Genomic DNA, 72,089 nt, shown 5'->3' on the forward strand with positions numbered 1-72,089 from the left:
TCACCACCCCCTTTTGTACCGCTTTGTTCGCCATAAGTTGGCAGGGCAGGGGTGTGGCATTTAATAAAATATCTACTTGTCCATGGAGCAGGCTGCTTAATAAATCTACTTGTCCTGTAACAAAATCCACTTGTCCCCTTTGTGCCATGTAATGCAGCAACAAATTACGCAGCAATCTCATTATATAAGACTTCTGATATAGCCTCTCTGATTATGCCAGGGTTCATACCATAGTAGTGTTTGAATACTAGCAATTCCCTTATGCTGCAATGTTTCTGCAGGTCTACATACTGGGGCTGTAAGCAATAGTTCCAGGGTTGGAATGCCCATTTTAGTCTGTGCAAACCTACTAACGTGCATGTTTTAAGGGTTTTCGCAAATTCTTCTCTAATCATTTCCCATACTGAGAACGGTTTAAAATTTGCTACTGACAGTGGCAGACTTAAAACTTCTTCCAGGGTTAGGAAAAAAGTGGTTGGAGGAAAAGTGAACTTGAAACCATTCAGATTTTCACTTAAGCAAATCTACACCTGCATATTTGCTCATGCTAAAATGCAGTTTTCTGGGAGTACTATTTCTTGGCCTACTTCTGTACATTCTGGTTAATTCATGGAAACTGTACATATGCACTTAATGCAAGGATATATACCATGGATGCACTTTTGAGACTTTCTTTAATAATTGGGCATCTAATTAGGCCTGGCGTTAACCAAGGCCTTTTTTTTTGTTTTTTATTCTGTTTCTCTCAGTCCGTCTATCAGCTGGCGTCCCTGTAAGTGACAGTATTTTGCTCTTTTAGAAGAAGCATATTGGCACACAAAGTAGTTTTGTTCAGTGCCCAGAACCGCTGTGGCAATGTGTGCCGAGACCAACATTTTTTTGTTTTGCTTTTGCCAATGCTTGTTAGAATGGTGAGGACCCAGCAGCTCCCACACTGTTAAGGTTTTACAAAAACCAATGCTAAACAAGTCACGCCTTGACAAAACCAAAAGGCTGACCACCAATTTCAGACCCACTAGCTTTGCCAATGCTTGTTTGTGCTTGTTTTCCATATTTGTATTTGTAATCATTTCCCATACTGAGAACGGTTTAAAATTTGCTACTGACAGTGGCAGACTTAAAACTTCTTCCAGGGTTAGGAAAAAAGTGGTTGGAGGAAAAGTGAACTTGAAACCATTCAGATTTTCACTTAAGCAAATCTACACCTGCATATTTGCTCATGCTAAAATGCAGTTTTCTGGGAGTACTATTTCTTGGCCTACTTCTGTACATTCTGGTTAATTCATGGAAACTGTACATATGCACTTAATGCAAGGATATATACCATGGATGCACTTTTGAGACTTTCTTTAATAATTGGGCATCTAATTAGGCCTGGCGTTAACCAAGGCCTTTTTTTTTGTTTTTTATTCTGTTTCTCTCAGTCCGTCTATCAGCTGGCGTCCCTGTAAGTGACAGTATTTTGCTCTTTTAGAAGAAGCATATTGGCACACAAAGTAGTTTTGTTCAGTGCCCAGAACCGCTGTGGCAATGTGTGCCGAGACCAACATTTTTTTGTTTTGCTTTTGCCAATGCTTGTTAGAATGGTGAGGACCCAGCAGCTCCCACACTGTTAAGGTTTTACAAAAACCAATGCTAAACAAGTCACGCCTTGACAAAACCAAAAGGCTGACCACCAATTTCAGACCCACTAGCTTTGCCAATGCTTGTTTGTGCTTGTTTTCCATATTTGTATTTAAACTTGTTACACTGATATTCTATTCTGAATATGTTTCGTAAATACTAACCTACATCAACATGTTACTAAATGATGCTGCAAAGATACGGTACCTAAAATCTGACAGTAGTTTAGCTAAATGTTTTCTTTTCTTGCATGCATTTTATTGTGAACGTTTTATTTTGAAAGTAAAGAATCATCACTCTTGCTTTCAAGCTTCTGCAAATATTTGCATATAATCAGTGAGCATTCTGGGTGCATTATACAGAGCCTCATATTATTAAACTTTGAAAATGTGTGTACACTTTTATACTGGAACCACAGTCAGTAGTGCAGGCTGAGTTTAAAACATTTACTTTTAGTGTGCACCCTCATAATAAAGGCTTTGCGTTAATGAACCATATATACAAGTTTGAACAACATTAACACACATATTACATATAACACACACTTTACCTTAATTGTAGAGAATGCCCTTCCCTGAGCCACAATGTGGTACTGTAAACTGGCAGCCAAAGGGTTTGTGCTGCAGGGGTTGGGCCTACTTGTCCCAAGAACAAAATGCACATTAAAACTTGTTGCCCTTGACCGCATATGGCCATGTCTGAACTGGGGTGGCATAGTGGGCTAAAGAACGGTGATGGATTAAACCCAGATCTGTTGACTGGGTGGGAGTGTTTGATTGGTTCAGATGCTCCGTCCATCACCACCCCCTTTTGTACCGCTTTGTACGCCATAAGTAGGCAGAGTATGCTCAGACGTGAGTCCCTTGTTCACTTTGCCACTGCATTCAAGCAATCCTGGCTGAAGACGGCTGTAATGCCAGAAACCGGTCCTAGGAAGCTTGAATCCGGTCCAGGGAAGGCATGGCCTGGCAGTTCGGGCTGGACTGTTCCCATGAGGCACAAGGTCAGACTGATTTGCATATGGCCAGGTCTGAACTGGGGTGGCAGAGTGGGCTAAATAACGGTGATGGATTAAACCCAGATCTTTTGACTGGGTGTGAGTGTTTGATTGATTCAGATGCTCCGTCCATCACCACTCGCTTTTGTACCGCTTTTGGCCGCCATAAGTGTGGCAGGGTATGCTCAGACGTGAGTCCCTTGCTCACTTTGCCCCTGGATTCAAGCAAGCCGGGCTGAAGACGGCTGGAATGCCAGAAACCGGTCCTCGGAAGCTTGTTTCCGGTCCAGGGAAGACATGGCTTGGCAGTTTGGGCTGGACTGTTCCCATGAGGCACAAGGTCAGACTGATTTGCATATGGCCATGTCTGATCTGGGGTGGCAGAGTGGGCTAAATAACGGTGATGGATTAAACCTAGATCTGTTGACTGGGTGTGAGTGTTTGATTGGTTCAGATGCTCCGTCCATCACCACCCCCTTTTGTACCGCTTTATCTACAGCTCCAAGTCACCACATCTGGAGGTTGGGCAAGGTTGGCGCACATGCAATAGCACCATCTACTGGTGTGTAGAAGCAATTACTAGAAATGTTTTGGGTTCCAGTATGGAGTCTGAGGCTACTTAAAAGATGAGGAAACTGCTGTTGTAAGAATCCATCCAAAATATGGGCAACTACAACATGCTAATAAAATAAAATACCAACAGCAGAATACTGCACAACAGATTTCGAATAAAGTTAATCTCTTTATTCCTTTAACTTAAAAGCCAGGCTAGAATATTCATTTGGGAGTGCACTCTAAATTGCTTTGTACTGAAGTATTTTTATGTATTTCGAATATAAATGAATCAATTAATATTAATTGCACTATAAGGAGCCTACAGAAATGTAACCGCTTAAAGGTATCAAGAGATTATGTGAAGCTTCAGTGGTAAAATATTAAATCTACGCCAAAATTGACATTTGAAACATGAAAATGTACATTTCTCTTAAAAGACGTTATGCAACCATTACAAATAAATAATTCCATATTTATTTTGATTAGCACAGTTACAATGCAAGTTTCAGACTAATTCATGAATACTTTCACAAATCAAGAATGTGTGTACAAAATCTCTCTGCAACAGAACAAAAATCTGTCAAAGAGGTTATAAGGCTGGGTTTGCAGCACTTGAATGGAAAACAAAATGCAAATAAATATACAGTATTGGGAAAAATAAAGCACACAGTGAAATACTCGTCAAACATTTTCAGAAAAAATGGTGTTAAGAAACGCAAGTCCATCAAGGTATTTTCCTCTTAAGTATGCAAAACAACAAGAACATACATACCACTGCTTGCAAGGCCACATGTTTTGAACTACTTTTGGCTGAAACGTCATTTTGACTAGTAGCAGGTCAACAAGTTCATAAGAAATCGTATACGCTTTGGGGCCAAAGCATTAATACTCCATCTACATCTAGAATAAACGCCTTTGGTGTGGCCAGCGCACTTAAGGCGTATCCCAGATGCAGACAGTATGCAAAAAAGAACAAGAGCTCGGCGCTAACACATGAAAAGTAGTGACGGCAAAGTCAACCTGCCCAACTCGTGCTAATAGTGAAATGAACAACAGTAACAGTTTTAAGCAAGTCATTGCAATTCCTTCTAAAAGTCTTATGAGAATATTCACAAATACAAAATCACTTTGTACCATTATTTTGCAAAAAACCAAGCTTGCATGACCATCGACTCCATGCTGGACGCCAACTTTAGCCACAGACTTGGCCACTCAGTTAAGACGGTTCCTGCTGTGTGCGTCTGTCGGCTCCGGCATTTCTGGTTGTAAAGCAGCTTTATTTTGTAGTTTCAATTAGTTTTAAATAGTGTCCGCCTCTTCCCGTTTGCTCCAGCTTTCATTCATCAACACCAATCGTCTGCGCCCTCTTTGCAGCCTGCTCATGACCTCGAGAAGCTCATTTTAGTTATTCTAATTGTGGCCGAAACATAGAAAATTCACGTAAACAGAAAAATCAGGCTTCAAATAGTACGTCTTGAGATAAAAGCAGGCTAGAATAAGGCGCTGGCCACGCGGAAAAAAGGCAAAACATTCGATAGTTCAAGCAAAAAAAAATGTTAAGCTAACGTTTCGGTACCTAGCTTAGTGATGCCAATTGCTCAAAAGCCTGATGAAGGCCCCTTCAGAGACTTCAAAGAAGCATCATATACACATTAACTTAATAAGAGTTCACTATTGCGAGATAACACATTGTTTACACATAAGAAAATCGAAATAAAAAAAAAAAGACTATTAACACTAGAGTTACCAAAGTAGTGCAGGGAATGCACTACATCAGTCTCTTTGTACCGCACAGACTCTCATACCCGAGGAGCATTTGTGGGTAAAATGGAATGTCTGCTACAGACTCAGGATGATGTAAAACATGCAGGCGGAGTGTTCTTTTACGAGAGAAGGCACTTCTTCATCTACCATGAATTGTTCACTAGTTGCAAACGTATACCAGTCGCCTATTCCAGTTCAGCAGGAGAACCATGAACTTACACAGGTGCCTTAATGACGCAATCACTTCTGAGGCGCAGAACAAAAGGCGTGTTTCACAATCTGGAACCCTGTATTTAACTCATTGCAGCCCGAGAAATATATAGATAATATCCTTCATTAATCTGGGGCCTGCGTCCATTCACAGGGCTCTAAACCTTTACACACGATCACAAAAGTTCGCTATACAGCAGCTTCGCGTGTTTTTCCTTAAAAAGTAGTGCTACGGTGATGTTCTGAGCTGAACAAAAACACATTTTCATTTAATTTTGTACCAGTGCAGTGAAACATGTTTCTTAACTAAAACATGTATTTTCCAGACACAGTTGTTGCGTAATATTTAGGCTGCAAGGAGTCGTTGGTTAAGAGTCCACAGAATTTCCTGCTGGTGGTGGCTTGCTCCTGTAGGCTTTCACAGCCCTGTAGGCTCCACTCACTAAAAATATCAGCGATATGGCTGCGAAGTATCCAGCATAGATCTTGAACTGTAAGGAACAAAGAAAGTTGCAATTAAAATATTGTCTAATTTACCCTTCACCACCGATGTCACAAATCTAAATCCTATAGCAGATTTCTTAATGCTGAATTGCAGCCCACAGACACATGGCGAGTCTCTTGATAACAAATCAATGAAATCTTTAAAACAAGCATTTGCAATGCAATAGGTCTCGCATTAGGAAAGTTTGAGCTATTGGTCTTGTAAATGACAATTTTTTTATTTATGTGTTGGTTTTGAAAATAGCGAAATTAATAGCTTTGTCATTTACAATGCCAATACGTTTACATTTTGGAAATGTGACACCTATAGCATTTGTAATGCAACATGTTTTGTATTTACGTGACTTAGATGTATTGATATTACAAATAACAATGTTTTTTTTTTTTAAATAATCAATACCTAAATAAAAGTTATTGTGATGTATAATGGAAATAGCTGAAGCTTTTGTAATTAACTTTTGTGAAGATTATGTTCAGTGTATTTTACTGTGAGGAAAATCTAAGAACAGAAGTGTAATATTAACATCTTTTTGTGACATTTGTAATAAAGTTTGAAACATTGAGAGAACATATTTGAACCAGTTGAATGGTTGCACAGATTGATGCTATGGTGGCGCTTAGTGATGTTAGGGATGGCAACGAGTGATGCTGTGTCGTTCAGTGAAGCTGTGGTAGCGCATAGTGATGTTGTGGTGCCCCTGAGTGATGCTGTGGTGGTGCGATAGATAGATAGATAGAGTGCGGGCGATAGATAGACAGAGGGAGGGCGGTAGATAGATAGAGTGTATCAGAGGCAGAGAATTTGTGCGGTGGGGGTTATGTTTAAGAAATTCTATCCGAGACACCGCTGGGAAGATAAAACGATGTGTAAGTTAGGGCAAAGCAGGAAGCAGTGAATATGGCGGGGAAACCGAAATAAATGTGGTGCGCAGCCGTCGAGACAAAAGAAAATTCAGGAAAGATGGGCTTAGCTTCTAGGAACAGCAATTAGACATGACTAGATCTGACATGGTTTGGTATTTGGGGTGGCGGGGTGGGGGCTAGGAGGTACGGCCTACCGCTCAGCTGGACGGCTACGTACACTACATGCATGGGTAGTTGTCTACTGCTATTGTATACTTGCTTGAACGTCCCATTTGCTTTCTTGGGTGATGACTGTGACGGAAATGCTTTGTCGCTTCGCGGACACGCCTGACGCCATTGTATTTAAAGCTTGAATTAGACATTTTATATAGTTTGCTGAGGAGCGTCAGATCAAATGTAATCTTCTGATTCAGGAGTTGGAGGTAAACTCTTTTTAGAGGATTGTATTCAGAAAGCGGTTGGCCATCCCACATCCAAGTTTGAAGGGGACGGTGTAGAATGATTATTTAGGACTTATGTTTTGAGACAAAATTAGTATAATATGCATGCTAGCAAATAGAGACTCCTGTTGCTTTTCATGGCGAACTCAGTGGCTCATGAAACAGTGTGTGGAGCAATACAGAAGCCCGAGGTTTGCCACAAGTTATGCTATCCGTCTTCATTTCGCAGACACAGGAAGGGAGAGGGTGCAAGATGGTTTGTAATATCATTAATGACATCGCATGTGAAGACTTGAGCAGTATTTTGTGGTGAGTTTGGTTGCGTAATCCGAACTGGTGAATTTTTTGCTGTTTTTCAACTAAGACCTGTAGCTGTACCTTCACTGAAACTGTCTTTTAGTGGATTTCGCAGGTTTTTAAAAACGAGTCTTAGTTCTATGAGCGATGGTAACCATAATGCAGCTTTAATAAAGTGTTTTCAGTGAATACACATATACATGTGTTATAGAGTCAGCAATAGCTACTCTGTAGTTATGGTTCAGCCACGCTTTACAAAACTAACTTTGGTGCTATTTGATGGCATGGTGGGTGAAAAATGGTGGACTGGGATGCGGCCACAGCTATCACCAGTGGCTGAGATTACGTCAAGCATTCTATTCTTCATTTTGTTTTTTGATGCCCTAAGTTTGTTGGGTACGCCCAGACCTGGGTCCTGTGCTCAGTGATACTGGAATCAAGCTACACGAGGCCGATGAGCCTATGATGAGGGTAAAACTATTCCTGGGTTGAGTGTATTCTGTTTCAGGGAGGATGCTGCTTGGCAGTGCAGGCTGGACTGTCCACATGGGAGCAGGGTCAAGGCTGATTTGCATATAGTTGGGTCCAAACTGAGGTAGCATGGTGGGTGAAAAATGATGGATTTGAATGTGAACCGAGCGCTTACCAGTGGCTGAGATTACTTCAAGCATTCCATCCATCACTTTATTTTTTTACACTAGTTTGTGGCATGCTCAAAGGGTCAGGGAAGAAAATGCTCATCCTTGGGTGACTGGGAGGACTTTTAAGACTAAGACTAATAAAAATCTGAACATATTTAATAGGATACCAACCAAGATCGACACTAGGACATTACAAGTCAAAAACAAGAAAAACCCACAGGGAGGGCCATTTGGCCATACAAGCTGCAGGGGCTGCAGATGGAAAACAGCTAAATGTCACTGTGTCTAGATCGGAAACACTCTTTGCAACAGAGATGATCTGCAGTAAGTTCCACTGCAAATAACTACTGGAACGCCAGTTTTTCACAGCTCTTGATACTGATGCATAAATATCAGTATGCTGTGCTCAACACCCGAGGATTTCAATACTCTTTACTTGTATTCCCTCTGCACAGCAGTTGATCATCCCTTAAAAAACAGCTTTCCATTGTTATCTACAGACAATAAAAGCATCAAAACAATCAAAACCCAAACTGCCCGTGCTTTTCGCTACTATGTTTTCTATGTGGACGCATGGAAAAGTTGAACTTTTTTACGTTCGTTTTAAATAATAAACTATGTTCTCACTGTTGAAAAGGCACAACGTTAAAAGTCTGTACAATTGGGAGGAAATGATCCCAAACTCAGAGTTTGGGAGACCGTTAGTATTCTCCTTCGTTTCTAGTGCTGCACTATTTAGTTAATGTAGAAACAACATTAATGCACTTTGAAAATGCTTCCATCGCCCTAAGTATTCCCACGAGGTCAGGAAGTGCCTACAATTTGCCATCAACATCATCCATATTTAAACGACATCTGCAAGTTTATATATAATTGCTTATGTATGGCAGGAAGACAGACAGACAAACACCCTGCCCCTGATGTTCTCCTCGGCATACACTACTGCTAACAAAACTAAAACGTCGGCATGGCAACCAGCCTCCGGCATCCCCAGAGCGACACAGCGGTACACAGTAGGGTGGATATTCAGCGTGTAAGTGGAAATACTTGCAAACTACAAAACGTGGCACTTTTGAAGACAAGTGTACTTTAAAGACAGTTTGTGTAGGTGCACATTAATGTACTGTGCTAGCATCTTTAGTGTAAACAGTTTCAACGTGTCATTTTCTCACAAACTTACGTGCCTCACAGAAATAAACATGTTGAAAGTTTCTGTTTGATAAAACCAAGAGAGATGGGGCCATGGCACAGCTTCAGTCACAGCAGGTGATTATACCTACACCAAAGAATTATTAGAGCGTCCTCACACCAAACCAACTAACACACCACTAAACCTACATAACAATTTAACATCCCCCTTTGATTCATGTCCACTGTACTTCTTCCAACAAACCCGGAAGCACTGTTTAACAAGTTTGAGCTATTGACATTGCAAATGACAGTGCCTTTTATTTTTGTTTTTAAAACATAAATAAAAGGCATTGTCATTTACAAGTCGCCCAAATGCAAGACCTATTGTATTGCAAATGCTTGTTAAAATATGCAATGGTCACTGCGAAGTGAAAACCCTGCCCTTGAGGTTACCCAGGAGCAGCGATGCCACATAGAGAAAATGGACAATGTGAAGGGCTGGAGGAGCGGGGACAGAAGTAATAGAGCCTGGCTGGCGGTGAAATTAATGAAGAAAATAGACTCTCTTGAAGCTGGGCTCAGCCTGCAGCATTGGCAGTTCCTCGCGGTCCCCTGTGCCTTGGAGCCCTGCAACCGAGCAGCCCACACATGCCTCGGGCTAGCTATGTACACACAGACATGCTCACCCCCACTCAGCGCCACTCCACAAACCTCTGTCACCGGAGCTGCCTCTCTCAATCCCCAAGGTACACATAGTACCCTCTGAACTTACCAGCAGTGTGAGACTTGTCGTGACTGAGCTCTGCACAGCTCCAGCTGATGCTCAGGGGGTGCCAGGCCCAGGACAGTGGCGCGCCGGGCCACCCTGTGCACAGTTACACCGTGCAGAGAAGGACGTTCAGTGCAGCCCTTGGAATGCCGGCAGACAGACAGCTGATCAGTGGTCCGACAGATGCTGCTTTTTGCTGATACTTGATCTCTTGCCTTTGTATTCTGTGCAGTAAACTATCATTCCAGAGTTTGCACATCATATGCTGACTGAAAAAATGCGAGCCAAGTATGGATCCATACTCGAGCCAGCCTGCGGAAAATGAAGGGCGCATTCAGATTAAGAACTTGCCTGTGCCGATGAAAGGAGATACTAGTATCTTATTCTATAGCATAAACAGTAGAGCTTATACACCGCTTGCTAACCATATGTCAAACTAGAGATGTAGTAATACTAGGCGAAGAGTTTTGGCAGGGAGCGTGCATTTCACCCCCAAAAACTGCCGTACAGAAGAGCCAGTTCCTCTGGGCGGGACTTCCGTCTTCGGAAGTCCCGCGCACGCGCCCACGGAGTGCCTGAGAGCTGGGCTCCCATGCCAGAGGGAGAGCCCCAGCTACAGAAGTCCCGAATGGCGGTAAGTGGGGCTTAGTTGTAGGGGGGAGGGGGGATGCGCTTGTGTGTATGTGTGCGATGGCGCCGGGGGGAGGAGGGGGGTCTCTGTATGTTTGCGTGCGTGTGTGTAGGTGCGCTGGTGTGTGTGTGTAGGTGCGCTAGTGTGTGTGTAGGTGCGGCCGCGAAGGGGGGTGCGTGTGTGTATGCAGTGTGTGTGTGCGTGTGTATGCAGTGTGTGTATGCGTGTGGCTGTGTATGTGCGCATACGTGAGTGTGGCTGTGTGAGTGTGTTTGCGCATGGGAATATGAGGCACGAGAGGGGCACGGCGCCGTGCGCGCCCACGAGGTGAAATCTGCGCTCGTGCCCCTCTCGTGTCCACATTCCCAAATACGGCCAACAATAGGTCTCTGCGCAGACTCTGTCTGCTCGACCTAAAAAGTTGTATACAAACTAAACTGTCAATAGCCTCGGTTCACTTGTCGTCAGGCGGAAGAGCGGTGAAAACTAACAGGTTTAAATCAGAGGGGTCCATCATGTATGCTCAGATCCCTGTCAGACATGTAGCGTGGGCCAGGGAGCGCAGCTGACCAGTGGAGGCCCACGGGGAACCCCTCGCGACAGCGGGAACGAGATCGCAAGGCAAAGCCCACCAAAACAAATGCTGCGCTGGATTTGGGAGCAACATTTTTATTTGAAAGTCCCCCAATGGGCTACCGTGGGGCACCAGGGATAGAGGGTACAAGGGTCCCCCCAAAACCATTCTTTGTTTTGCACTGACCTCGCCGTCGATTAAGCAAATGACCTCAGCATCATATTAGAGTTTATTGACCATGACCCGCCAGATCAACGCCGTGTCCTCCACTTGCTTGAACATCCTCCGCATACTTCGCAAGACCTTCAAATGGATCCCCCCTGATGCCAGGAAGACCGTCAGCCATGCACTCATCACCAGCAGACTGGACAACGGAAGCGCCCTCCACACCGCAATCAACAAAAAACTCCTCCGCAAACTCCAGACCGCCCAGAATGCTGCAAAAAGACTTATCCTCGACTTCCCACGACATGACCACATAATACCAAACACCTTCGCAAACTCCACTGGCTCCCAGTCGAAAGAATAACCTTCAAACTGCTCATGCACGCCTACAAAACCCTACAAAACACCGGACCCCAATACCTCAACAAACGAATCTCCTTCGACGCCCCCAAGAGAAACCTCCGCTCTGCCTACCTTTACCTAGCCACAGTCCCCTGCATCCACAGGACCAGAGCAGGTGGCAGATGCTTCGCCTATCTGCACCAATTCAGAAAGGACCACAAGACCTGGCTCTTCGAATGACCTACGGAGCTGCTCATCCCCCGCCCCCTCTGTGCCTTGAGACCCTCACGAGTTAGTAGTGTGCTTTAAAACCCCTGATTGAACCAAACAGGGAATAGAGGCATGAGGTCAAAATTTCATGGGCAGGTTATTTGAAGAAATCTAGGAAACATATTACAGGGGGTGAAGCATGGTAAGACTGATTGAAAATCATCATGATAATTTCCCACGTCACACGGTTGAAAAAGGTTGTTGAGTGGTCAGCTAGGAAAAGGATTTCATAAATAGTTTAGGAACTGTAAATCCACCCCAATGACAAGATGTTATTTTCCTATAAGGCACTCATCAGTAGCCCACTAACCACAACTATGAGCTGCCTACTTTCCTACAGAGCTGAAGGTAAGGCTTTCATTTGCCCTTGGTGTCTTCTGGGATGGGGACTTTTCCTGGGAGGCTTGTGCTAGTCTATTTATGCTGTCCATAGGAAAACTAGGACTATTATGCCCACGGTTAGAGACCTGCGAATGATATGCTTAGATAGGGAGGTCAGGAAAACTTGTATGAGCATTGGCCATCCAAGCCATGAAGCACCCAAGCATTTACAAAAGTGGTCCAGACGGTTTATCGAAAAGACCCATAAGAGGAGCTCCTAAAAGTCTAGCGGTGCGTTCATAAATTTCTGTCTCCATGGTAGAAGCAGACATTAGCACTTAGCATGGTGGCACTAGAAAAGTGTTGTGCTGTCAGCATCTGAGAGAACTGCAAGTGTTGAAAGCTTGACTCCTACTTCAAAGGACTAGACAATTCAAAATCAGCAAAATCCTAAATTGCAGTATAAAACTGAAGAGCATGACTTCATTTCCATTGATCTAACGAGGACTCCGAATTAAAGATGACAAACTTTTACCCACCTCAGGAGCACCCGTTTCTGCTCGGAGAATGTTCCTCTCCATAAAGACTGCAGCACGCAGCACGATACTGCTGAGAATGTCCTCTCTGTGGCTCTGGAACCACCTCCAGACTCTGCCTTTAAACTGCACATATTATACAGCAATGTGCTCAATAAAACCTTTATTTTGAAAACCAAAAAAGAGGAACCCAGTGTGTGGAACCAGCAGCCCCATATCCTGCTACTGTCTCTTTTTTCTTCACTTTACCCCAGCTTCATCAAGGGATCCCAAGAGCGGATCCAGGGTTACAGAAAAAACGTTAAGTATTAACCTGCAACCCGTATTTCTGCGATGAACTGACCTCCAACATAGCTTCTAAAACCAAAAACCTAATGAAACTTGTTTTCAACCGAGCCACGCCTCCACCAAGAGGAAAAACGTATACAATGTGAGTCAAGTCTGTCCATTGATCCTGGCCTCACTGAAACATCCCCAGAGTTCCGTAGATTTTTTTTAGAAATGTTTCAGTGTCCTACATCCCTAAGTGAGCATCATGATGAAAACTAGAACGAAGGCCAATTAACTTAATAAAAGGGAAATGTATTATTTGATTTCTAAACTTCTGCTCCCCGATCTTTTGGCAGTGGGTAGGTACTTCACTAGTTCTATCACCACTGGTTGTGTAAGGGTCAGTTCCCCTATATAGCTTTTTGTCCTTGGGGCCGGGTGGGGGCATCAGGTCTCTGTCGTGCTAGATGCTGCGGATGCAGTGTAGGTGTTTTTGAAGACATTCCTCCTGCAGATCATGAACAAGGGAGAGGGGATCACCTGGAACCTCTCAGAGGCACAACTCTACTCATGCAGTGTTGGGGAGGGGAGATTCGATAAGGGATACGGTGACAAGAAGACATACCACCTCCAGGTCTGTGCAGGAGTGTTCTAACACATGGGCAGGGGTGGCTAGAGTCTGCCATTTGCAACTTCCCACAAGCCTCCACGACCAGCCATGTCAGCTGGAGAATAGATGGACACCAGAGGTGCCTGCCTTTCAGGGCCCACCATATCACCCCCAACAGCGCGGAGAACAAGAACTGTGCATCACTTACAGGCCAGCTAGGCCGCAATGTTATGTACATAGGAATGACAGGAGAGAACGTTCAGCCCTAAAGGACTATCTGCATCCTACCTCTAAAGACCGATCACTATAACCCAAAGTCCAGGGCATGCGGAGGCATCAGCAGTTTAGGGAAATACACCATAACAGTATATGCATATGAAACAGACCACTCCTGTTCCACCCTATACAAGTAAAATTCTCGTCAAACTTTCTCATGTTTAAATTCCAACGAAGATCATGGGATAGCAGAAATCTCTTCACACGTGATTTATATTATGCGAGAATATTACAAACGGCTGTGCTATTCGGTTGACGAGCACAAGTTCACCTGAAACTGCTACATTTGGGGGACCTTTATTTTTTTCTCTTTACTGATTAGTGTTATGGCTGTTGATCCATGCATCCCCCAGAATTTGAGTTGAGCCTCAAGTTTTAGCTGTGCCAACGTGAGACAACACATTTGGAAGCTCTTGTGCTGCCTTTGAAAAGCTGCATGATTTATTTTTTCCATTTTTAATTAGTCCTAAACTGACCCAAGGGCATTAGAGTGCTTTACATGAGAACCAGATTACATTACACATTTTTTGGGCACCAGGAGTTTCCGAGCACAGGATGTTGAGCAGAGGGCGGGACTTGAACCTGCGTTTCCATTTCCAAAGCCGCCATCTATTGCTGTTAGGCCACATCACCTACCTGGATGATGAGGACGCCGTGAGAGCTAAGCTAAGGCATGCAAAGTATCTCGCCTCTCCGACACTCCTATGGGCATCTCCAATGCTACTTTCAATCCCAGATTCTTTACAGAAGTGCAAATCCTAATGTATGCACTGGTTAATACAACTGAAAGCCAAAGAACAGGGGTAGACAAAGAGTGCTGAATAAATGTGTGATTTTCAGGACTATTACCCTATTTCAATATTTTCCACTAAAGCTCAGTGTATGAATATTTTTCTAACAGGAATTTCATTCAAAATGTGGGAAATATTCAGCTCTTCTGGACCCTCAGTGGACACCTTTGTATTTTATATCACACATTTTTTAGATAAATATTTTTTTAAAGCATCTATCAGTTGACTTAAAATGAAAAACTCTTTGGCCAAAAGTGAAGTACATTAATTGCATTTGATTTACTTTATGCACTGCCTTCTCTCCAGTTAGCGGACCTCAACGAACTATAGAACTTGAAAAAGTTTGCCAACTGTCAACTGGGCGAACAGGGACTCGACCGTGCCAATCCCTTTCCACGGAACACGTCAGGGTAAACTGCAGTCATCAAAAGGTGCTCGTTCGCCGTTCCCTTGACTTAAATACATGTTTAGTATATTTGCGGGTCATGTCAGGAGAGGATTTATTTGGGGTGGGGCTAACCTGTGGTGGCTGTGATGTCCACTTTAGTTATTATGAGATTACACAGTGATTGCAGCAGCAAAACTCGTTTTAATTGGTAGCCACATTTTGTATATTTGTAGGACTTCTTTTTTGGATTGGTTGAAAGACAGGTGCGGTCTCGAACAGAGAACTACGAGGGATGGGTGGCCCTTTTCATGAAAGGCAAACGTGCATAGAGAAAACCGGTTTTACGATCTTACAATGTTCCAACTTGGCTTATGTTTAGGATCTGGATAGCATTTATTTAGTATTTTATATAAAGCAAGTTGACTGATTAAGTAGAGAAATTGCTGATGCAAAAAAACCCAGCTGAAACTTGTACACTTTGATGACTAGATTGCAGCCCCCTTTTCTAATAGCAGAGCTCCCACCTCACCAGTCTGAAAGCAGTGACTCAGTTTGCTTTATTTCAATATATAGGGCTCCTCGATCGCTCAGGTGCAGGTGATAAGTAGAGGTCTGTCTGGACAAGAAACTTTACTTAATCAACAACTAGTCCACAAAGTTGACAATGTTAACACCAAAGAGGACTAAGAACAACTCAAACACCCTCGCTCTCAGCAAGGAGAGAGAAACACTTGTCAGAGCAGGGCTTGAAAAGAGGGGGATCCATCCAAATCCCTGATCTGGCATGTACTCCTGAGCTGTTTTTTGGGCAGGCCCCAGAGGCATTTGCTGTGTCCTGGTGCAATCTGCTATCACCGGGACACAATCCGCAGATTCTACCCTAGGCTTTGTGTTCAGGGCAGCAACCTGCAGGGGATCAGAGTAGTCTCCAATTTTCAGTTCCAATTGGGCCCAATACAATGCCCGACTTAAAGGTCCATCAACAATCCTTTTGTTTGAGTCTCATTCTGGGTCGGAGCTAGCTGGGGCATAACACCTTCTTGCCAGTGCCATCACGGAACAGACACTCAGCTGGTTCCTTCACAAATGCTAAAGAGACAAACTAATTTGGAACCAAATTGTTGACTTTTGCAGGCCCTTTATGTAAGAGACATGGACACGGCATAAGAATGTCCAATGTATCAGTCTCTAAAAGAAACTACACTAATAGCCCTTTCTATAGCACTTACTTTTTTAAAATTTTTATTTCAAAGTATTTTATTAGGTTTTTTACAAATAAATACAATAGCATTTTGTCACGGGGTTAGCCAAACTTAGTATGTATGCGTTGGTTACAGGTACTTTAAGGTAATATATCTGTTTTAGCTAATCCCCTCTACATTGACTGGCTGGGCAATTAGGCAAAGGCTGATAGGAAGAGAGAAACAGGAAAGAAAGGGGTGAAAGGAAGATGAGAGAGGTTCTGTAGCACGGAGTCTAATAGGGGTTTTAGTCATGTGACAAATTGACACCCCACTAGTTGACCTAAGGCGGGAGAGGTGATCAAACAAGGCAGTCCAGCAAGGCCCCCCGATGTCCCTTCGGCCCGTGGTGGTAACATCTGATTTGCTCCGTCCCCTGAGGGAGCCAGACTGGCTTCAAGGAGGTTCGTAAGAGTCTAGGTACGCGTCAAATGACTTCCACATCCCCCTGGTTGCTGGTCTCCAGGGCGAATTCTGCAACGCAATGTTATCCGCGCCTCTGAGGTACATCACCCAGTTGAGCCAGCCTGTGTATGAGGTCTTAGTCGTGTCCTTCCAGTTGGTGAGGACCATTTTCACTGCCGCAATGAGAAGCAGGTCTAGTAGGTCTTTATCATACTCTGATTTTAGTGCTGTGGTCATGAATGCAGAGGTGAGAGGAAATTCAGTTGTTAGTATGTATCCCAATACATTATTTATGAACCCAAAGATTTTCTCCTAGAACTTTTTGAGTGATGGGCAATGGTAGATAAGATGTGCTAGATCCCCCTTTTCCTTGCTACAGTTCCAGCACAGCTCATCTTCCCTGAGGCCTAGTGAGAATAAACGAGCGGGGGTCTAGAAGGCTTTGTGGAGTAGCCAGAATTGAGTTTGTGCTAGTACCAGGTTGATTTTACTACGTGAGGCAGAGGACCATAATGTAGCATGTTCTTGCTCATTAAGTGGGGTTTTGCCTTGTTTTATCCAGTAGTTAGTAGTCCTGTCATTAATTCTGGTGGTGTTTGGGCGTAGCAGTTTATAGAGGTGTGATACCTGATGACCTAGTCTGTTGATCTTTGCCAAACACTGTGGGATTGACGGTTGGGCTGGTGATAGCTTGGCTTTGGATAGGGCTGTTTTGATTTTCAGGAAGTTGTAGAACTCTATGTCTGATAGGCTATGTCTAGATTTCAGTACGGCAAACGTGGTGGGGTACCCCCTTCCTCTAGTTGGGCTGGGTTAGAGATGACTCTCTCTATCCATGTGTCTTGGGCTAGGCACTTCCCCTTGTATCTGATCTTGCTATTGGCCCAGAGTGACTCCATCTTCGAGTCCTTTATGCTGTGCTCCATTTTCTTGTCTATTTTTAAAAGGGCAATTTTTGTGTTCTTAAAAATGGAGCTGGAGGCATGAGGATGTTTGTTAGCTGTTAACAGCGCCATTGGGTTTAGGTTGTTCAGTATGACTCTCTTGACTTGTAGCCATACCGTTGTGTAACCGTGAGGAGGTGCTATCCAGTAAGCCCCTTGATTTGTCAGAAATGCAGTTTGGAAGGTTCTAAAGTCTGATAGATTTACCCCTCCCACTTTTTTCTGCAGTCTTAGTCTTTTGATGCTTGTCCATGCCTTCTTCCCCTGCCATAGGAATTTAGTAATCAGGTTATCTACTTTACAGTAAAAGTCATCTGTGAGCAGGAGTGGGAGCATGCTGATCAGGTAGTTGATCATTGGGGTGATCATCATTTTGATCGTTTAGATTCTGCCCCACCAAGTTATAAATTTCGGGGATCATGCCTCCAAGAGTTTCTTTATTTTTTCTAGCAGTAGCTTCTCATTGTAGCCTAGTGTGCTCATGTGGTCGTTGCCAAAGTGTATGCCTAGATATTTGATAAAACCCTGTTTGCCAGGCCAGGCCTAAGTGCTAATTACAACCCACAGCTAACATTTTAGCAACCTTACAATAATGAGATTGGGAAGAAAAACAGCAAGGTTCTAAAATGTTGCCTTGCACTTAGAATGCCGGTCTTTGGGGCTGGTCCATAACTCACCAACCTTATATTACAAGGACTGTAACTTGTGACACAAGACCCTCTGCAACAAAAGCAGTAATCAGCCGTGAGAAAGTACACACCTGTGACCTGCATGTTAAACACTGTGCTTTGATGCACCAGCATTAACCCTCTATGCTATTTTATGGTGAGTCAAATGTGTGGCTGGACTCCATATTGATCTCTCCAGCAAATGCATTAACCAACAGAATTATCCTAATGCTATTATGTCCTGGGACTTGTGTGCACAGAGATCTCAACAGCAGGTGTCTGAACCCTGTAAAGTATTTTAAAACGCAGTTGATTTCTGACTAATGAAACAAGCTGGACCACGTTTGTCCTTGTTGCCTATTTTTTTGAGGTAGTATCTTTAAAAATTATAAAAGTATAAGATGACCGTTAGGTTCCGCCCCTCACGATTTAACTCATCAGGAAATCACCCCCATTTCAGCTGCCGCTCTAACCCCCCCATTTATGGGAGCCAGGAGTAGTGTATTTCCATTTCCAGCACTGGATCCAATCATTTAAAAAAATAAAATAAAAAAAAACTACAGGTTTACTGGGCTACTCCGTTGCAGAGGAGGCATCGGAACTACTATTCAAATATTGGTAGAACTTTAAATTAAAATAAATAAAAAGGTACCTGTGTAAATATGTCCAACCCAAGACCTCGTGAGTCCACAACAATCAGTGTGATTATCGTCTGCAGAGCCAAGGCAATGAATGTGTTCACCCCAAACACAAGGGCGTACCTCTCCATGCTCAGACTTGCAGCAATTTGAAATCTACAGAAGAAAGAAATGAGTTTAGTTAATCCAACAAGTGGATTCAACGTCTTTCGACCAAATGAAACATACCACAAAGTAAATAAAGCAAACATTACCTCTTCAGAGATTTGCATCTTTAGAAAACTAGAACCCCTTTTCTGCTATGCTGCGATTACCTGAACACATGTTTTTACATAAAACTATACAGACTTGAGAGGATTTAGGGCTACGGTACTTTACTGTATAACTTAAATCTTAAATTCATCGGCTATATTTAACGAATAGGCTCAGAGGATTACCTCTTGGAACGTTAATTTTACACCACTTCCTGTTTTCACAGCTCAAGCGAGAAAAAAATTAAAAACACAGGAATATAAAACTGATCAAATCCAAAACAATGCGTTCTTATATGTTAATAATTTTTGACTCAAACCAAGCAACCAAGGTAAATCTTGCTAGTTTAACAGACAAAATATTACTATTTACGACCGAACACATCATTAACTGAATTGTGTTAGTGCTTGAATGAAGGGACCCATTGTCCCAGCTTAGTGGTGCTCATGTTATTGATCACAGTTGAAATAAAGGCGAGCTCAGTCCTAGAGGAGTCTCATCTGTTACCTGCGAGATGCAGGGAAACCTTTACATCAAGTGCTCAGGTCACTAAGTGATTTAACCTGCCAAGACCTGCTTCCTCGTGCCACTTATCAACCACATGGAATTGTGGTTTAAGGCACATTGTGTCACTGATGCAATCATAATGTTCTCTAATGGGTTGTATGATATTCCTTCTGGTGGTAATTCGCAGGTCAGGTGTTTTGGTGCAATGTTTACAAATCAGAGGAGAAAGGTTTGTAGTCCAGGACCTTACTTCAGTTGAAGTGGCAATGGATAAAGGGAAAACTATTTATTTTTCTAGTGGTGGCACAACAGAGGGTGGCACAACAAGAATGGAAACTGTAAAAAAAAAAAAAATACAAAGAAAGGAGAAGTACAAAATACTTACGTTGCTATTGTGATGAGAAGCATATAGATGCTTCTGAAAACTACATAACACGCGTAGCACACCCAAATGTTGCGAACGGTGTCCATGACGTACACAGCTGCAGCGATGATAAATGCGAACACTGCCAATGCCAGCTCTCCCCAGGTTGACCAGGTTAGTTTGATGTACCCCACAGCAAATACAGCAACAGCTCCTAAAAATAACACAAAAAAACCATTGATAAAACATTATTAGCGCTCATTCCAAATATCACATTGTAGTTACTTGGATCACCAAATGATAATTTAAATTTCTTTAATTGTTGTCCAGTAGAGAATCTGGTAGGCACGCTTCTCTTCCCCACAAGGTTATGCATCTTCACGAGAAACGACCTTATTTGTCCAGGAGTGAGCATGGTAGCAGGGTGTGCTCTATAAGGAATTTAGTAGTCACAGATGTAATATGCCCCCCTACCTTTAAGGTTATTGTAGCATGGATTAGCAAAATTGATGGCACAAGAAAGTAGAGATGGTGCCCTCTCTGGTGGACCTTCAGCACCAGAGGCGTCTCCCTCTTGAATCCAGCATGGAGCTACATACCTTGCCCCCTGCCAATTCAACTACTTGCCTCTCTTGCCTTGTCTAGCAACATTGTTGATTGGTGGGTGTCTTATTGTTGGAAAGAAGGGACAATGCCATTCGGCGTGCCTAGGGCTCAGTTTACATTTGCATGTATGCTTCCAAAGCCATAGGGTTTACGTCTAGCCTTTACAAGGAATAATCTGTCATGGTGATAAAATAAAGATCTGCAGGTGCCGTGAAACAAAACCACAAAGTTGCGTGTATGGTAATGTGATTCCTGTGAGCGCGACAGCAGCTCAGTGTCAGGTCTAGGTTCCAAAATGGAGGAGGATCATGAAGTTGGCACAGCTTGGGATGACGTGAATATAGCCGAGGCTCAGTAGTAGAAGAGCACCATGAACCTACAATATAGAGCAGCATACAGGAATCAAAATATTGATAGTGGAGTGCAGTCATTTAATATGCATCACAGGTGTTTTGAATAGAGTCAGGTGTGATCAGAGGTTCGGGTGCACATTCTGAGAACGGAAAATGTAACCTTTCTCCATAAAGGAGAATGTAGCATTTGTAGTTGGCAATGCTGCAGCACAAGAGGGTGAATGGTGGAACTGAAAGCGTATCGGCAGGTATCACATGTAGTAATAGCGCTGGGTCACTAGAAAGGCACAGAAAAAAAACTATTCAACTCTAAGGAATCCTTTTAACTTCCCATATACTATATGGGACAGGCAGAAATTCCCCTCATTTTTGCTCTGAACGGTAATCTTATTTAGCTCTTAGCATTCACATAAAAAAAGACTTTTTCTGATCCCACTACAACAATAAAAAAAAATTGAAAATGATTCATTTCTCAAGTGACTGCGAGTGAGCAGCAATCCAATATTGGCCACAATGACTCCTTTTTATGAGGAGTTTCACTGAGTGCGGTGTAAAACCCGTTGGTTTAGCAATTGTGTTTCACAACTGAGTTACACAGGAACACGACCGAGCATTTCTTATGTAGAAGGGTGTATGGTCAGTTCAGAAGGAAACCTATCACTGCGCAACATTACTGTCAGCCCAAACAGCTATTTTGAGACCATTACATTCAGCAGCATACTTACTCTAACCAGCGATAAGTTACACCCCAAAAAGTAAATACATAAAACAAGCAATAACAAAAAAAAAATCTCATTTTAAATATTAGTTTAAAAAAAAGGGGGAATACATCAGCACAGGGAACAATTACCTTTCTGAAACATTTCTACTCACACTGCTGGCTTACAGATTTTTTAAAACAGTTATTGCTGGACGATGAATTTCTGCTCATATAGAGGATGCATAACACCAGAAAATTAATTATAGAACCCCCCCCCCCCACACCCCTCCCCCACCAACTCCCATTTACAGGCCTGTATTACAACAGATGCATAACACAGGAAACAGATGAATGAACAAACAAAGTGAAACGTAGAAGCACCCGACTGGTTGGTCACTCCCGGAACACTCCCGTTTCCACACCCCCACCTCTTACCCAAGAGTGTTGAAACCGCCTCCACGCTGCCGTTGTAGATTTCGGAGTTCTGAGACGGCATCACCATTTCCCACAGGCCCTGGGCATAGTTCACCACCTGGTTGTAGCCACAGGTAGAAAGCGCCCACCACACTGACCAGCAGAGCAGTGGGCGCGAGGAGTAGCACTGCAGGAAATCGCGCCATAAGAGCTTCAGCACTTTCACCATGTCCATTGTGAATCCTGGTGCCTTCTGCAAAGAAAATGCACAGGTGTCTGTAAAAAAGAAGTACTTTCTGCTCTCCCACTGCATCAGCCCTCCCCGACTTCCTCAGGCTTCACTTTTCAAATCATGATCGTGCAGTTTACTAATGTGAGGAGGACTTAAAATCTAACGTGCAGCTGAATAATACAAGGATTACTCTTTATACAAGGATTACCAAAACCAAATTCACACATTTACTCCCCCTTTTCAAAAACAACATTCATTTTCGTAAAAATGAATGCATATATAATGTTCATCCACATATACTTCATAATCTTACCACAAAATACATAAGCAAGGCCTACATATTCAAACAGCATGTGTACACCAAGTTAGACACACCAAAAATGCTTACTTGGGTATTTATTTATTTTGAGTTGTGGCACGTCTTCAATGGCACTTTCAGTCTTGTGTCTGGTATGCCCGCTGCCCCGTTTTGGATTTTTAAAACTATTGTACTACTTTAGTTCACGTTTCTAGGCCTTTTACCCTCATCTCTTAGAAAACAGACATAGTCTGCCTCCTGTACCGCAAAGCTGACAAATCTCCATTTGTACAGAAAGACTGTTGGGCCCGAGGCACACTAAGAAGAAATGTTTTGCTCTCACCCACAACTCCAATGAGTGCTATGCTTCCCCACATTCATTCCACCGGGTGCTTCACCTTGCAACATGGTACATTTCTTCCCCCACATCACTTCTATGGGATACCCCCATGCTACTTCTTATGACAGGACACAACACATGCCCAACTGTGCAGAGCACACGGTATTCCCCATACCATACACAAACTCTAGCACAGTATCCCCCCCCCCACCACACAAACACTGGTGCAAATCCATTTTGGGCAATATGAAAATAAATTAAACAAAGTCAAGTCAGTGGATGCGCAGGTATATGGGGTCCTTGCACTGGTTAGAATTCAGGAATACAAAAGTAGGCCTGGAAACCGTACTCCAAGCAAACATTTTCACATGAACAAATTATATGTGTAGATTTGCTCATGCACATACACTTTCCTTAAATCCCCCTTTTTTTATTACCCTGGAAAACGTTTTCCTCCTGCCCTTGTTAGTAGTACATTTCCAACTTTTTCCTGTGTTGGGAGTAGACTGGAGAGCAATATCCTTAAGCATGCAAGTTATGTTATGGGAGATTTATAGAGCGCGCGTACACCAACATGTCTCTTGGCGCTGTCTGGGGGGGGGTGCACAGCATTCTAACCCTTTAACTACCACTTCCAGTCTACTTCCAACCCCAGTTTCTAGATCTGCAGAAACATGGCAAAACCACATCCAGGCTAGAATCCAAGCCCTGATATAACATGAGCCCCGATATAATATGAGCCCCCAGCATAATCGGTGACGCTATCGTCAGAGCGATGAGATCAATGCGGACCTAAATCGGTCACCTCACTGCATGGCACTAAAATCAACAAGTGCGTTTTTTAATAGGACAAGTACATTTCGAAGCATCTTGTCCACTGCAAGCAGACGCACCCCCTGGACACACATTGCCCAAGCTGCCAGGAGAACCAGGACTTTGGGCCTCTCACACTGATGGTTAACACCCAACATATGATGGATGGCTTGCAGTTCTGTAGTTGGTGGGTGAGTTTATTACATTTTTATCCGATTGAGGGAAGTTACTTTTGCACACATGCTGAAGCCAAACACACAATGTAATATACCCATGCAGAAGAGTTTACAGTTTAAGGATATTGCTCCATCAACAGTCACGGGAGTTCTACAATTTTAGGACGTCCATGGTTGGCAGATAAGGTACACTGTATGGGGTCCCTCCAGTTTCTAAAGGCGAGGGTACCCCTTTTGAACGAGACCATTCAGCTGGCTTACATTTTCAAGAACAGGGGTTAATCCCACGTGCACTTGCCACGATTAAGGCAAACTGACTGCAGTCAAGAAGGTCTTTGTTCACATCCAACATACAGATTAAAAATGCTAAACCGAAGAGGAATGTCTGGCTCAAGCAGTGGGGATTACTTCCTTCATTAGAAACTGAACTATGATAGAATTTTTGCTGCCTGTTAACTGCCATAGTTAATACCCGTTGCTGTTGTGAATGCAATCTTGAAAGCTGAAACAGGCAGATTTAAGCATGCACCTGAACTCACAGAAACAAACTGGTACTAAAAATAAAAACTACCACATTTTTCTACAGATTGAGTTGCTCTGGATTGACCTATAACTCCACAGAAGTTTTCATGAATTAGTTACGTTACTTTTCAAGTGATTAAAAAAACACAAAAACCATAGAATGTATATATATATTTGACCACCGAGCAACGTCATAATAATAATCAAACTACCAATGACAGTGTAACAAAGGATGCTGATGTGTGGGTATAACAGGCTGACGCCACAAGCAACCCTTTGCTATCCACAGCACCTACGTTAACTGTGCTCCTTTATAAGCAGCAGCCAGTTCTTACGAACTTCTGGAATTTTCTGCGCAAGGACAAACATACAACTAACAGACAAAGGGACAGACAGCTCGTCATACCAAACGGTGCAGTATCTGGAGAATTAGTTAGAGTTCGAAGTTTTAACTACAAAGCTTAACCAGGAGAAAGCATGCAGCGGCTGAGAAGGAAGAATTAAAAAAGTAATTCCCGGAAGAGAGGGGAAAATAAGGATGCAGGAGAATATATTCATGTAACACAAGGGCCAGTACATTTTCTGTGACTTTAGACTGGGCACAGACTAAAAGTTCGAGGACTAGTCGGCACTCAATGAATGTCGACTCCAGAAAGGCTACTTCCTTAATATGGACTGCAGATTGATTTTTTAAGACGGCCACATAAGTCCCAAACAAATGGAAGACTGAAGTCTAATGCTTAGATGTGAAAGGCCCGTTCATGAGCGTTAAATGAAGCTAATGGTTTGTGTTTATGATGGTTGTTAAAAATGTAATTTATGTGTCACTGTATGTACATGTGAATGTGTCAATCGGAGTATGGTCTCCGGGTCGGAGTAACGAGAGTACCAGTCATTTAGCTTGTCCTTTTTGCTAGTAATAAAACAAATCAATTTGTAATAGAAACAATTTTGACCAGTGATTGGTATTTTCACTGTTATGTTATAAAATGTTATATAGCGCACAGCTGCCCCAGCGAAGAGGCGTCCTAGCGCTGACAGCAGTGAAAGAACGGGGCCCTGGTGAGAACTAGAGCCTACGGCAAAGGAAAGGTGTGTTTTTATTGTCTTCCGGAATGCTAGGTAGTTGCTTAAGCTGGGAGTCTGTAAAGGAAGAGAGTTCCCGAGTTTTGCCGCCATGGTGCGAAAAGAGCGCCCCCAGCGAGCATCCTCCTTACCCGGGGGACCACCACCACCAGGTGTTGCCCTAAAGAGCAGAGATGGCAGGTGGGTACATAGGGCAAAAGCAGGTTGGCATAATCCAGTCTCGACAAAATTGAGGCCTGGGTGATGACTTGCCAGGTCGACGGGTCAAAAAAACCCAGTAAAGGTTTGAGCCCCCGCAGTAGCCCAAAACATGTCTCTGCTACCTTTTTAGTTTGGACTTGAAAACTGGGGAGTTCATCCACATCCCCCCAGATTTTGTTGGGGGGTGGGGTGGGGGGGGGGGGGGGGGAGCGCTGCCGAGGGTTGAGCGGCTTCATAATCAGTCCCCACACTATACCATTTTGTCCTCGTTATAGTTCTTTGCCCATGAATAGAGGGGTCATTTGGGCTAATACCTATTTTGTTACTGAAAGGGGTGCTAGGGCAGACTGACCGCAACAGCCAAGGATGTCCAAGCTGAGGTAAGGGAAAGGTGTCAGAAGCAGTGAAACTAAGAGCGGGAATATGAGGCCCAAGTCAACCCCTTCAGTGTACTTGTATAGTTTTTCACAACCCTGGACCCATTTGGAATGGGTCCAGGGTTGTGAAAAACAACTAGACACAGCAAGGAAAATGCTGGCATTTAAGTGAGGAGAGGAAGCTCCTTTCAGAAAGCAGAAGACTAGAAAAACATTAGGGAAGTTGGCCTCTCAATCATGGGCACATGCCCAAAAGAACAGTAAGGCCACACTAGCCTTCATGCTGAGCCTGGGCACAGTCCAGCGATGTGAGAAACACCTCCTCCGCACGAGTCATATCTCTCTCTCTAGCTATCCAATTGGGCATTGATGGGTTTAATTTTAGATGGAGAATAATGTAGTTTCTTTTCAAGATGTTTCCTCACACAAGTCATTATAACCAAGACTCAGTGAGGAGTCCGACACAAAATTTAGTCTACTACCGACTTTCAAAGGGAGTAATGTGAAATAAAATCGATTTTTGATTCTATTGCAAATAATTGGATTTTTGTCGCCAGCCATTTCCCCTGAATTAAGTTGTGTTTTTGAAAACCTCTCAAGTGTACACAAAATCTGTGATGGAGTGATAAAGACGTGATCCAGTCAGGAAAGATCAACAAACCAAACAGTAGCGCGCACTAAGGCCAGGTCACAGTCCGGCATATTCCTCAGTACTATGTTTAACTAAGGCACACATAGCAAGGAGACTAAACCAGAGCGCCACCAATGGCGTAGCACAGGTATTGTAGGCACTAGTACAGGTAGGTAGCAGCGGCGCAATAATCAGGGTTCAATGGGTCCCTCAGACTCCTGGGCCCTGGTGCCACTGCACCTGCTGCATCATTGATAGGTATGTTACTAGGCTGTACTACAGATCTGGAGACATTAAACACAAAACAGTAGTCTATATACAGTTCAAAAGGATATATTTGTGTACAGCGAATAACGCTGCAATATTCTCAAATGTTAAGTCTAGTCTGACAAAGGCTGGTATTTATGTACTGCTATTGGGAACTCAAGCCTTGGATGAACTTTCCCTGTTTAATGACCGGAGAGAAGTATTCCATTCCACATATTATTTTACAACATGTTTTTGGTATTTCTGTACCATATTAGCACCTACCTGTTCACCACGGAGTTGTGCTTCGCTGTTAAGTGGAATCTTTGACTCGGTCTCTTCCCGCTTGCGGAGAGTTTGGGTTTTGGCAATATCCTCAATCTCTTCATCACTACCCTCCACACCCCTCGTCGCTTTGTTGATGAGGTCACTGGATGGCTGATGAAAGAAGAGGCTCTTCTGCGGCATTGGCAGAAACCAGGCGGTGGCAAAGGCCACCGAAACGCAAGTTAGAGATATGACATTCAAGCTGAAGAGTGACCATCCCGCCACGGACACCAGCAGTTGGCCGGTGACAGAACCCACAGTGAAGCCCGCCAGGGTGGCAGTCCGGCAGTAGCTGGTGACCTTCTGGTACATGTTGTGATCCACAACACTATAGATGTAGGAATAGTAGGCAACCTCTGTAGCCGTGGTGACACCGTAGAAAAACTCCAGGAACTGAATCGCCAGGACCCCTTTGGCATACAGGAGCATGAACCAGGTGACTATGAAGCTCAGCCCTTGCAGAACAATGACAGGCTTATACCGGAGGTAGTCGGTGGCTAAGAATACTGGAAACAGCAGCACTAGATAGGAGTATGTCCACACTGGGTAGATTTCATTGAAAACCTGTACAGGGAAAGAACACAAAAGCACACAATTAAGCACATTTAAATACATGTATAAAATCAATCTAATTAACGGAGTTAGGTGTGTATCTATGGCTACATACAGGTCTCCATTCTATTAGAATATATGGAATTAATTTGGATATACAGGAGAGCGCTATAATTCACCGTCCACGTTTGTACTTTGGGGGAAATAGGTGCCTCTTTAATGGTCGGAGGCATCAAACAGATGGAGTCTGTCATACCTAAAAGTATTGCTTCCATTTTATTGCACCCAGTTTGTAATAATGTATACCAACATTTCTTCAAATAATTTGGAGGGAAACTGGGGTTTAATATTGCAGACCTTTAACGTTTTAGTGTTCTATTTTTTTGCTTCTCTCACATAAAACCTATTTTAATGGACCTGGAGGTCTTGGTACAGCACGGAGTTATAGAGGCTTACCACAAAGTTCACTACTTAAAACCTATTTTTAAAAAGGTTACTAGTGACCAAAATGAAAGATTTTTCCAGTAGTCCATGTGAAAGGAGCAGGTGGAATCAGTCCGGGTTAAGTGTCAACACAAAAAACAAATTACAATTGGCATAAAGCAAATGCAGGACCAGGGTGAGACAAACACATTTTGTAAATGCCCAGTAACAATATCAGGAAAATGGCCGCCAGGGAAACCACGCTTATTTTGTCATCAATACATAATATGTTAGCATTCTAGTTGGTTATTAGAACGGAAAAACGACTTGTGTTCAGTCCATCTTTCACTTAACATTTCAGATTTTAGTTTTGAAAGGGATGGTTTTTGTGAATATAGAGAAAAAGCAATAATTTCACCTTTTCTAACAGCTATCCATAATTATGAAGGAAAATGTTGTGAGGTTGAGAGTTTTTACATCTTTACATGACCCATGAGGGAAGTAATTAGTTGACAGTCACCCGGTCTCTTTGACGCTATTGAAAATCTGCAGGTCTGGATGGAACCTTTCAAAGCCAAGCTGCCAGAGCCCTGGTTCTAAATTCATCATGTTTTTAATTTTTCATATACTGTGAAGAAATCAAAATGACTCCATGGACCCAATGGTAATGCAATGTTTACATGTGTTTTTTGGTGCCGCTTTTAGTAATCCTTTTGTTTACTTCGAGATTACTTGTGTTGCCAGAACGATAATCTGTCGTATTTTATTCCAAGCAGGAATGCCTTTCCATACAGCGCCCTTAAAAGTTTTATTGCGATGGGGATCAATCAGTTAGTCACTTATCTGTTTAGTGGCCTTCTGCTGAAGAGCCAACATCGATGGCTGAGCTCGGTCGGCTGGGCTCGCTGGAGGGTGGGAGACCTTGGCTGGTCTTTTGCGATAAGGGTTGTTCGCGAGGGCAGTCACGTAGCAAAGAGAGTACTACCCAGGCCCAGGGTGACCAGGCGTCCCCGTTTTGCCAGGACGCTCCCTGTTTTTCACCAGCTGTCCCAGCAGATTTCAAGAAATGTAGCTCATGTCCTGGTTTTTAAAGAGGGTCGACTAAATACGGTGGGAGGTGCTTTCTATATTTTACAAAGCAGGGATAGTTAGCAGTTGTTTCAAGAAAGCAATTTCATTAACAGGCAAGCTACTGGGTTTAAACATAGCCCTTTAATTAGGTTCTTACTGCCTGTTCTGTATTTCTGTGCTGAGGAGCACTCTCAGCGCTTGAAGTGAAATTTTAGTCCTTCTATTTTTGTGAAATGTCCCCGTTTTTGGCTCTAAAATTCTGGTTACCCTACCCAGGCCGGGTGTCGAGAAATAGAGCAACATGAACACCTTGGAAAAAGACTGAGGCATCATCCTCCTAGCCCCACCTCCCTCTTCAGTACTTTAAATTCAGGGACTCCGCAGATGGAGAAACCTCAAGAGTTTCTCATACAAGAGATGAAATGTTCCTGGACTAGTAAAATACACAAAAATGTTACTTTTTTTCTTTTTGGGGAGGGGGGGGGGGCGGTTAAGGGTGACTTTTATGTAGCGCAAACTCGGCCGAAGGTATCAGAGCGCTTTACAGGGGCACCAGTTGCGTTACAGACGGACACATTCATTTTTAGGCACGGGTGATTACGTGATTTGCCCAGAATCACTGGATGCTCGAGTCTCCCGCAGTCTCGAACATGGTTCCTCAGGTACAAAGTCGGCCCCTCTAAAAGTAAAAAATAAATAAAATGGGGAGAGACTCTGCACAATACTTTTATTGAGCGGGTGCTAAGGAGAACCTTATTATCAGTAATAAGGAAGGATAATTGCAAACTCAAAGAAACCCTGTAAGCCGACGGAGAAGAAACTGGGACCCAAGCGGCACACATGATGAGCTGCAGCGCAAGTTCATAGGAAGCTCACTGGAGGAATCAGGATACACATTTGTTTTTTTATTAAAAACCAGTTTTTATTTATTTTTAAATCACCAGGAATAGAACATACGCTGCATCAGGAGAGCAAAATACATTTTTTGCAGCAGTTAGTTGAAACTAAAGCAGTTTTGCTGTGCTATGCTGTGTTTTTTTCTAGTGTGATGTGTTATGTTGTTGTGTAGTGCTACACTGTGTTATGGTGAGTCGTACTACTGCTTAAAAAGCCAGGTCTTGAGGAGTCTTCTGAAGGTCAGCAGGTCTCGGGTCGGCCGTAGGTGGATGGGGAGGGTGTTCCAGGTCTTGGCGGAGAGGTGGGAGAACGATCTGCCACCGGCGGTCACTTTTCAGATGCAGGGGACTGTGGCGAGGGTGATGCCAGCGGCGCGGAGTTGGCAGGTGAGGGTGTAGAAGCTGTGCTCTCAGCATCTGTGCTGCGTTATATTAGGTTTGTCTATTTTGAGTCGCTGTGCAATGACATGACAGGGTGTGTTATTTTGTGACATGCTATTGCATTTTACGGAAGGTTGTGCTGTACTATGTTCTATTATGATGTGTCAGCCAACACATAAAAGAACAAACAGCGAGTCACATTACAAGCTACACATCATGTTGTATGGAAAGTCTAACAAAGGGACTTCGTGATGCCCTGTCACCAAAACCTGACAAACTCAAATGGGACATTTTAACTAGCCTAGACATGCCATAGGCTTGATGGACAGCTCATCACAGTAATGGCAGAGGGTGAAAACCACATGGAAGCCAATGGCTGAAGGGGGACTTCAAAGCCAACTCTTTCAATTAGCTTTTCTGTAAATGAAATGAGGTATTGATATGAGGCTGACTACAGCCACAGCCGAAAAATATGACTTTCCAGCCACTAATTTATAAACTCACCCCAGCAACTGTACACACTAAATTACTAAACAGGCGAACATTCATTCTCCAAAACACCTCAAATTACATGGGTTTGCAAAGCGGATGCAGAATCTAAGAGTTTGCCAAGAGAGAAGTTTAGGAAAAACCTGCAACGGGTGCAAAAGGTCATAAAAAAAAAGTCACATGAAACACAGAAGCCTCATTTCAACAGCAGTAGATGTAAACAACACCCAAGATAGGACAGTCAGAAGCATGTCTGCTACGTGTAGAGTTTGATGTTAATCATTCAGCCTGTGTCCCTGAAAATTTGGATATTTACCAAACCCAAAGCCATTAGAATTACGCAATGCAGCAGCATTTTCCGCATAGTTATGGATTTACGAGTTATGGGGTGTGCGACATTCACATAATTTGCTTTTGCACAAGGACAAAAATTCTGCAAACTTTATTCGAAATTGCACGAAAAATGCAGGACTGTCAGCGCTATAACTTAGCACAAACAACAAGTGCTGTAAACAATAGCTTGTACAATAAAATATTTATTGTATTAAAATCAATAAATTGCTGTTAGACTTGACATCTTTTGGCATGTTTCCCCTGTCTTTTTGCTTTCTGATCTCCTTGTTTTGACTCTGTTTTTGCTGGTTTAGTGTCCTTGCGCACTTTTTCACTGCTGTTCAGTGTTAAAGTGCAAGTGCCCCCGTTTTAAAATGTGTTATGAATTGGTGTCTCCAGGATTGGCACTTTGGATTTACTGGTAAGTCCCTATTAAGTGCACCGTGTGTGCCAGGTCCTGTAAATCCAATGCTACTGGTGGGCTCGTAGCACAGGTTGTGCCACCCATGGAAGTAGCCGGTAAAAAGGTAACTCAGACCCGCCACTGCACTTGCCAGGCCCTAAACCTTCCCTTTTCTACATGTTAGTCACCCCTAATGTAGGCCCAAGGTATCCCTGTGGGCAGGGTGCAGTGTATGGGAAAGGTGGGACATGCCCTGGTGTTTGTGGCATGTCCTGATAGTGAAATACTACCAATTGCATTTTTCATGATTGCAAGGCTACCTGCTCCCACAGGACGGAATGGGGAGTTTGTTAATAACAGCTTATAAATATAATTGGTCTGAGAACTAGGTAGAAAAATAAAGTTTAGTATGCCTGAACTCAGAATCTAAAGATGCATCTTTTATCGAAGGTGATTTTTACGTTCTGAGTTTGAAAATACCACTTTTAGAGAGTAGGTATTTTCTTGCTCAGCCATCCAGTAGGCCTCTGCTAGGTTTGTGGATTGACTGTCTGGGTTTTGGATGACAGGCGCTGGGGAAGAGCTTTGGCTCCAGGTGGGTCAGGGAAGGGCTGAATAGACCTGAGCTGCATTTAGAGTAGGGGGAGGAGATTTCCTTTCACCTGAATGGACCGGTCTGCCTCTGACAATGCTGTCTCCACCTCCTGCCAGGAAGCCACACCAGAGAGGTCAGAACTGGTTCCGGCTGGGCACAGACACTCTCTACCTGAGAGGACAAAGGATTTTGGGCTATAAAAAGTGGGACCCAAACCCCTGAATTTCAGAACTCTTTTGGACCAAGAAGACTGCCAAGAAGAAGAGCTGGAGAAACTGTGAGGAGGAACTACCACTTTTCTGAGTGCTTTGCTGCGTTGACCTGCAGTGGCTGCTTCTGTCTTGGGCAGTGAAAGGACTGTACTGAACTTTCTGCAATCTACTTTTATGAGTTTCTCCAAGCGCTTGAGGTAGAGCTTGCCCCCTGTTCAAGAAGTCTCAGGAACAGTAAAGACTTCAAGTTATTCTGCCCTCAGCACTGGGGACTGTGTGTTTTGTGCTGTAACAAAAGAAAAAGCAACCCGACGCAGCAGACTCCGTGTCCTGAAGGCACCGCAGAGGGCACCGCCGCAACGCGACAACGCGATCCTGGTCTCACCGACAACGCCTGCTGATGCCGCCACCGAGTCACTGCTTGCACAGCGACCTGGGGGCACCACACTCCGCATCGCCTCGCTTCACAACTCCACCCTGGTATCCCCGACAACGCCGCTCCATGCCAAAATTGAGGCCGTTGCTTGCACCGTAGTTAGAGGGCACCGCTCGTAAAGTTACACGACACACTGCCCTCATCCCGCACTGGAGCCTTGGCCTACCGACGCCATCGACTCCAGTTCGTCAGTCAACCACAACGCTTCAGCAACGACGACTCTGCTGCTGGCACTGTGACCTGCCAGCACTGCGGCGAGCATCGCTTCGCACCACGACCATGGTCTCACAGAGGGCGCCATCTGACGCCGACACCGAGCCGCTGCTCGCACTGCGAACTGAGGGTATTGTACGCCACACCACTGCACTTCGCACCGCAGCACCAGACGCCTGTCAACACCAGCACTCCTGACTTTAATCGCGAAGAGTTCGATCTGCAACAAGTGTGACTTCGAGGGCCCGACAACTCCTGCACCGACCTCCGGAACAGACGCCTGCTGACACCCTACTTTCGGAAACTCAACGAGAGGTCGCCAACGCCCTGCATTTCTAAAAGGTACTGTTTTACAGGTCTTCCTGACATCGCAGCTGGCCAGAACTGTTTGGATTGGATTGTTCACGACGCTGTGATAGCCCCAGAGGGAGCTATCGACTTCAAGGAACTGTTTTCAAGATTATTTTGACACTGAAGATTTAATAAGTACTGAATTGAAGCTTTTTTATTGGTTTTTGGTCTTGTCTTGAGTGTATAAAATTATTGGATATTTTTCTAAACTGGTGTGGTGTCCTTTTGTAATGTTTACACTGTGCTACTGTTGGTTTCGTGCAAATGCTTTACACACTGCCTCTAGAATAAGCCTGACTGCTTGTGCCAAGCTACCAAGGGGGTGAGCAGGGGTTATTGTAGGAGTGTAACTACCTTATCCTGACTAGGAAGAAGGGTCCGAATTTCGACAAAGGTACTTAACTCTGCCAACTATAGACCCCCATTATACCAGGTTCTCCCAGGACAGGAAACAAGTATCCTACGGCCGGTTTTTGAGGTATCACCCCATATCAGCCAGGATAGCTTGACTCCGGTGGCAAGGTGAGCATGGGACCCATGACTGGGCAACATTGATTGTATAAGGCAGAGTCCAAACTGAGGTGACATGGTGAGCAAAAGAGCGATGGGTTGGGATGTTACCCCGAGTCATTGCCAGTGGGTATACAAATTGCAAGCATTCCTCCCAGAAGCTTTTGTGTGTTTCATATACTGCCCTAAGTGGCTTGGGTATGCCCAGACATGGGTCCCATGCTCACTGTGTCACTGGAACCAAGCTGTTCCTGGGGGATGAGCCCATCCTTAACTAGGGTGAAACCGATCCTGGGTTGCTGGTTATTCGGTTATGGGAGGACCTGGATCGGCAGTTCAGGCTGAACTGTTCCTATGAGGAGCAGGGTCAAGACAGATTTGTATATGGCTGGGTCCAACTAAGGTGGTATGGTAGCAAAAGAAGGATGGGTTGGGATGCCACCCCGAGCGATTGCCAGTGGGTAGACAAACTGCAAGCATTCCTCCCATCACTTTTTGTGTGTTGCATGTTAAAATGACTAATGTGCAAAATAATACTGCCGGAATGTTTAACTTTGTATCATCATTCACTTTTTCTTCTGAAGTAATTCAGTTAACCTTGCTGCAGAATTTGGTGCTCAACTGCTGCATAATTCTAGCATGCCTGATCACACCAGAGTATACAAAACCACCCTTTTTCAGCAACACATACTTGATATTGGGGGCTAGCAAATAAGCGACCATTAATAAAGCGACTTGTGTGGGACATCTTACTGTTCATCCCACTAAATAAACACAAGTATATCACTACAGCCTACGCGAAAGAGTGAGCGATTGCTTTTCTGAGTGACTCACATCGAGTCTGCAAACCCCACCCGGAGCATGAAATATCTAAAAAAAATATATAAATAAAAAACAAATCAGCTCTAAATCCCTGATCTGAATCATAAAATCAGGCTCAGCAGAAATAGGCTCCATTTTACCGCGGGCACACTAACCCCAGCCATACTCCTATTTTTCACTTAGTGCAGACAAGGCTAAACCTACACCACGAGGATGAGTGCAAATGCAACTGATCTTCAACCCTCGGTCTCCATTGTCTGGACAGGGTCAATAGAGGGTTCAGTTAGCACAACCCTTCAAGTCCTTGAAACAAAAAGAAAAGAATGCCAAAATGATGTGTGCTGCATACTGAGAACATAAAACAAGCAGCGGAACCCAGAAGACAAAAAATATTAGAGATTAACAGTATCCCCTCGATACTGCATTTTCCGTTGAATTGCCAATCATAACTGATGAAACATTATGCATCAACCTGTAAGACGGTGCTAGGCAGATACTTATATTTTCCTAAAAGTCCGGTCACGAGGTATCTGAAAATAATAATTTTAAAATGGAGTACTTGGGATGTGAAGGAAGGCGGTAGCATTGCACGACGGGTGGTTAATGGAAGCGAGCTCTGCTTTCAAATAAACTCATTAGCAAAAAAAAAAAAAACGGTAAATGAGGCGCTTCATATTGCGAGGAATCATGGCGCCTGCTTGTGAGTGAACCACCCTGCTCCATCCCACCCACACCATTGACGCAGTTACCATCTGAAACTTTACCTCGGTGATGCAACATCCCACCGTCTTTCACGTGGTGGGTGGAAAGAAAGGTATTTTGTTTCTGACTTGCACTGTGGTGCTTTTACACGTGGTCATAATTACTGAGCATTTATTATTCGGTGAGATTATATTTACAACTGCGTGTCTTAGAATGCGGAGACCATACTTGCGTGAGTCATGACCTACATTTTTAAAGTGGTAACTGTAGGTTATTGCCTCTCGAATGACTTTAACATGGAGTAAATAAAAAACAAGCGCTCACCAGGATTTTGGCATCTCGCTTTCACTTTAAGCGAGATGCAAAAATAACCCACCATGTAACACAACTCACCGCCAAATATCCGCACAAACCCCGACCTCAGCCCACCCCACACCAACACAACACGACCCAACCACGCACCTCACACAAGTTCCGATTACACATTACAGCAAGCTCATAAAACACATCACCACAACACATGTGTGTTACACACCCCCAGCCCCCGCAATGTATCACTACAACACCCACGTCAACACAACACAGGTGTGCAACTCACCACCAGTCTCGCATCCACACAACACCCACAACACACGTGTGCTACGCACCACCACCACCCGCCATGCATCACCACAACACACGTGTGCTAGGCACCACCAGTCCTCCCCACGTATCACTACAACACCCATAAGTAACCACAACACAGGAGTGCTACTCACCATAGCCCACACCACGCATCACTACAACACAGGGTCCATCAGAGCCAAGAGTCCGAGCACAGGGACCGTCTCTAAAGAACCCCCTGAGTCCTGGGTGCCAAGAAGCCTTCTACTGAGCCCCGCTCGCCAGCTCCTGTTGGCTACTGGCCCAGGCCCTGATGAGCTTGGACTGAAAGAGAGCTTGTCTCCCAAACACAAACATCTACCAAACAGGATATCCAGTCTGAGCAACGAGCATGGGAGGGAGGAAGATCCTGGCATCTGTGAGGACCTCTCACTCTAGGACCTGCTTCTCCTTCCGCCACGGTCAGAGCTCGTGCACAGCGCCCCACCAACAAGAGAACAACTTTTCACCTTTACTCACTCGTATTTCTTAAAATACATTGCAAATCCTGCATTGCCATCAGACTATACGTTGCGAATCGTGCATTGCTATCAGACTACACGTTGCACGCTTTATTTCGGAAAACATAATTTCCCTATAACTACTGGCACAACACTTGTCAAAACAAGAGCAAACACGCTTACTGTGTTTAATGTACAATTAAAGTACTAAAGCATACCACAATGTGTATGTACTTGCACAAAAAAAGGAGCTTATAGCACTGCAGATACTGGCGGAAGTGTAAGTCAAAATGAGGGCTTCATTATGCTAGGCAACAACGTGTCCCACGCCTGGTTAGGAGTCAAATCAGGGAATTGGATGGGGATGTGTGTTTTTCTGGGGGGCGGGCAGGGTTGCGGGTGGGGGAGTGGCACAGCAAGATTCGGGCCATTCGTTGGCGAAGGATAGGTGCGGGGGCTTTGGCCGCCAACATGCAGCGACACGCAGGATATACGGTGGGGCAGGGATGAGAATGTTGCAGGGAGGTGAAGGGCCCGTGGATGGCAACGGCGGGCACCAATGTGGATATGGGGGAGGGGTGGGCAATGTTCGTTGCTCAGAGCGGCGAGGTGCTGGGGGAGAGGTTTGGGGGTATGGGTGGCGCTCGTGGGGGGAGGCTGGCCTTTTGGGATGCTAGAAGCTCGGTGTAGGTTTGCGAGTGGTCGGTGGGGCCCACTGGACCACAGGGGGCAGTGGTGGAGACCAAAGGGGGAAGCGATGTGACCCTATGGGCAGGGCGGCTGACTGGAGGTCAGCTTGACATGCGGTGATCCTGGGCAGATGGGTCAATGTCCTCAGGCTACCACGGGGGACGTCTTTGGCCTGGGGGTTATGTACTGAGCATCGGAGTGGGGAGCGGCGAGAGGGCATGCAGGAGGCCAATTTTGGGAGTTGTTCATGTTGTAGGTGGGCGCAACACAATAGCAGGGGATGGCAGGGTAGAAGGGGGAGGCGAAGGGGCCAGAGGCTCAGACCTGCCTGCTTTGGAGCAGGGGAGTAGAGTTAGAATATCGGAATGGCTCAACATCCTGTGATCCTGGGCGGTTCATATGTCTCGCAGAGTGGCGCAGGGAAGGTGTTGGTTATGGGGTGATGCAGCTTGGGCAGCACCAGACACTTCAGTTTGGGGGCGGGTTGGAAGCAGACTGAGCGAGGGGAATGGGGGCCCTCATTTCGCCAGCTTAGGACAGGACAGTTAGGGGTCTAATTACAAGGCTGCCCAGGAAGAAGTTTTTTGCAAGATAAGAATAGAATCTGGCCGGTAAGGATCCATTGGGCTTTCCCCCCCCCCCACATCTTGGGGGGAGCGGGGGCCAGGAGAGTGAGTTACGGAGCCAGGCACCATAGGGCCCAGCAACACATGGGGGGGCGCCACGGGGGGGGGTGGGAGGGGGAGAGACAGAGGCACTAGTCTGGGAATGTGAGGGAAACACTGGGTGGCGCACACATGGGCACAGACAGACAACCTCCCGCTGGTACCCGGATATAGACGTCACAGTCCTGGGGAGTACTATTACAAGGAGACCGGCAGTTAGGAGAGGCTTCACAATACCATTGAGGACGTGCCTCGTGGCGGGCACAGTGATGCGTCGAGCGGGGGACGAGGATGTTCAGGAGAATGAATATTTCGGATAAGGAGAACAGGGTGGGGGCTGGCTATAAGCGATTGGGCATTCTATCAAATCGAGTCTGTGGGGTCGGAGGGGGGGTTGCTCCATCTGCACCTCGGGGAGGGCCGCCCAGAGGGAAGGGGGTCTTTCTCTCAAAGCCCCGTCCTTTTCAGACTCTGCCTGACTTACTGCTGCGGTAAAAGATTCCTTATCTTCTTTATGGGGCGAAACAGATGGTTCCATAAAGAAGATAAGAAAGCTCTTACGCCAGCAGTAAGTCAAGGAGCCCAGTCTGAAAAGGACGGGGCTTAGAGAGAAAGAAGAACGTCACTGGGACCTCTTCTCTAATGGCTGGCCACCGTTTAGGAGGCCAGCCAATGGAGAAGAGGGGCGGGGCTTAACCTCGCTAGAGAAACTCACTCTATCCCTTTAAGTCTCGCCAGCTCGACTGCACATGTGCGCAGTCTTTCACAAGCTGAGACCTAAAAACGTCTGCTGCAGCGATAAAACACTGCTTTCGTTCTACACTGCATCTCTGAGCTAATGACTGTAAAGTGTGATGATTTAGTGTACTTTAGAGATGAAAACACCCCTTCATGCATTGCATTGCAAACACTCTAAATGAACCAGCAAAACACAGCCAAAAGCATGCAGAGAGAGAAAAAAGCACTCCTATGGGGAATTCCAGAGCCCACTCCGTGTATATTTCAAAGAATATATAAAAATAGGTAACAGACAGCTACACAATCAAGCCAGATGTATAAACACTTGATATGTTTGCAGATAAAAGAACGTGGCATTTTTTTTTACGTCTAATCGCTTATGGTTTTAGTAGACAAAGAAAAGTATAGGATTTGTCAAGATGTCACAACTTGGTCAAGTGGAAAAGCTGGGATTAGACTGGAACCAAGATTCCTGGAACCAGATTTAGCTGGACTACTCCTCTTCGTCAGTTTAGCATTGGTGGTCATTATTTTCAGAGTTTGTGTAATAATTCAGGGAGATTTAAATCGACTGTTAAAATCACAGAGGTAATTACCAATAATGGATACTCGCTGGCTTGAGACAGAATTGTATCACATCTTTTTCTTGGTGTTTCTGTTACTAAGTAAATCTGGATACTTTTTGCATTAATCAAAAAAGGTTTGAAATAGCAAAAAATCCTAAATGAAGCTCTAACGCAGCGAAGCTTCAAGGCACTGATAGCAGATGTCATCATTACTCAACCAAGTGGTTCTCTGTTACTGTCCTCTGAAAACTGAAGGGCAGAGCTGGCCTTACTGCTAATAATAACTGCTTTTCGGATTACAGAGAGATAGCAGCCATGGGTGTGCAACTCTCTGAACAACGTTAACTAAAAAGAAAAGACATTCACTTCCTCCAATGAAAGAACCAACTTTAATCAAATAGTGAGAGACTTCCCAAGAAGCAGCGACACTGAAACCGCTCGAGAGAGACTTTGTGTGTTTGGGATTCTACCTGCAGCTACAGGAGTAGTTTGGAGCTCCTACCTTGCCCTGGTCTTGTGGGCGAATAGACTCCTGTCCCTGGAGGTTCTGGCCGCAGAGGAGGTGAGAGGCACGGCGAGCGGGACTGCGAGGACCAGCATTCCTGCACAACATAGCCAGCTGGTTCCTCTTCCCGCCCGCGCCGCGCCCCCTCCCAGGGCCACGCCCCCCTGTCATTCATAAGAGCCCCTGGATACGCGCATCGCGGGACGCGCGCGGGGCGGAGAGCGGGGCGAAGACCGGGCAAAGAGCGGGCCGTTGGAGACCGGACCGGGCCTCCCCTCTAACGTCGTGCCTGTCCCAAGTCTCCTTCCTTTTCATATCTCTAGTCAGCGGCCCTGATTGTTCCTTTCGCCATGGCTACCAGAGTATCCAGAAGCAAGGCTGCTCAACAGTGCTCTAGTACACTGGAAAAATTCTTTCCTAAGGCCAGTGCTGCGGTCAACAAAGGTCACACAGTGCCAGACACTCTCCCTGAGGTGAACACAGAAAATGTGTCAGTGGGCTCCCCGGATTCCTCTTCAATTGATGTTAGTACTCCAATACCCCTTGACGCTACCCACTTATCACTCATGGATAGTATTGACCAGACAATTGAGTCAGTCCTCCAACAACTCAGGACCCCGTCAAACTTACAGAGGGATAGTGAGTCCTTGCGTCTCTCCGGGGTGGTGGAGACCACTCCCTATGTGAATTGTGCGGAAATGACTAAGTCGCAGGACGGGGGCCAAGTTGTAGTGCTAACGGAATCCGTAAGCAGCAGAGTGGACCATCCTCCGAAAAGGAAAAGGTCAAGGAAGCTAAGAGGGGCAAAAAGGGCCAAAGTGGACAAAACCAATCAAACACTGGATGTCAGTACGGACATTTCGGCTTCTCCCGAGGTCACCTCCCCGGGAATTGGGTCTGATCAATCAGGCTCGACATTAGTCACAGCTGCACCAGTGTGCTCTGGGCCGTTTATATTTGGTGGAACCCCTCCTAATATTGCAGATGCCCTAATTAGTTCACTTACGGACATCCTTAAGAACCTATTGAAACCCTTGTCTGCAAAACTGGACTCTATAGATGCTAGACTCATGGCTATAGAAACCTCACACAACAGGAATAGTCTTAGCAGGGGGTTGGGCCCAAGTGCACAGACGACTCCCAGGGAATCAGTGGGGAATAGACCTCCTACTGCTGGAACAAGCACACAGGGCCAGACTGGGGCACAACACAGCACTACAGGTAGCCATGTCCCCCTATTGCCCTCTTCACAAATGTCTAGGCCCCCTGACCCCGCACCCAGAAGATCCAAGCAACCCACACCACCCCAACCAACGAGTGAGGGGTGTGCTACCAACGGACACATTGGTCGCCCCATTAGTCCTAACACTAGGCGTAGGGCGGTCAATCTGCCCCCTGAGGCAGTGCCATTTACAGCGATTATGGTGAGAGTTCCTGAGCTCACTGGTGACACTAGAGAGCCACAGGACTCACTCCGTGATAAGGTAATTAGCTGGCTCAACATCAACCGGCCCCTCCCTCCCAATATCAAAGGAGATGTGTTGATGGTTAGAAGGATCCCATGGATTGGAGTTACTCCCAAGAACAGGGCGGGGGACTGTATCATAGTCAGTTTTAAAAGCCCACTGGTTGCCCCTTATATTTGCAACTGGCTGGTAAGGCCTGATAAGTCCAACATCGAATTAGTGTCCCTCTCACACTTCTACCCAAATGTTTGTAATCCAGCTGGGGGGAGGGAACAGAGCTGGACTAGAGTGGGCTTTGCAGTAGATGGTTCACGGTACAGACCCAAGCACAACACACTTCCCGCTCACTGCAATTTCATCCATCAGAACAGATTCTCCTGTCTGGACCAAGTAGATTGACCAGAAAGGGGAGACATACTACAACATTCAGAAAAATCTGCCTTTGGGTTTCCAGACAGGGGGGGAAGGTATTTCTGTCCCTGCAACTGATAAAAGGATCCAGGTCACTGACAATGAGGGGGGGTCCTCCCTGGGAAGCATCCCAGTTCAAGCAGAGGAATCATCAAGCACACTGACTGCTTCCATAATGCAATCAGCGGAGCTTGCTGTATTACCCACCCCGCCGCCCACCATAACTGGTTTGGGTGACCTACACATGACATCCCGCCCGTCTTAAGTGAAGCAGGTTTGCAACCCCAAGGTCCAGGGTTGAGTATTCTCTCCTGGAATGTGGCAGGCATTACAAGTAAGGTGGGCACCCCGGAGTGGGATCTCCTAGTTAATGAAAGTGATATCCTCCTTTTCCAGGAGACGTGTGCAAGGGAACCACAGTCCAGGAGGGGGTTTGATATCTCTGAAATCCCGGCAAAGTGGAATGGGAGGGGGAGACCTTCGGGTGGTCTAGCTATCTGGGTGGCGAGCCACATTGGGTGCCAGGTGGAAAGGATGGATACACTCTCACAGGACATTCAGTGTGTGCTCCTCAGATGGCCCGGCAGAAGAACATGGGCCATTGTTAATGTCTACTCACGACCAGTCGCTGTGGGCAATGAATCCCCCACCCTAGTTGAACTCTCATCTTTTCTAGGACAATTGCCAGGTGACCTGAAAATAGTGATGGGAGGGGACTTCAACTGCCACTTCGAACCCCTGGAGGGCCTAATGGAGGGCGCCTTTACTGCCGAGGATGATCCCTGGGGAGTTCCACCTTCCTCCTCACCTCACCCCAAAGCTTGGTCTCCGTTGGCAGTACAACTTACGTCCCTCACCTTGAACTTTGCACTGAGGGCGTGCAATGGACGCACCCCTTCTGACACTCCTTCGAAGTGCACATTCAACAAAAAGGGCCATGAGTCAAGGCTGGACTACATATTCATAGACATCTCCATGTGGTCTAAAGTTAAAGATTTTAGAGTGGTTACGAGGACAGATAGTGACCACAATTCCCTTTTGTTGGAGATCCAGCATCCAGCCCCTGCAGTAGGGTCGTCAACCACTGACTCCGGAGACGACCAGGGGGACATACTCCTCACTACAAGCAGGCGTCTGGTGAAATGGGGGAAGCTGGTTGACAAAGAAGATGCTATTAACAAGTTATATGGCTTAGCACTCCCCAGGTTCCAGGAGGTGGATGCTCTCATTAACCAACTAAGTCCCCCCAATTACAATGAGAGACTATCTGGCATTCACCAGGCCTTAGTGAGGGACCTTGCTGATGGTTTCAACCCGGTGGTACACCCAAGAAGGAAAAATACTCGTACCCCGACTTGGTACACCTCTACCTGCAGGAAAACCATAACTGAGCTACTTTCCGCCATCAAAGAAGGTAGTGACAAGGCGAGGGTTGTAGCCCTTAGGAGGGAGTATAAGTTAGCACTGGCCAATGCAAGGGCAGAGTGGGATTGGAACCATTGGCACGAACTGACTGAAGCCCTTAAATCCAAAGACTCTAGAAAATGTTGGGCCCTGGTAAATAACGGAACAGGGGATCTTATATCCGCAGTGGAACCTAATATTGCCCCCTCTGTTTGGGAGGCCCACTTCGGAGCACTATATCAAGAAACCACTCTATGGCCTGAAGGGATGGCGGTGGTGTCCCCCTGTCCTCTGGACATGGCCCTGGAATTCTCCTTAGGTGAGGTGAAGATAGCATTGGAGTGCTTAGCGCTGGGGAAGGCACCGGGGTTGGACAAGCTACCCGGTGATCTTTTCAGACACCATCCTGACATCTGGGGCCCGTACCTTCTTATCCTTTTCAATGCTATATTAGGAGGTATGGCGGTCCCTTCCTCTTGGTTAGGGGCTGAAATAGTGCCGATCTACAAGAAAGGGTCCCCTTTGAGTCCGGCCAACTTTAGGCCTATTAGCCTCATAGATGTCCCCCAAAAGCTTTTTGCGCTTCTTATTCTGAACCATCTATTAGACTGGGTAGAGGATAATGACATCATGAGTCCCTTGCAGGCTGGCTTCAGGAAAAACACGTCGACCATGGACCAGATCTTCGGCCTCGTCCTCCTCTATTGGAAGACGGTGAGAATCGAGGGGGGAAGATTGTACATGGTCTTCGTGGATCTGAGGTCAGCCTTTGACCTAGTTCCGCGCAGGAAACTGTGGGAGGTGTTGGAAAAGCTAGGAGTTCCCTCCCAGTTACTTAACATCTTAGCCAGGCTGCATGAGAACAACTATGCGCAGGTCAGGTGTGGGAGAGATGGCAAGCTTTCATCCAGGTTTCCTGTCCGTCGAGGGGTGAGGCAGGGTTGTGTCTTGTCACCGACCCTGTTTTATTTATTCATCAATAATGTCATCTCACACCTGGAAAATGTCAAGGACAACGACGCCCCATGTTTGGCAGGCAGGAAGGTACCGGCAATTATGTTTGCCGATGACACCCTCCTCCTCTCCAAATCCCCCATGGGGATCCAGAGGATCCTGGATGGATTTGGTCTTTTCTGTCGACAGCACGGGTTGGAGGTGAATACAGAGAAGACCAAGTTCATGATCTTTAATCCTCCAACCAAAACTAGGCCCAATCCCACCCTGGGGACTGCAAGCCTTGAGAGGGTGTCTACTTTTATATATCTGGGGGTAACATTGCAGGAAAATTTATCATGGCACTGCCAGATAGTACGATCTAGGGTCAAATTGTCCCAACTGTCGGGCGCAATTCTGAAGGTGGCCAATACTTCTTCCTTCAAACCCATAAGTCCGGCCCTTGAAACTTACAGGACCCAGCCCAAGGCAGCGGCCATGTACGGCAGTGAGTTATGGGGGTTTAGAGCGGGGAAGGACCTATCAATAGTTGAAAATAGCTTTCTAAGGCGCCTATTAGCTCTCCCACGTGCTACGCCACTTCAGCCCTTGAGAATGGACATGGGTCTCCCCCCTATTGCAGAGGAGCTTGTGTCAAAGCCAGTGAAGTTCTGGCACAGGCTCTGGTCCACGAATGAACTTCACCACTATAGGGAGGATCTCACCCATGTCATGAGCTTGAACTGTAGTGGCAGAATCCCCTGGCTCGCCTTTGTGAAAAACGAACTGTTCGCCATGAATCTCGGTGACCTGTGGGAGGATCCTGCGCGAGGTTGTCAAACAATCTCGCGCAAAGCCCTGTCACAAATCTACAAAGACAGGTCCCTTGCACACTTGATGGACGCTCAAAACAGCGACACCTTAACTTCGCGATTTTTAGAATCCAAAAATTCATATGTCTTTGAACCTTTTATGGATTTTATTTTCCCCATCCTGGCGAGGAAATTGTTTGTTCAATGGAGGCTTGGCACACTCCCTATCAACTCATTCACCTGCAAGTGGACCAATGGGGGTGATAAAACATGTCCCTGCTGCAATAACCATGTGGAAGATGACCTCCACATCTTGTTTGTGTGCCCTGCGTATCAAAGGCCCAGGAAATATTGGATAGCGCCGCTATGCAAGAACCTAGGGTTCAGAGAGTATGCACAGGCATACAGGATCTTGAAAACCAGCACCCTGGGCCACATTGTGTTCGCTGTATCCAAATTTCTTATGGGTATATGGTTGATTAGAAAGAAAGCCCTCTGAAGCCCCCTGAACTTTTTAAAGACATTATAATTCCTTCCTTGCTGGGAGAGTGTATTTTATTTATTGTATTTTAAAATAATGTATTTTAATGTATGCAATGTCTTGCACTGCATCTTTTATGGTCTATATAGCCGAAATAAAGAATTTTTGGATTGGATTGGAAACCGCTGCGGAACTCACTAGGTCGGCGTCTGCCTCACCAAATCCATAACTTTCAAATGATGCCCCATGCCTACCTTACTTTTTTTTTTAACTCATCCAGAAAATTTTAAGTTTTATCAGATAGATAGTGAGTGCCTGTTTAAAAAAAAAAAAAAAACTCACACCTTGCATGCGAATTACTCTGTTTGATCAACTGTGACCGGTGAAAAAATAGAAGATTTCCATCCAAACAAGCTACTTGGGCTGGGGGGAGTCACATAAGTCATGGGAAGAATTCGAAACGTTTTGTGGGAAGTTATAAAATAAGACCAGTGGGGCGTAAAATACTCCAGAACGTTGAAAACCTCGCTTTCGTAACTCCCATCTCATACCAAGGCCAACGACTTTTTAATGTTGATACTTAACATGTATACATTCCAGATTTCATAGTGATTGACCTCTGTCTAAAGTGTGATATTCTAAGCAACATATTCCTTTGCTTTCTGATTGCAAAACGTAAAGCAACCTGCCCACCTGGAAGGCTGTGTTTCAGACGAGGCGCTATAAAGGGCCGGGGCTTCCCCAGGCAAAGTGACATCCGAGTCAGCATCGGACTACTCCGGTATTCATCGGGTGACATCGGATACACACCCTTCAATAAATACATCCCTTAAATCCACACATCTCATGAAAATAAAGTGAGATCTTCCCAAATAGCAACATTGCGTTGGCGGTCTATTGCAATCCTAAACAACCTAGTGAAATGCCGCCTGACTAGTTCTGTGGACTAGTAAATAAAAACGTTAAGGTTGAACCCTGCGACGCCCTGCTGAGCGTCAAGGTGAATGGAATGTACAAAAGGAAAACCTGAACGACCACAAACAAGGTAACCCTCCGCTCAGACAGAGCAGAGAAATTCACTCTTTAAACTGCCTTTTGATTTAATGTTAATCTGTCAGTCACCGGGACTCCCAAGTTCACGGAACCGACAGCCTATTATACTTGAATACTGGTTCCGAGCATAGTACTGCATCACGGTCACTGCACGGGCTGCCATTATAAACATACTCAGCAACCTTGGTGTACTGCCAAGCTGTATGAATGGACTGTGGTTATCACAGGACAGAACCAGGGCACTCCCGCCACAATCTCTCTGTGCCAAGCCGGCACTTGCCATCCCACCTCGTAGCTACGACAACCTTTTTTTAATATATGTTTTCCTCGACGGTGAGCAAACTTCCGGGAGGGCACTCCTCAGTGAAACTCTAGGACGCGCCTCTCTCTCCCTGCTGCAGGCTGACTCACCCACGGGGTGTCCCAGCAACAAGACGCAGACAAACTTTGTGTCTGTGAACAACATGTTACTGTCCCAGCCATGTGGTGAGTCAGGTGCGCGCGCGCCGTGGGCACTCTCGAGAGGTGCCAACTGTGCATGACAAACAACTTATGTTTTCTGTGGCAACTTCTTGGTGCAGTTGATGCCATTAGGTACAGGATATTTTACTGATAGCCGACTTAGAAACTCCCACTGGGCCTGGAGTAGTCAAATTCCGAACTGAGAGACAACAGGTATTACTGGCACTGACTATGAACCTCGGCGCAGAGCTGATAAATACGTGGACCAGCGAGCAAAACTAAACAGGACAAGTCTCAGTGAGGGAAAACAACAATCAGGTGGGTGGAATGGGTCTACATCATGTATTTTTGGTTTCTCACAATTTTTACTACCTCATGTATTCTTGTTTGCTCACAATTATCACTTTACCGTATGTAACGTAACGTATGCCTCTGCAATCTGTTGCTCGTGTAATGTTCTCAGTTTGTATCATTTCTGTTCCTATTGTGAAGCGCTCTGACACCTTCGGATAAAGTCCGCGCTATATAAAATTGCATAAATAAATAAAATAAATAAATAAATATATTTAAGCTAACAGTGGTCATTGTGTACTCAATCCAATCCATCCGGCTTTTTCTCTGCTTTATCACTACAGACAGGGCCAACCAAGTGCAAGTCAGTCTGGGCCTGACCAGTGCTTGAAATGGAAAATAGAAGTGCAGGTAGTACTATGTAGCAGAGTGCCTGCTTGTTTCTGAGAAGTGCCCTGGTACTCTTCAATTAAAAATATTAAGTCGCTCTCGAGAAGTGCTGGTACTTTCCTCCTCAAAATAAAAAAAAAGTGCCGGTACTCCGTACCGGGCAGTACCGGCCCATTTAAAGCACTGGGTTGGCCCCAAAACAGACAAGAGGCCACACCGAACTGCCAGACAATGACCCTTTTGCACAAATACACATCCAATCACTGACAAGTGTCAACCTTCATGGGCGGGCCTCGTCGGTGCCGCGCATTTCGACGCAGGCACTGTGAGCTGTGGAAGTTACAATGTGGGTATCCGCTTCCATGCGGAGAACACATGATCGATGCAATCAACACTCAACAAGACCTATGCAGTCCAACAGCACGTTGCTGTCTGCTGCAACCCAATGAGCTTAACAGCAGGCAGCCTTTTAATGGCGTTTGGAAAATTTGTTAAACTGCTTTCCAGAAACAATGGCAAGAGACACTGTATACGTTGAAATTATAACTTTCATGCAAAATATTGAGAAAAGCCTCAAAATTGGTAGATTTGCTTCCAGAAACAGTTTATACTCGGGAGTATAGAAGGAGCAGTTTAATCTTGAGTTGAGTCAGACAGACATTTAAAAAGAAAAGGGTGGTCGTCTGGAAAGAAAGTGGAAGCTCAATCTTCAAACAATTTAAATGAATCCACGAGTCAATTGTGATAAATTGAAACTAGAAATTAACCATGATACAGCGCTGATGACCGCATGGCCTTGTGGTTCTTAACAAGAGGTAGGAAAGTACTATAGAAATACTACTATATAATAGAAAATCTTTACTGTCAGCATACATAATCAATCAATCAATATTTCCAAAGCAAGGCAAATCATATGTGAGGGTCTGAAAGTAGCCCAAAGGAGTCAATCAAAAAGGTCTGTCAGACAATAAAAATAAATACACAACAGCTCTCGATTTCAGAAAAATATGTAATATGTACCTTATGACCACAGGTGGACCACACTGTCTCCACTCCGCCTTGCCTGTCGGTATTATTTTTTCCAGGAGAGTTTAAGTGTGCGCCTGGGGAGTTTGTTGTCTTTTTTTCTATCATTGGCAGTATTCACCTTATAAATTATTAGTTGACCAAGTCACGTTTTGAATGAGTAGACCGATTTTAAAATTTCTTCCTGAATATTTCCCACATGCTTTGAATGTGTACACCGATTTTTAGATTTCCCTCTGGACATTTCCCCACTAGAATGAAGTCTTAAAGCTGTGCACTTTTGGGATAACTGGCTTATCCAAAATGCATCTTAGGTTCATACTGACCTTGCTCAATAAGGTGCTGAGTTTCCGGGCATTTTATGTTTTCCCCACACTTCGCACATGGGAATTTTATAGAGAAGCTATTTTGGCCACTATAACAATGATGCCGAGACACAAGGCTCCCTACGTAGGCTCCGCACTCACCTGGCGCTCAGTGAGGTTCTTGTCCGGCCCCAGCAGGTACGGGGTGAGGAAAGGTTCGGACGGACGCAGGTTGCAGAAGAAGCCATACAGGCAGAGGAGGGCTGTGGGCAGCGTCCAGCCCGGGCCGGACAGCAGCCGGGCTCTGCGCGCGTAAACTGCGCTTTCCAAATCCATCGCACAGCCTTCCGGGCCGTGTGTCCCACTCAAACTACCGAACTGCAAGGTCAGAGCAGCCGAAGGTACTACCGGAGGCGGGACGAGGGAAAAGAGAGAAAGAAGCACGAGACCGGCATCAGGTTCCACGCCCGGCCCTCTGACAGCCGCCCCACTCAAAGGAGCATGCAAGGACTCCGATTGCGTCACCAAGCCATGCCCCGCCTTCCCTGTCTATCACCCGCTCTGGAAGGCTAGGATAGGTGCAACGGTTTGTGCTGCAAGAGCGTCAGGCACATGCTTCCTCGAACTAAACCCCGCCTCTCTCAGTGTCGCACGCCGTCAAGTGACTAGTCCCTTGCACTGGCAGGTTGGATTGGAAAAGTGACGTCGACTAATCACGCATAGACCCCACGGGGGCGCGTCTCCAAGAGCCACGCGGTTGGCCGAAAATGCGAAACGTCACAACCTGTGCGCGAGCTGGTGTTTGGAATACTGTGTGTTGTACGGCATGTTCTGGACACAAGCACTGAAATCCCTAAAGCTGACAAAAGGTGTTTGGAATCTACGAAGGGCATAGCTGACAAGGTTTCAGATTGGTTATGTGTGACATTTTCATAATTTCAGTGTAAAAATGAGTGACATTCGACGACTATGAGCGATACTTTCTCTCGAGCAAAATCAAGCAATGAAGACCCACGAAAATTAAATATCAGAAATTACACCCGTTTGAGCAACGAGAAACTCCTTTTGCACGTGTAATAATACCAAGCAATTTAGTGCATAGAAAGACATTAATTTCAGACCCTTTTGAGCAATGGCACTTTGAATAATGTGGTGTCCTGCGGCGCCGGTAGCGTTCTAGCCTACCCGCGCCTGCGAGGCACGTCTGCGCGTGTCGTCACCCGAATGATGTAAAAGTCCAGAGGCGCGAGTTAAAGCAGAAACCGGCTCTGTGTTTTCCTCAATGCATACATGCCAACAATTCAGAATAGCAAAGTGGGAGATGAAGAAAAAAAAAATCGGGAGAAAGGGGCCTTGAATCGGGTTACTGATGTGTATGGGCTTTGGAAGTGTGCTGCTGCTGAAACGCAAATGCACGTTTTTTTCTTACCTTTCAGAAGCATGGAGTGCATTGGCAGGCAGAGAGAGGGTGATGCAAGGGTTGTGCACTGGCCTGGCACTCCCCCCCCCCCCCCCCCCCCCCCCGGCCTGTGATGACCATGACACGACAGACGCTGGAGGCTAGGACTCTGTGGGTCACAGGATGGTGACCAGGTCACCGGACACCACTTCCTGCAGAGGGACAGGAAAGGACATTTCTGCAGCAGGACAAGGACGAGGACGGACGTGCCCTGACGGACGGACGCCATATAACAATAAAGAATTATCTCCTCACACTACCTGGTGTCCTTAGTGGTTCCTGCATGCTGCGCAGCGACGATATGACATCTGGCGACGAAGGTGGTCGGAAACGGTGAAACTACGCGACCACGAGACCACAGGATCAACAGAGCGGCTGCCGAGGTCGCTGCAGATCGCTGCTGACGCAAGGAGCTACACGGGAGCCCACCCCGATAAGCGTCCAACTCAACGAAAGCAGGAATAAAAGTGCGGTAAGAGGAGCAGTAACGGAAGCGGCAGAAGCGCCGGGGAGAAATTGAAGAGCGCGCTAAAGAAAACAGAGCGCGTAGTATCGCGAGAGCGATCGAAGTCTCTGCGGCCATTTTAGAGACAGGCAGCAAGGACCAATAGCAACGCGGCCACAGCAGTCGGCCATTTTAAAGCCAGGCAATAGCGAGATTTCGATCGCGAAATCTTGCGAGAAGCAAGGCAGCCATTTTGTGAAGGACAAAAAGAGAAAAGTGCACCAAAAACAAAGGGCAGCCATCAGAAAGCCAGGCAAGACGACTAAAAAGGCACAAGAAGCACCGAAGAGGCTGAAAAAGGGACAACAGTGTCACCATAAGAAAAGAGTATAAAAGAAAGAAACACAGCAGAAAGATATCAACATAAATAGCTCAAAATAAAAGAGTCTAAAGAAAATGCCAGACACAAAGTCACAGAGTGCACAATACCGCAGACCAGTGCCTTTCATTGTATCGGAGCCACAAGTGGACATCCGGTGGGAAAAATGGATCATAAAATTTGAAAGATACATGAAGGCGACTGACGTGGTAAATGAAAAGAAATTAGACCTATTCTTAAACTTAGTGGGGGATGAGGTGGATGATCTCCTCATAACACTGCCACCGAGTGAATTAGAGACATACGACAAATTAATAAAATGCCTGAAGGCCAAGTTCGACCCGCAAAGAAACGTCGACTTTGAGAGATACTCGTTTCACATGGCATATCAGCAGCCAGAAGAGTCAATGGATGACTTCGCAACAAGACTGAGGAAGCTAGTAGCACATTGCGAATTTGAAAAGTACGACAACGAACAGGCACTTCGCCTCAAACTGATAGAAGGCTGCCGAGACACGGAATTTCGCACAAGGCTACTAAAAGAACCGACAACAGTAGACAAAATTCTAGATCTGGCAAGGGCAGAAGCAAGAGCAATGATACAAGCAAAACAGATGGACCGAAAGGGAGAACAAATACATAGAATGTCAGACACCAGCAAGAAAGGGAACTGGAAAGGAGGACAGAAGGAACAAGCGGCGAAGAAACAAAGTTCCCAATGCTACCGGTGCGGTTTGGAATTCCCTCACAGAGGACCATGCCCAGCATTTGGTCAAACATGCAGAAAATGCAACAGAAGTAACCACTTTGCTACCATGTGCCAAGGTGGACAGTTCAAAAGTGAACGTGGCAGGCCCGGAAAGCCAAGAACAGCAACAACAAAACATGTACGACACATGGAAGTGACGGAGAGGAATTCATCGGGAGAGTCAGGAGAAGAAGAAGAAGAGGATGAAACAACAAGAAAGGTAGAAGGCCTATATCTCATGACCACGGACGAAGGGCATGAAGAGGAACACATCAGACTAATAGACAGGAAATCAATAAAGAAGACGGATTGGGTGACCATTGAAGTGGGGCCCCATCAAACAAACTTTGTACTGGACAGCGGAGCCACGTGCAATATCATGTGTGCAACAGAATATGATAAGATGAAGAAGAAGCCGCCGCTACAACCGTCAAGTGTAAGAGTATTCACATGGGGTGCCCAAAATCCTGTGACAAACATGGGAAAATTCACAGACACCATGACGCATAAGGGCAAGACTGTCATAGAAGAAATACATGTGTTACGAGGAGACATTCCCGCACCGTGTCTATTGAGCAATGTAACTGCAAAAGTGATGGGCCTACTGAAAAATGATGTATCACATGTCGGAAAAGGAAAGCATACTACAAGAATTCCCAAAACTAACGGAAGGATTAGGAAAGCTAAAAGGAAAGCAAATAACGTTGCACATAAATGAGGCTGTCAGGCCGGTCGCACAGCATCACCGAAGGGTCCCAATACATCTACAACCTCAAGTGGAGGAAGAAATAAAGGCCCTACTGGCACAGGACATCATTGAGCCAGCAGAAGGACCAACGCCATGGGTGTCCCCGATAGTGGCTGTACCGAAGAAAGACACCACACAGATAAGAATCTGTGTGGACATGAGAGTACCGAACACAGCCATCGAAAGAGAAAGACATCCAGGGCCACATCTGGACGACATGATAAGCTGCCTGACAGGAATGAGAAAATTCTCCAAATTAGACTTGTGCAAGGGATACCATCAATTGGAGCTGGACGAGCAGTCCAGATACATAACGACCTTCTCAACGCACCTAGGACTTTTTCGCTACAAAAGGCTGAGCTTTGGAATATCTTCAGCAGCAGAAATATTCCAAGAAACGATCAGGCAGATAATAAGACCGATAACGAACAGTCTTAACTACAGCGATGACATTCTGGTCTTCGGGAAGTCAGACGGAGAACATGACACGGCACTGAGGGAAGTATGCTCACGGCTGGTAGAGGTAGGCCTGACAGTAAATGAGAAGAAATGCGAGCTGGGAAGAGAAGAATTAGTGTTCTTTGGACACATATTCTCACGGAAAGGAATGAGGCCAGACAGGAGTAAGATAGACACGCTCGAAAAGACGAGTGAACCAAAAGACGTCGCTGATGTACGCTCGTTTCTTGGCCTGGCCAGCTACTGCTCGAGGTACATAAAAGACTTCGCAACGGTGAGCACACCATTAAGAGAACTAACAAAACAAGGGCACCCATTCGAATGAACCACAGAATGCACAAAAGCGTTTGAAGAAATAAGAGCATCAGTGACGGCAGTAGACCATTTGGCGTACTTCGACCCGAACTTATGCACTGAACTAACAGTAGACGCCAGCCCGGTAGGTCTGGGTGCAATACTAGCACAACACAAACCTGGGAAAGATTCACTTCGACAGATAGTAGCATACGGGAGCAAAAGCCTGTCAGATGTTGAGAGAGCATACTCTCAACCAGAAAAGGAGAGCTTGGCAGTAGTATGGGCATGTGAGCACTCCACCGGCTGTCCTGCGGTATCATCCGGAGTGGGAGGGGTAGGTGCCTAGACGCCCCCTGCCAAGAACTATCACGTGTCCCACACCGAGTTCTGGCCCCACCAGGTCAGCGCGAGGGAGCTTCACTATTAGGAATACGGTTCTGGGAAGGGTCCTGACGAAGGATCACCATACGACACACACCAGGTCGTATACTGGATCCCTCTGATCACTGAGGGATCCCCTGCAATTATATGAGCACTGTTTATTTTGGTCCTGACGAATTGCCTTCGTGGCGAGAAACATGTTGACCATTTGTTCACTAAGGGTTGAATGAGGCTTTACTACCTTGACTGTCCTGCCTCAATACCCCTTATTATTTTAATAAAGCAGTGAGCCATGCCATTAAAAACCCATTATTTGGACTCTACTGACTTTTTTTAAATCACACTCACGCTCACTTTTGCACAACCATAAACCCCTTCTTTTTTAGGCCCCGCACACCCACACACCCTTTGGCTAAGGAATAGAAGATCCCCGCCAAAGTGCGACATCTGTTGTTGCCCGACAGGCATTGCACCGCCAGTCTGTCGCAGGGGCAGGATACCGATGATGACGCTGGACGATCACCGGGTGGGATTACAAGTGTAGTCCAACCGGTGACCTGTGTGAGGTATCCCTAAAAATTCCGAAAAGGGTTCACAACACTCACCCTTTCTGTCTGACTTAATGAGAGAGAGGCTCATGCCAGTCATTCAGTTGACTTTACCTGGGGAACTCTGTATTAATAGTTGTTGGTTAGTCATGTGAGCACTACCACATGTTCATATATGGAAAACCGTTCACCATAGTGACAGACCACCAAGCGCTAGTGACTATCTACGGCAACCCAAAAGCGAAAATACCACCAAGAATAGAGAGGTGGGGAATAAGGCTGATGGACTATAATTTCAAAATAATACACAAACCAGGCAAAGACCAAAACCCAGCTGATTACATGTCGCGACACCCGCTCCCATATCGGACCGGTGGTAACACAATGGCAGAAGAATACCTGAACTTCATCGTGAAACAAAACACCCCAGCGTCAATAACGAGTGAAGAACTGGAGCAAGAGACAAAAAGAGATCTGACGATGAAGGCAATAGGAACGGTAGTGAGGCTACAGAGATGGAGACACGTTAATAGCAACACCGTCACAGAAGAAGGGGTCGACAAAGAAGAACTGATGGCATTCAAAAAGATCAGCGAAGAACTGTCGGAGACAGAGAACGGAATCCTGATGAGAGGGTCAAGGATTGTAATACCACCCAGACTAAGAAAGAGAACAATTAAGATCGCACATGAGTCACATAGAGGAATAGTAGCGACAAAGAAGATGTTGAGAGAAAGAGTGTGGTTCCCAGGACTAGACAGCAAGGTGGAGGAAGAAGTGTCACAATGTCACACCTGTCAAGTAACTTGATCATCTAGTAAGCCCACACCGTTGAAGATGTCGGAGTTGCCATCAGCAGTATGGACCGAACTGGCCGCAGATTTCTATGGGCCACTGGAGACTGGAAAATATCTGTTGGTAGTCATCGACGAATTTTCGAGATTCCCAATAGTGAGGGAAGTGTCCTCGACATCGGCAAGTGCCACCTTACCAGTGCTAGACGACATATTTGCTGCCTGGGGCTCACCACAAACATTGAAAACAGACAATGGTCCTCCATTTTCAGGAGAAGAATTCCGCAGGTTCATGGACTACCTGGGAGTCAAACACAGGAAAATAACTCCCCTGTGGCCACAAGCCAACGGAATGGCAGAACGATTTATGGGGACCATCAAAAGAGCCATCCAGCGAGCAAAACTGTCACAGATCTCAATTGGACAGGCGCTCTGTCAGGTGCTGCGAGATTACAGGAACACTCCTCACAGCACCATGGGCAGATGTCCAGCAGAACTGGTGCTAGGAAGAGCAAGCAAAACAAGACTACCACAGATAGAGGCCATAGCAGACACCAACAGACAAGAGATCGCTGAAAGAGACAGCAAAGAGAAAAGGAAAATGAAAGAATACGCTGACAAGAAGAGAAATGCGGCTGAACACCAACTAAAGGAAGGAGACTTAGTAATAGTGAAACAAACACAGCAAAGGAAGTCTGACAGCCCTTTTGCAAAAGATCCACTGGTAGTGACTGGAGTAAATGGGTCAATGGTGACTGCAGTCTCAGACCATCGGAAGGTAACAAGAAACAGCTCACACTTCAAGGAGTTCAAGATGGAAGAAGGAGAAAGAGCAATAACGACACCGGAAGTGGAGGAAAGAGAGCAAGGAACAAACGGGGGAGTGACAACACAAAAAGAAGAAGGTGGAGGACAAGAACAAAGCGGAGAACAAAGACCAAGAAGAGAATGCAAAAAGACAAAGAGACTGCTAGAAGAAATGTAGAGTCTCTCTCTCTCTCTCTCTCTCTCTCTCTCTCTCTCTCTCTCTGTCTCTCTCTCTCTCTATCTCTCTCTCTCTCTCTCTCTCCCTTTTTGCCCTCTGTCACAAGACTTCACTGTGTGGACAGTATACCTAGAATTTGTGCATGTGGAAAAGTTTGTTGTGACAAGGGGGGAGATGTGATGACCATGACACGACAGACGCTGGAGGCTAGGACCCTGTGGGTCACAGGATGGTGACCAGGGTCACCGGACACCACTTCCTGCAGAGGGACAGGAAAGGACATTTCTGCAGCAGGACAAGGACGAGGACGGACGTGCCCTGACGGACGGACGCCATATAACAATAAAGAATTATCTCCTCACACTACCTGGTGTCCTTAGTGGTTCCTGCATGCTGCGCAGCAACAATATGACACCGCCCCCCCCCCCTCACTCCCCTGCTTGCAGGAATCGGGAGGCGGGAGACTAGCCTTGAAATCGGTAGTCTCACGCTTGAATCGGGAGGGTTGGCATGTCTGTTAATGTTACAGCGCCGCTGTTAAAGCGCTAGCGCTAATTAGAGCATTACATTGGCGTTGAGGCGCTTATCGACCCCATGCTGTGCTGAGTGCACCCCCTCTGCTGCATATTTGGGCCACTTTCATGAGCTGTAGTGTTCAGGCACAGTGAGACCACGAGGGCCTCGTGTGAACCTGCTGCTGGCTCATGGTACTGCATGCTGCTACCAGAGAGCCTGAGAAGCCCCATTGGTACCTGCCTTCGTGGAGAGCTGTGAACGCCACCAGGAGTATACCATCACCATACCCTGCAGCGGGCCCACGCCGGAGTGCCACATGAGCCCACCATTGAGGTCAGGGCTGTGCACTAAGCAGGCGACCATCTGAGAAGCCGGGAGGGAGGACCAGTCACTCGAGTTCCACCCGATACAGTCACCACCGACTCCGGCCAGACGCCCGCCAACGCGCCCGTGAGGTGGGTGAGCAGCACACGTGCCGCAGAGCGCACCACGCACACGCCAAAATGGCGCTGATTCCCGCCATAGAACCATTTATCATAGACCCAGCTCCGTCGTCCCTCGCTCCGCGATGGAGAGACTGGGTTTATCGCCTTCAGATCTACTTCGAAGGGGCGGGCACGGCCCGGAAGAAGCTCAGAGCATTACTTCTCCACCTGGCAGGAAAAGATATCCACCGCATATACAAAACGGTAGTGGAAGCCACGCCGAAGACGTACCACACCCTCCTCAACGCTTTAAACGAGCACTTCGAACCTATGGCAAGTAAAGACTATGAGAGGTTCATATTCCGCCAGGCGAAGCAGGAAGCAGAGGAGTCATTGGACGCCTTCCATGGAGGCTGAAAGAGTTGGCCAGCACGTGCGGATTCCGTGATGAACAGGAAGAAATCCGAGGACAGATAATTCAAGGGTGTTACTCTTCCAAACTCAGGGTCACCATCCTCCAGGAAGAAGGCAAGCCGCTAGCAGACATCCTCAAGCTGGGGCGATTCAAAGAACTGTCGTAGGCCAGAGCCTCCCACATGGAAGCAGCCCTCCATCGGCCCATCAAAACGGAGGAAGTCAACATGGCGGAGACAGCAAACGTCGTGAGACCAAAAGCGTGCCAATATGCTGGCAAGAAACAGCAGGACAAGCGCAGGGAGTGTGGATACAGTGGGGGACCGCTTCACCGCATGCAGGATTGCCCGGCAAAAGGAAAATGGTGCAGGGCATGTGGGTGGATGAACCACTATGCGGCGGTATGCCGGTCGACGAAGTCAAAGAAGGAAGCCGCACAAGCAGTCGTGGAGGAACGAGACAGTGAAGACATGGACGACGACACAAGTGACTATCCGGTTCACTATGATAGAGCGCGCAGGTCACCCGACTCTTATTTTTCCAAAATATGCACTCCTGGGCCCATAACGTGTTTCTCACTATAATTTATTGGTCAGGTAACTTACACACCGCTATCAGTAATTCTTGTTCCCTTATTTTTTATTTCCGTGTACCTGACTTACCACTCCTTGTCACAGGTACCTAAGATCTCAATGGATCAGGAGCTTATTAGAGGGTAGGAAGATAACACAAACCAAATACCACTTACAATTGGAAAATGTTTGCGCTCTTATAATAACCACAAACGCAAGAAGTTTTAAACACCTTTATCTAATCAATCTTCATCATCCAATGCCATGAGAATGAAATTTACACAGATCAAAACATCAATAACTAAGATTAGAAATATAATATAGCTATGGATCAAAGTAAGAATCATCTATAACTCAAAATTAAAGGAGAACGGAAATAAAGGAACACGCTAATTTTGTTTAACAGACTTTCACGGCGTTACTAAAGGCGGGTAAGGAAAAGGAACATACTAACCAAATGCTGAATTTCTTAATATACTAATGATTTAGAAGAACAAATGAAACTTTTCAAGATGTACTTATTTTCTAAAGGGAGGGTAAGAATGGAACATACTAGATATGCAAAACAGTTCAGTATTTGACTATAGGTAGGGAGAAGATATGGAACATGCTAATAAAATACTTTACGTGAGAGTCAAATGACAGAGAAATTGACATAGGCAAGTTTGCTTTATTTAAGAAATGGGAGAGAGGAAAGAGTTTAGATAGACAAAACACCCACACCGGATATATTTACCTAGAACAGGATGGAGACTAACCCTGGCCACGGGTCAGTTGGGAAAGGCGGGAAAGGACCCTCAAGGATTATGGATGCCAGTAGGCGAGCAGGTACAGCTCATGGACAGTCAGGACAGGATAACCTCAGGATTCGGTTCAGGACTGGGCTCACCAAAGGGTACGACCAACACCTGCAGCTTCGGATGCAACGCCTGCGCTACGCCCTCTCGGCAAGGAATCTCCCAATAACCCCGATTGGGTTCTCGAATCTCCCAGCAAAGTGCTTCACCAGCACTTAAGGACTTTCCACCCCAGACTGAGTTTGTGGAAATTACGGACAGAGTGCTCCGCAGCTCTCTGTATCAATCACCTATAGAGTTCGTAGGGTCAGTGACAGGTCAGCTATTCAGACAAGTCGGACGATTTCTCTAGCTAAACCTAGGCTAGTTATACTGTTTTCGGGTTAGTGTACCACCCACCAATGTTGCAAGTGAAAGGATCCCCAACTTCGGATTGGACAAGAGAGGTGGTTAGGTCATGACACCACCTATAATTTCCTCTTTCCCAGATTAATTATTCAATTTTCGAACTCACCCCTTACATTCCAGTTCCCATGGCATGGAAATTCAGAATACAATAGAGCATACAAAAACATCATAAAATGTATCGAGTGCAGGTATGAGTTGAAGTCTTCTCGCTGGGCATGGGTCACTTTCCCAGGAGCATCTTAGCTTCGGCAGCCAGCTGGCTGGGTTCCACTGCTGTATAACTCTCTTTTCCCTCATCACGTGATTAGTACCGCACAGGCTTCAAAGATGGAGTGGCACACCTCTCCTAGGCCCGCAAAGATCGATACATGAAAAGTAAGCGAAAACAATTTAGAAACACAGGAAAAAATGAATACACTGTATACCATGATTGGCTATACTACATCCCATACTTTATAATAACTATAGCATTAGGAGTTAAGCAGAACGAAACGGCTTGAGCAAAAGCAGCAGTGCAAGCGAAAGGCATGTGAGGAACAAAGCGGCCATTTTATCTGTACTGCGCATGAGCAAAAAGTTCCCTCCAGAACTGCGAGTGCGTCACATCACATGGGTATGACCGATGCATGCGCAGACTAGAATCCCGCATAGCAGTGACCATTTTAGGTGCAAGCGTAGTTAGGATTAGTAAACACATAGGCAAGCATCACTGAGACACCCGCGTGTAGTGAAAAAGTGCAATATTAATAAGACAAACAGGTTGCTTATGACGTTAACGTTATTCGAGGTTCATGAGTACAAGCAAGTCGCGTAACGTGCGAATCCTTGCTCCATCAATCCCCTCTTTGATGATATTTACTATCATCACTATTATTGGAACCAGATGCCAAATTTCCCTTTCACAGCTCACCCATTTCCATCTCTACGAACTTCTTGTTGAGCCTTTTTTCTGCATCCTTATTAGGATTATAATTCTTCATTTTTTTATATATTTTATTATTCAGTTCTTCTAATTCAAGCTCATCAACATTCCGTTTCACTCCTCTCTTATTCACAGCATACTTCTTTTTGCATTTTTGGCATTTACAGCAAGTTATTATTATTAGCACAATTAAACTTATTCCTGCTATTGGCATCAGTATTTTACTCACAAGACTTTTACCTATGTTAGAAAACCAACTACCTACAGAGGAGAGACCATCAGTTAGTCTCTTCCAGGCACTGTCAACCTCCAGTGGTTTGAGCTCCTTTTCCAAATTAGTTATGTTTCTCACATATTTCTTGATTTCAACACTCTTATCAGGAATGTAAGTGCAACAATGTTGCGCTTTCAACATTCTACAGACTCCGCCCTCTTTTGCCAATAAGGTATCAAGAGCAAGTCTATTTTGTAAAACCATTGATCTGATCGCAACCATCTCAGTATTGACCAGTAGGAAACCAGCAGCAGTGTCAGTTGATAACCAATCCACCACTGTAGACAATTTGCAAATTTGGTGTGTATTCAGAACCACTCCCACTCCAGGTATCAGTGCACTAAATATATCACCTAAAATTTCTCCTACACTTTCTCTTTTGCTACGCACTAAACCATTAGTATTTTCATTGCTTCCAGCGGCTTCATTCACATGGTATATTTTCGGGAAGACAATTCCAAAATAGCAGCTTCCATACCAGTGATCAGGCAATTTGAAATAAGCCTTGTTTCCACATATATAATAAATTCCGGGAAACACAGGTTCTGACCTATTTTTGAAACCCCAACCTCCAATTACCTTGTAATTATGTTCGCATTCACTGGAACCAATGAATACATTATTATAATAGCTAGTCTTTTCTCTATGAAGACAACGTTTCCATTTTCTTTCGAAATCCAGTAACAGTGCAGGGTTAGCTTCACCATTTGAGGCACTTTCCATGTTTTCTGCCCATTTAGGAGTTTTCTGTCTTTTATCATTTGCCTTTCTTTGGAAACTTTCCCTTCTTTTCTCTGCCATGTTTAGAAACATTTTCTCTTGTTCATGTAGTGAACAGGTCAAGTTATCTCGGTGTGCTTCACCCAGATCTATAGTACCTATTGTCAGAAAGTATTCTCCCATGTAACGTGTCACGTCACTTTTAGTATATACAATATTCAGGTTTCCACGAATAGGAAGTTCAGAAAAGATTACGTTAGAGTTAGAATAATAATACTGTAAAGTTTCTCTATAAAATAATCTTGCTCAAATACTACAGGAAATTCCATAGGTTAGGGGTAAATGATGATAGGTCACACCTTCAGCTACAGAAGTGGGTAGCTTCATACAGACATAGCAGTCCTCTATTTCCATCGCTTCTACATAGTGTACTAAAAGGTTTGCAAATACATTTATATGTGTTCTATTTCTGATTCTGTGATACTGTAGTCCTCCCTCATCTGATGCTTCTACGTCCATTTTTGTCTGTCTAAGACTAAATGTTTTCTCACGTCTTTCTACACTTCGTGGTGTCTCTTCTGTCGGCAGAATTTCTGTGTCTTTTGTCACTTGTTTAGTAGGATATAGGTTAGAGTCTTTACTTATTATGAACGGTATTGTAATTGTTAGTCCTATCCATAATATCAGTACTATTGCTACACTACACAAACATATTTACAGCATGTTTTACAACAATTTCGTCTAGGTCTTCCATTCACATTAGAATCAGACATTGTGGCTCAAAAGAAGTTTTTCAACCCCTCTTTGTAACTTTACACAGGTTGCTTACACAAGGTAACTTTTAGGTTGGGTCTTCTTCTTCGGAAACTTGGTCAGTAATCAGTTCTTCACCACTCTAGTCACTTATCTCGAGGTCTTCAAATTCCTCTAGTACTTGGTAAGTCCATTCGGGACTGTGATACTTCTCGTTTTGTCTTTTTATTCTGCTACTTCTTCTTTTAGGCTTGGCTCCAGCTTTCTCCTTTTCACTGGAGGCCCTTTTCCTGTCTTCTAGCTTTTCCTCTACAGTTTTCAACCTTAGTCTCAGTCTTTTTATGAATCTTGGTTCACTCTTCTTCTTTTTGAGTCTTTTAACTGGCACTGTGGTTTTGCTTTCTTCTAATGGCCGTTTATTTTCATTTAGTTGTGGCACATTTATTTCAACACTATCTTCTTCCCTTCCTGTCTGACTAGTTCCAGGTCTTATTTCAGTCTCTTCTGCCTAGTTACTAAGCTGGCCTTGTTCAGGTGTAAGCTGATTGTGACTTTCGTTTGTTTCAAATTCTGTTTCCTGAACACATTCATCTATTTCTATCTGATCCTGTCCATGCACTTCGAACCCTTGATTTTCTTCCGCATGAACGTCAGCCCTAATTTCTAACTGTCCCTTTTCAGTCTCTGGAGTTCTTGGAGGTGTGTCAATAACCTGGCCTGTCCCTATCTGAACTTCCTCTTCATCAGATTTGACATGAATTTCGATTATCTGATTATCTCCGTCTATTCCTGTCTCGTCCTCATTATCCCACTCTCTATCTAAGTAGGTGTATCTTCTGGTTCTTATTGGATCAAGAATCAGATCGTCTGCTGGGATCCACTCGTCTTGACTGGTGCTCGGTTGTTCGTCATCAGCTATTTCAGGACCAACGTCTGGAGGCCCTTCAGCTGCACAACCTTCAGCCCCAGTTGCTTCTTCTTCTGTCACCCTCTTGGTATGACTGGCATGGATCCACTTTGGCACACCTGCACACTTCACCGCGGTTGTAGTGACAAGAATCACTTGTCTCGGTTTCCCCCACTTCGGTGCAAAGCAACTCGACCGGGTGTGTTTCTTTAAAACAACCCAATCACCTGGGTTCAGATTATGGACTGGAGTTGTTGGCCTGGCAACGGCGTCTTCTCCAATCTGGTGAGAGATAGAACGCACTTGGTCACCCAGCTGCTTGCAGTATTCTAGTACCAAATCATCAGAAATACTTAGCAGTTTATGTCCTGGTACCCATGCTTGCCGCATCACTCTTCCCATCAGTATCTCATGGGGACTCAAGCCTGTTTTTCGGTCTGGAATACTTCTCAGTCCCATCAGAACAAGTGGCAGAGCGTCTATCCAATTCAATCCAGTAGAGTTACACATTTTCCCCAGTCTTGACTTTATTGTGCCATTCAGCTGTTCTACTACTCCAGAAGCCTCTGGATGATATGCACAGTGCAATTGTTGTGTAATTTTGAATGCTTCACAGAGCTGAGTTATTACATCATTGGCAAAATGCCCACCTCTGTCTGATTCAATTGTGACTGGAAAACCGAACCTAGGTATCAGTTCCCTTAGTAGCAATTTGGCTACAGTAATGGCATCATTTTTCTTAGCTGGGTAAGCTTCCACCCATTTTGAGAATAGGCAGACTATGACAAGGACGTACTTCATTCCTTTACAACGGGGTAACTGTGTAAAGTCAACTTGTAGTCTGATAAAAGGGCCCTCTGCCTTTCCAATTGTGCTTAGCAACACCACTGTTTTCTTCCCAGGATTAAATTGCTGACAAGTTAAGCACCTCTGGCAAAGTGCCTCTGCAATGCTCCTAAACTTCGAATTGTACCAGGCCTGTTTGAAAACACGGATCATTGCATCTCTCCCTATGTGTGTGTCTCCATGTATCAGTCTAGCCATAGGAGCAATCAAGCTGTCTGGTAACACAGGCATACCATCACTACAGACAATGACACCATCTTCATTCCTTGGTCGACAACCAGATTTTTCCCATCTTCCTTTTCCTCTGGTTCTGCTGCCCTTTGCAACTCTTTCAGTTCCTCCCAAGTTGATACATCCTCAAACACCATAAGTTGGCAGCTGTTTCCGATTCCCACCAAGTTTATGTTCAATGACATTTTATGTCTTGCACAATGTTGGGCTACTTGGTCAGCATATCTATTTCTATACCTCAACAGCCGCCTCAACTTCTACGCTCCCAAACGCCAGCTTCGATCGACCAGCCACGCCCTCGCCGCCGTCCCCCGCATCCGAAGAGCCACCACAGGAGGACGGTCCTTCTCCAACCTGGCCGCCAAGACTTGGAACTCCCTCCCGACCCACCTCCGCCTGACCCAGGACCACCTCGCCTTCAGGAAGCAACTCAAGACCTGGTTGTTCGAGCAGTAGCAGATTCCCCCCCCCAGCGCCTTGAGACCCTCTGGGTAAGTAGTGCGCTATATAAATGCAATGATTGATTGATTGATTGATTTCCGGCTGTCACCTCATCATTGCCAGATTTGTGAGCAGCACACTTGACCACTGCCAATTCTTTTGGTAACTGGATTTCTTCCAGTAGGTTCTGTACCACTTTTCCATTTCTGATAGGGGTACCCGAGGGAGTCATAAATTCTCTTTGCAGCCACAATTGGCCGAAGTCATGCACAACCCTGTAACCATACTGGCTATCAGTGTATATGGTTACTCTTTTGTTCTTCCAATTTTTACAGGCTCTTGCCAATGCAACCAATTCGGCTACTTGTGCAGACTTTACTCCAAATAGGTAGGATGCTTCTACTGTCTTTTCCAGAGTGCACACGGCATAGGCAGCACTTAGACCTCCATCCTTATGTCTTAAACATGAACCATCTACAAAAAATTCAAAATCTTCTATAGGCAAGGCCGTTTCCTTGATATCTGGGCGTGGTTTTGTGCTAAATTCAGTCAGATCAAGGCAATTATGCTCGACCTCTTCTTTGAATTCTGCAACCAATGTATCAGGTAACAGAGTTGCTGGGTTCAGTATAATACATCTAGTGATGGTTACATTTGCTGCACCCACCAGGATTCTTTCATACTTAGTCAGCCGACTAGGTGTGAGGTACTGAGTCTTGGTTCAGGTCAGTAGGATTACAACTGCATGTGGGACATATACAGTTACAGGATGTCCCATGACAATGGATCCACTTTGTTCAAGACTCATGCAAGTTGCAGCTACTGCTTTCAGACATTCAGGCAATCCAGCAGCCCCTGGATCCAAGGTAGCAAAAAAATATGCTACTGGACGTCTAGTCAGACCATAAATTTGAGTTAGGACTGAGAGTCCACAATTATCTTGTGTGTCACAAAACAGGGCAAAGTCTTTTGAATATTCAGGCATTCCCAATGCAGGAGCTGTACATAGACAGTTTCGCAATTTTACAAAAGAGGTCATGCTTTCATCATCCCATTCCACTGGATCTTTGGCTCCTTTCTTTGTCATTTTTATTAATGGCTTTGCTAGGACTGCAAATCCCACAATCCACTGTCTACAGTATCCCACTACTCCCAGAAACATTCTGATTTCTTTCTGAATATTTGGCAATTCCATGTCTCGAATTATCCTAATTCTTTCTGAAGTAACTTTCCGGATACCTTTTTTCTATCTGGTGTCGCAGATATTTCACTGAATTTGTACAGAACTGTAATTTGTCTGGTGATACTTTATGTCCACCTTTTCCTAAATGATTCAATAATGCAATGGTATCAGTAACACAGTCGTTCCGACTTTTAGACGCCACCAAGAGGTCGTCTTTGTACTGGACCAAGACTGATTCTCCAGGTAGGACTAATAATTCAAGGCATCTTTTTAAAATCTGATTGAAAATTGAAGGACTCTCTGTGTACCCTTGAGGAACACGATTCCAGACATAGACATGACTGTCAAATTCAAATGAGAAAAGAAATTTGCTGTCTGGATGTAATGGAACTGAAAAGAATGCGTGACATAAGTTAATGACAGTAAACCACCCAGCATTCCATGGAATTTGGTACAGAATCACTGCAGGATTTGGCACAATAGGACAGCAAGGGACAACAATTTTGTTTACCTTGCGCAGGTCCTGAACTACCCTGTACTTCCCACTAGGCTTTTTGATTCCAATTATGGGCGAATTACAAGGACTGCTCATCACTTCTTGTATGATGTTTGCTTCTAGCAATCTTTTTATTTCAATGGCAACCCCTGCTTTTACTTCTGCACTCATTTTATACTGCTTAGTATTTGGGTACACTGCATTTGCTTTTATGGCTATTTGTATCAGGTCTACATTTGCCATCAATCCTGCATATTTTCCGGTGAAATCCCACACTTCTGGTATCACTGTTTGTTGTAGCTCTTCAGGTAAGACTTGTATTGTCAATTTCTTAATTTCTGAGTCAGGCCTTATTAGCAATAATTTGTACAGTCCATCTTCATCTGGGGTCTGAATTTCAACGCCCTTTGGTGTGCAAAAGATGGTACAGTTCATTTTGCACAGCAAATCACGTCTCAGTAAGTTCACAGGGCTGGAATCACAGACGACAAATCTGTGCATTTCTTTGAAATTCCCTATTGAGATTTCCATGAGCTCAGGTACTGGGGTACTAATTATCTGATTAGAAACACCCACTACTTGGATTGCTTCTCCCGAGAGGGGTAGGTTTGGAACGTCTGCTGTTCTCACAGTAGAACGGGTAGCACCAGTGTCCAACAGAAAGGTGACGTCATTTCCTTCAACCTTTCCTTCAATGTATGGCCCTGTCTGGTCTACCGGTAAGGAGGCGCCAAGCAAGCACTCCTCGTCCTCCCCCCTCAGGCCCCGTCAGTAAGGTTCATCACAGAGAAATGTATCATTCAACAGGAATTGCGAAGTTGCTGCATTTCTATCCTCCCATACTTCAATTTCCTCATTCTGTTGTGTTCTATTCTTATAGTTTGGCCTAGGTGCACGAGGCAACTGTGTCTGCTTTACCTGCTGCTGTGTCTTTCATGGCCCCTCTTTCTGCACCTGTGGATTTAAATCATTATTTGGCACATTACCATTCTGTAGCAAGGGACACTTGTCTCTCCAGTGCCCTATCTGACAGCACCCGTGACAGGGGAATTTCTTACGGGCTTCCTCGCGGCTCATTTTCCCTCGGGGTTTCCCTCCACCCCCAGGGCCTATATTCGGGGTATTACTATTCATTTTACCTAACTGCTTTTCTTGTTGTTCTGCCAATTTCACTTGCGCCCACATGACTTTTTCTTGTAATGCTTTCCGTTTATTTTCCATCTTATCTTCACAATACTTGGCGTATTTCAGGACCTCATCTATAGGTTTTCCTTGCCAACAGATTTTATTATCTCTAATCCACTGTGAGATCTCAGGTCTTAGCCCTAACACAAATCGATAAATAAAATGGGTCATATCCTTTATTTCAATGTTATCGATTCCACTGTAAGTTTTGAACACTTGTAATTGTTGTTCATAATATGAGTGAACAGTTTCATCACGCTTTTGGGTAGTTCTATTTATGCGGGTCTAATCAGTTTCTTTGGCTGGCACTTTTCCTTTTAAATACAGTATCACTTTGTCATACTGTCTCATCACCTCCGGGTAGGGAGCTCCTGTTCGTTGGTCTTTGGCATACTCCTCACTGGCCCAATCAACCGCAATCTTACATTCTGTCCACAGATCTACAGGAACAACAATGTCGAAGAACCCATCTAGGTCCTTCAGGAGACATTTTTGAACCTTGACAAATCTCTCGACCTGCCTATACCACTCTACAGGCTTTTCTCGCAATTTTGGGAAATCATTTGTAAATGACACAATATCTTGTCGGGACCATGGAACATGCACATATTTCCCACCTGGCACTTCTCTCATAGGATACAAAGTCTCTGCCTTGTCGACTTCTTTTAGAACATATTCAGAAGTCCTTTGTCTGGCCTTACTGTCTTCCTTTTTCTTTGCCCATCTGGTTTTCCATTTTTCTAAATCCCCCCATTTCTGTAATAGATGCAGCAATTCTCTTATCTGTACCTTTTTCCCTGACACATTCATGTTTTCTAAATCCTTGTCAGAAAATTCTGCTCTGTAGGGCTTTTGTAATACTTTGGATCTGCTAACATCTTGTAGGAAGGTGGCTACCTGACTATGGTTACCCCAGATTTTTTGCCTTGTGTGTAGCTGGTTTTCGACTTAGTTGGCCTGGTTCCCTGCTAATCAGGGCCCCAGGCTATCTGCTCTCTCTGTAAAATGGATTCCATGTACCCTAGGTGCATAACTAGATTGGCTTGGGTCACCTTATCAGCCCCTGTACAGAGCACTATAGGTGCCCAGGGCATAGGTGCATCCAAGGCCTACCAGGGGCTGCAGCATATCTTTTGCCACCCCTGGCTGGCTATCTAAAATTGACACAACTGGCTGAACACTCAGCTGGGGCAAGGTGGTGTAATCACCCCTTGCTTAGATATAGTGTGCCTATATCTAAACCTATCTGGACACATATAAACCTGTGAGCCACTCCTATGGCAGGCCTTAACAATCCTGAAGGCAGAGTGCGTGGTTTAATGTGAGATGGTGCTCTAGAATGAGCTGAGCCTGTCTGCAGCTGTCGGGACCAATTCCCTTAGCTGTTCCGGGATAATGCCAAACCATATACTATTAAGTGCATTATAATCCTCGCGGTTATATGTCAACTTTGGTTTGGCTTTATCAAAACATGTCGTGTAAGGTGTCATACGATTTGGAATACTACTCCCTCGCCAGTCCTGGTGACGGGGGTAGCATTCCACCCCTCTAGAGGGGACGACATGTTACTTTTGCAAAAACGCGGTTGATTTTTAAAAGAGCCTCAGATCCACAAAATGGATGCTTCTGCCACAGACACATGTCTGACCTCCTGCTGCTGACCGAAACTCAGCAGAGGAGGCCTGGACAAAGGCTTTCCTGTCGCAGGGAGGTGTCACACCACCCCAGACAGGAGATAGTGAATTGTAGCAGGGAGGTTTGAATGAAACCAGACAGTGCCTGGGGAGCACAAGGCTTCCCCTTGCATAATCCGGTCAAACCGGTTCTGGGGCAGCCCAGCCCCAGCTCCAGTGAGACCTGGACAAAGGAAAGGGGGTGTAACCACCCCCCTTCCTGGTCCCACCCATAGGGGAGGGACCTAGTAGGAGATCCACCCCTCAGATTGGAATAAGAGTGGGAGCAGTGACAATGCACAGCAGATCATCCTGAAATCAACTTTAAACTAAGAAGACGACTGGACTTCAACATTCTGATGAACAGAAGACTGAAGAGCATCTCCCTTGTGGCCTAGGAGGGGCCACCCTGTGAACACAGGCATCACCCAGCACCTCGATGTCTGCTTTGCCACCGCCTCCCGCCGGAGCCCGAGTGCAGAGCCTGACAAGACCCAGCTTCCCAGACTTCTCCCAGCTCGATCCACAGTCCCTGCAAAGAAGGGACCCGTGGAGGCACCGAGAGACGTGGGAGCGGACATCTTGAAAGACCCCCGAGACGCTGACTGCGCAGCACCCGAGGCACCCTCGACTCTGTGCTTTGGGGTTTGAGAAGCCCCACAACCGAGCAGCATTTGCACTAAAGATCAGCCCTCCAGCATCTCCACGATCTGCGTGGGGCCCTTTTGCTTTTTTCCACTCGACTCGCCATCCCGGCCGCTTGTCACGTGGTCAGCGGCCATCTTGGCGACGAAACCTACAATTTACACTATGGGTCTGGTTGCTCCAGACCTGCCCTCGCTCCTGTAGAAAGGAGTACCCGCTCTAACCTTGCTGGTCCGAGTAATAAGCCTTTTTCACTTTCCCCGTGGCTTGCATTAGCCAAGACTTGTTTGCTTCAATCGAGTTGCCGATACCGCCATCAGCTAGAACTTTCGAGGGACAGCTCGTGATCGACTCCTGGACGTCCTTGACCTCTTCGTGTCCACGTGGCTGCAGAGAGAAGCAACCCCTGATCACCTGTTTGCACCCGACTTTGCCTGGTTCCAATCTGGTTCCACAGTGGTCACTGGTCAGTGACTTTGAACATTGTCCCCTCTGCTTTCAGGTCTTCACCACTTCAGATCCACCCTTGGATCCACCGGACACTTCTCCTTCACATCGCCTGCAGCATCTTCAGCTTCAAGCGCCAAGAACCTGCGTGTCAAAACCCGACGCCACTTCGACCCTGTGCACCCACTTCCTGTGGGTGAGGTAACAATGCAACGCCAGTGTGCCCACGTTGGTCCACACCTCTAGGGTCTGTGTCTTAAGTTTTGTTCCTCTAGGTTCAGCGGAAGTGTCCTTAAACTAACTTTGTGTAACTTTTACGCACCATTGACTTTGCATTGGTGCAAGCCGCACTTTACGTGCTGCACCCGAGTCCTGCGGGCTTCTCCGGACTTCAGCATTGCTAGTCCTGACTGCTCCCAGCGATTCTCTAGGCCCTAGGCCTAACCACTGTTCGATTGGTATCTCTTATACCATTTTTTTAGTATATGGTTTGAGTGGCCACCGGCCCTCATCCAAAATTGTGCAACTTTGTATGTTATACTGTGCTTTTGATTTAACGCTTGTGCCCCTTTCCTCATAAAGAGTACTGGGGATTATTTTAGAAATAAACACATATATTTTTATAATATATACTTGTGTGGTGTCCTTTCATTTGATTACAGGATTGTATGTGGTAAAACAGCTCGCTTAACACAACCTCTTAAGTTTAGCCTTTAAGGCTGCTTAGTCCATGCTACCACTAGGATAGCTTGTCTAACAAGGTTGACTTACAACCAGACATCTTTGGGGTTTGTTTGGACTGATACCAAGTGGTTCCAGAATTGGAAACACTACATATCAGGCCAACTTCTCACATTGGTGTGCAGCGGTGCGGATTTGAGCTTGCTGTTTGTTTTACCATTGCAATCTTTATATCAAATTGAAAGATCACATCAAGTACCTTAGGTACATATAAATCAAAAGCTTAGCATATTAAGTTCTACTGAACTTAGTAGTTGTAGATCAAAGGGATTAGCACACCCTGACTACAACTCACTAGCAAGGTACAGTAGGAAAACACTTAGTGTAGGTAAGTGCACCACTTGCACCTCACCAGCAGTCATGTCTGACACAGGAAGAGCTTCAGGCTCTGCCCCTGTGACAGTTGACCTTACCAAGGCAACTTCCAGCTATGATAACCTTAGCCACAAAGACTTGAGTGCCTTGTGCACTTCAAGGGGGCTAAAAAGGGGCAGAGCCCCCACCATTCCTTCCCTGATAGCCATCCTGAAGAAGGATGACTTAGATAAGGTGAGTCAGGCTCCCTTAGATTTAGGAGATGGAGTTAACCCCCCTGATAATGAGATAACTCCAGAAGAGGAAGAAGAGGAGGAAGAGGAGGAAGATGGCTCAGAAGTAGATGAGCCTACTCAGAGTCAGAGGGATAACCAGGTCCCAGTGGAGAGGCTTAGCCAAGCCAACTTGGACCTACATGGGAATGGAGAGGGCCAGCACCTCCCCAGATCCCATAACCCAATTCTCCCAGGCAACAGAAGGATGAGATCTCCATCAGGGGACTCTCATGTTTCTAGTGTCTCAAGAGAATCTCAAAGGGGAATGACTTCCCCCAGAGGAAAGAGCATAGGGCCAGGATGAGGGCTGTCCAACTCCAGATAGAGAGGGAAGAGATAGCCTTGGCTCAAGCTAAACTTGCTTTAGCAAGAGAAAGAAAAATGTGTGGATTAGATTCCACTGGTGGCAGCAATATTCCTAAAGAGAAACCCAGGTCCTATGATAGTAGAAACCTGACAAAGATTGTGCCCCCCTACAAGGAAGGGGATGACATCCACAAATGGATGACTGCTCTGGAGAGAGCCTGCATGGTACAGCAGGTTCCTGAGGAACAGTGGGCAGCAATCTTATGGTACTCCTTTTCAGAGAAAGGGAGAGATAGGCTCCTCACTGTCAGACATGAGGATGCCAGCAATTACAAAGTCCTGAAGAGTGTTCTA

The 72,089-nt window shown here is 45.5% G+C and overlaps 1 protein-coding gene across 1 annotated transcript; it reads right to left on the bottom strand.

Annotated features, from left to right (window-relative positions):
* Positions 1–3,626: 3,626 nt before the first annotated feature.
* On the bottom strand, positions 3,627–49,506 carry SLC19A2 (solute carrier family 19 member 2). The gene is made up of 6 exons (XM_086934092.1): positions 49,163–49,506; positions 27,269–27,874; positions 22,083–22,314; positions 20,010–20,202; positions 18,880–19,021; positions 3,627–5,640 (listed from the first exon to the last, which is right to left on the bottom strand). Exons 1-6 carry the CDS (start codon positions 49,334–49,336, stop codon positions 5,518–5,520), a joined length of 1,470 nt encoding a protein of 489 aa, XP_086790218.1. The 5' UTR covers positions 49,337–49,506; the 3' UTR covers positions 3,627–5,517.
* Between the last annotated feature and the right edge of the window lie 22,583 nt (positions 49,507–72,089).

The sequence above is a fragment of the Lissotriton vulgaris genome, chromosome 8 (assembly GCF_964263255.1).
Source record: "Lissotriton vulgaris chromosome 8, aLisVul1.2, whole genome shotgun sequence".
NCBI lineage: Eukaryota > Metazoa > Chordata > Amphibia > Caudata > Salamandridae > Lissotriton > Lissotriton vulgaris.

Excerpts from the sequence above, each read along its gene's own strand:
- SLC19A2 (XM_086934092.1), bottom strand. The coding sequence starts at position 49,336 with ATGGATTTGGAAAGCGCAGTTTACGCGCGCAGAGCCCGGCTGCTGTCC. Across the intron at positions 27,875-49,162 it reads AGAACCTCACTGAGCGCCAG|GTTTTCAATGAAATCTACCC; the intron begins GTGAGTGCGGAG and ends TTCCCTGTACAG. Across the intron at positions 22,315-27,268 it reads CACAACTCCGTGGTGAACAG|AAGGCACCAGGATTCACAAT; the intron begins GTAGGTGCTAAT and ends TTTTCTTTGCAG.